The following is a 53,405-nucleotide window of genomic DNA, read 5'->3' as shown; positions in this document are numbered from 1 at the left end:
GCGGAGATGTTTTCGAGCAAAAAACAACCCGTGGCTTCATTCCTATGGAGCGGAATAATTCTCCCCCCTAGCGAGCTCAGCTGAACCTTGAAACGGTTTGTGCCCGAAGGACGCGGAGACGCTTTATGCTGGCCGGTTGATGGTTGATTCGAAGCAATCGTCCGGATTATCGGCAGTGTAAATTGAAACGTTGTAAAGTCGTTGGCGAAGTTTATTGATATACACGGCTACTGGTTTTTTTGAACGTGTGTTCAGCCGTATGGTGACAGCTTAAGCCTGCCGAAGGTAAGCCGTTTGTAATGCGTACGGGCGACGGATTGATGGAGCTATTTGTGGCGGATGGAATGCTTTACGGCAAAATAGTTTTCATTCCCTAGTGTGAATAAGCCAGTTTTTGCGGAGAAAAAGACTTATTAGCTACCGTAAGGCATACATTCGAATGAGCATTTAATGTGAGATATGAATAATCTTCTTTTTCATAGGTCAGTAAGTTTTTACAATAAATCACAAATGTTAGTTATTTTTGCTATATATGTGTCACCTACGTTTGATAAAATAACTTTCACAGAAAAGTTGACTTAGTTAGCTACTTTCAGTTTAGTACTACTACATACCTTTTTCCGTATTTTTCGTTTCATTTTATTTCAATTAACTGAAACTTGCAACTTTTATGCCATTTAATAAATTGCCCTACTTTTATCAACTGCCATGTTGCTGATGATCAATTACAGTGACTAGTTAATCGTGTCAATCAGTTAAAAAGACGTTTAACCAGCCAACATGACAGCGACTTCATGGTGTCGTGCATAACACTTGGACTGTCAGAGACGTCGTCGAAGGTTTGAATCTCACTGGAACCATATATTTACATATAATGTATACAAAATATGAAAGCTTTTTCCTTGAAATTACTTACCAACCGGAGTCAAACCCAAGATTTTCTTTCAATATTTGACACTTTCGACTTTTATTTCCACAATATTTTTCCACAATTTAAAAAAAACACACACACAAAAAGTTTAATGGGAAAAGCAGATAAGGGTGTTTCATTTTTTTATTGTTTTCTATAACAACGATTCGAGTTAAAGGAAGTAACGTCGACACACACACAAACACACGCACACACATATTGCGTGCAAGCACAGTTCGCACCGATTTCATACCACGGCAAACGCGGATGAATCTTATCGCCGTTTCCGCTCATTCTCGCACCTCGGGAAAAAGACATCACATTCGGGAGGGAGACTCGGGACAGATTGTACAGAGCGCAAAGGGTGAACGCTTCGTTGTGGGTTTTCTTTTCTTATTTTTTTATCAGGGACTTGGGGACAACATCTATTGCACATGCTTCGTAATATGTTCCTTTACTCGCGTTGGACGTTAATGTGTTTAACGGAGCGATGCTCTCTAACAACAACTGCTTATCAACTCGGCGCCGTCTTGGTTTTACAAAGGAGTGAAGTGACCTGTGAACGTCCTGTGTGTGTGTTTACGCTAGCATGTCTAGTTCTTTGCTTGTTCGATTGTGATAGCATTCCAGTGGCTGGCGCCTGGGACCTGGATTTGGCCTGGACAGCCGACATGACGATGTCATGAAGTTCGATTGCGCGATGTACAAGAATAATAATAATAATAATAATTATAATAATAATAGCGTCAATAAATACACTAACATGTGTTATCTAGATAAATAAAAGAAAAATGTTCTACTAGCGCAGTTTTTAAGCATGAATTTTTCTAAAATCAGAATTCGCGGTGATGATCTTGCAACGGGGGCAAGATTTGGACGATTCCTGTAGCGGAAGATAAAAAGGTGGTCGAAAAAAGGAGTTAAAGCAAGGATCAAAGAAGATGAACTGTGAGCTTCACCTACCGATTCCGTTATCCAACACTCCTCACAGAGATAGTGGCCACAGATTTTCGATATGATTAATGTTTTACATTTTTCCTGAAGAAAGAAACAGAAAACAAAACAAGGAGAAGTTTCGTTAGAAAAGACACTGCCAGTTTGAAAGAGCGGTTGCGCCAAGCTAACCTTACATATGAAACACTTGTAGTGCGGTGAACCCTCCAGTTCCCGTATCCGGGCTTTAAGCTCTTCCAGGACCTGCGCCTTCGAGGACGGTTCGGCCGACTCCGAGGTGCTGACGTACGAGTCCGAGTTCGGTGTCGTACCGGCAGTGCGCGATGCCATCGAATCGGTGGCCGAATCGATCTCCACGGAGGACGTTGCTTCCTCGGTGCTGGACGTTGTCGAATTCAAGAAGTTTTGAGGTTTTAATTGAAAGAAATTTCCGAGTTATTTCCAGCCGACTTACCTGTTCTTATCTCCGAGTCCATTAACTCCCGGCGGTCCATGCCCATTGAGCTGGGTGTGTGGGGCCGGCCGGGGTCGCTTCATGCAATCCTCGTCGTCCGTGTTGTCGACGATCACCTCCTCATCGTTGTCGGTCACCATGTCCTGGCTGTGGTCGTGCTCCTGGTCGTAGTCCACGTCGATGCGCTGATCGCTGCTCGTCGGTGTGACGCGTGTGATCGAATGATCCGCTACCGTGTTGGGCACTCCGGGAGGTTGCGACATGGCCCCGGGACCACCCTCGAACGAGCCCAGCAGTCGGGGCTTTACCACCGTCGTCCAGGGGCGTGTCTCATCTCCTGCTCCCGGTTTGCAGTTAAGCGGTAGCGTCAGGCGTGCCTTCCTGTCCCAGTGGGGTACGATCGAGCTGAGCGAGCTGATCGCACTCTCCTCCAGCTTCGTCATGGCCGGGGTGTCGGGTTTGATAATGTTGTTGTTGTTGTGGTTACTAATGCTGGTCGTGTTTCCGGGATGATGGAGCATGCTGGCCGCGGCGCTGGTGTGATGAATCACGTTCGACGACATGTTGATCGCACCGTTGGACGTCTCATCGCCGTAGCTTTCCACGTCGACCGTTTCGTCCTCGTCCTGCGGTGACGGCTGATTGGCGGGTTGTGAAGCTTGCGACGTTTGTTGCTGCTGCTGCTGTTGCTGAAGATGATGATGGTGAGGGTGGTGTGGATGCAGGGGATGCGATGTGTGCAGGGACGGTGGTGTTTGTTGTTGCTGTGGCTGTTGCTGTTGTTGCTGTTGCTGCTGTTGCGACTGTTGATGCTGGTGCTGATGCTGTTGCTTGAGAATAGGGTAGAGAGCAGTAAAAGTCTAGGTGAGACGTGGTTAGGAATGGGCATTAAATTGAAGGATGCAAGCACAGAGGAAATCTTCTTCAGGCAAAGGACTTTGTACAGGGTTAAGATTAACAAAATCGGGCCACAAACCTTTCGCACGCATTCCTCAATGTGCTGCGCAATCTCTTCCTGCGTTCGCTGCAAGCGCCCGTGGCACACCGGGCACGATTGGCAGTTGATGTTTGTCAGCTGCAGCCCGAACCCATCCTCGCCGTCAAACTTTCGCTTCCGCAGCTTTCCCCGTAGCCGATCCTGGCGCTTGTTGCGAATATTTTTGAACGTCTAGTGAGGAATAAAAAAAACGGAGAAATGGAATGAAATGGTGTAAATAAAAAAAAAACATATCAAATCAAGGGCAAATGCAATTTAAAATCCCATCAGATTGGTAGAAAAAGGTAGCAACAACATTTGCTTTGCCGTACCTCCCAGCGGCTCGTTCGGCCCTGCAGATTGTTTTGCACCGTGTGCAGGTCGACGCTCAACGTACGCCGCAGCTCGAGACGCTCCGCGTGCGTCGTCATCTTGGTAAGCCGCGACAGTTCCGCCGAGAAGTGGGTCTCCAGGTCAGTTGGTGAGAGCTGGATGCCGCAGATGGGGCACGCGTTCGGTGGCGGTGTGCCGACGAACGGTTTCTTCGGTGGACCGATTCCTGCGTCGGGGATGAGAGATGGAATGATGGGAAAGAAATTGTTAGTGTAAAGGTTAGGTTTTTATTGAGTTATTTGAATGAATGTGAACGTTTTAAGCGTGAAATGTGAAGCTTAAAGCTTCTAACATTGGGAAATATTTCATTTTGGTTGTACATTATATCAATTGGTAAACAATATTGTAATTTGAGCTGACAAACTTCCCAATAATGAAGATGGTCACTGAATACTCTGAATTTTGGTGATTCTTCAGAGTTAAAATTTAAGAAATAGCGTTTTCCATTAGCTTCCTGTTCATGGTCACATTTTAAACTCTATATCGATTAAGATATATTTATAGAAAGTGTGGAAAGTCTCCTCAACTGACATCTAAACGATGCTTCATTTAAACGATTACTTCTCTTTCCTTGCCCTAACAACATCCAACCAATGTAATCCCCGAAAGCAAAACTGGAATTCGTATGCGGTATCGCTGCACTGCAATCACGCCAGCAATATGATAGTGTAATGCAATCTCCTACTCATTGCTGTAACAATTTTGCTGCATTCGTAATGGAATTTCAACTGCAATTCCAGTTTGCTCGAACAGTTCCATCCCTTCTAAAATCCATAAACGACCGTAAGGCTGTAATGGTGTGTAATGTTGCAGAAAATGGAAATCTTCCCAACAGCTGGCAGCATAGCCGGGAGGCAAATGATGCCGTTTTTTCCTACCCTATATCCCTGTACCTTGAATGATGTCCATCCGGTACGGGGTTGATATCACTGGCAGTGAACTAGAACGTATCATCTTGTGGGATGTAGGATGATAGTTTTTCCGACGCTAGATTACCGAACTGAGGAAGGCAAGTGTTGGTAAAGTGTTCTATCTCCACACAGCTGACAGGTGCGCTAGTGTGTCCCCAAAAACTCAACCCAGTACAAGGTAGTCTTTTTTTGTTGTCTGCCAAAACTGTGTCCTGCATGTGACTTTGTACACAGGCGAATGAGCAAATGTGAAGTGGTTCGAGTGGTTTTTCCTTTATGAAATGCGTCCACTTGCAAGTGGTTCAAGTGGAATGGACAACAAGAAGACACTTGTTGTAACCGAAACTAGTAATTTGTGGTATTGTGGTGTGAAAAAGGTAGAATCCGTAAGTTTACGACACCTTAATTTGAATAAATGAAATCCTGCAGAGAAGTACTGCAACATTGGAGGGATTTTTTTTGTTGGGTGTACGGTATACGCAAGTGACAGTATCATTCCAACAGTATTTAGCACTCCTGCACCCAGCAGCCATGCACCCGTGCGTAGGGGTGGTTTCCGGCCCGAAAAAGGATTTCTCATTAGCATCGGTGACAGAAACACTGCGCCCGACTGCGATTACAGCACGTGGGGATAGGTAAAGGGTGGTTTTTAGGAAATGGAAAAATCGACCACAGAAAACATGTCACCCCGAGGGGGGTCCCACGCACTGTACGCGGCACTGTACCACGATGAAGTCCGAAACCGGAAAGCGCGCGCGCCTATCCTGTGCTACTTCCTGTGAGCGGCGTTTGCGGTCGGTCAGCAGTAAATTGGGTGCGATTTGTGTCCGCGCGTTTTGTATGTCCCCTTTGTTGGTGAGTGTTTATGATTTTTTGATCCACCCCGGCACCCGGTAGGCATGTTAAGAGCCACAAAAAAAACAAGCAAGGATTGCATGCTGCGGCCCGGGACAGTGGGCAAATTAAAAAGAGATGATTAACTTTTAATTGAAATCTATGGTCAGTTGTAATAATGGACAGTGGCCGTGATTTGGGAGTGTTCGAGAGTGATTGAATATTGAGCATGTGGCAGTTGTCCGTTGTCAATATGGTGCTTGGAAATGTTACACAACCCGTGGTGTTACAAACTACTGATACAAAGTAGATCATTTTTATTGATTTAATATAAAAAGATCAAAGGCATTAAAGCAAGGCAACAAAATCCTTGCGTTTCAATTTCGGTACACTTAATCAAATTCTGTCTCAACTCGCTTTATTGTTCATTTTAGCTTCTTCCGGTCGCCAACGACTTCTTCACCCTTCATGCTTTGCTGTGATTGAATTTAAACATGTCCTGGGATTTTTTTTGCATTAATTTCACTTTTGATTTCCATTTCCCGACAACAACGAAAAAAACCAAGGCTCGCTCCACAGTGTCCGTCACGGTCGCCGCAGTGAAATGCTGTCACCCAATTTCACTCCTCTTCCTGGGGGCGCGCGCGAAAGGATATTAAAATTGAAACCAAGCGTCAAGGCGTTCGCTCCGATGTTAAGCCAAAAGTGCACCATCTTGAGACGCGGTGTCTTTTTACGGATTAGGGACACTTTTTTTTTCTTGCTCGCTATAGCCTTTTTGGATTTAGTGAAGAAATAAGCGCAGGATTCCGCTTTTTTGCTCTCCTCTATAACGTGTATCTTAACACCATCCCCTCGGGCTGTGGGTAAGTAGATACAATACTTTTTTGAAGATTTTGAGAGCATCACTGCAAAAAAAAAAACGATATCATGCTGATCATTGGCGCATCACGTCCAACTTCCGCAATTTCCACTTGCCCTTAGTGGACAACACCGTGAGCTGCGGTGTATTGGCAGTTTGTGCAAACAGCGTGCGGGTGCGGGTGTAGAAATTGAATAAAAGTGATGCGTTAAGCGTTAAATGGGATTTTCTCCTTTTTTTATGCTGCGTCGAGTTTGTCCCAAAGTTTGAAGTGTTGTTTGGAAGTGTGAGTTTTTCGTGTTGTGCTGGGTCGGTCACAGTTCGTCACGATTGGCCGAACCCCGAAATGACCGACCCAACAGGCACTTGAGCCGCACATCCCGCTAAAGATGGTGCGGGAAATTGTGCGTGCGAGGATTACTACTACTACTAGCCCATGGGGTTGAAAGTGTACGGTGGCCGCCCAGCAGGGTGAAAGTAATAAAGCAGACACTTTCCCCCATCACCGTCCGAAGGGTTGAAGGGGGTGAGATCCTGTTTTTTTCTTGATTCTCGTACATCTTCTGCTTCTTGAATGTTTTCACACACACAACAACACAAACGGAAGCAAACGTTTTGAGGCCGGAAGATATTAAAGGGTTGAAGGGGGTGCTGTTTTTTTTAGTAGCTTTTGTGGGATAGAAATATTATTGCGGTTTTTTTTGTATCTACCTCGGGAAGGAAGTTTGCAACTGTTTGGGAGCAACTGTTTACGAGGTGTGAAAAATGTGAGATAATAAATATCGTGTTAAATGATACGATATGCTGGACGAACGGAGGACGCAACAGTAATATCTTTGAATTATGACATGGCAAAATGATTTTAATGATCTTTGTGGGGCTTTGTTTGGTTGAGAATTATTACAACAAGTGAGAAAGGTATTAAAAATTGAAATAACTCTTAAAATAGTTTGAGTTTAGGTTTATACGAAAAAAGCTTATCCCTTTAAAGTATAACTAGTTGACTAAGCGACAGCCTGTTTCTTGGAATTTAGCTAAATTTTCATCCAAACAGAACCCAAACTAAAACGACACATCCTAATCTTCCGATAGAGACTTGTAACTAGCAGACGCAAACAACAACCACGACCACCACCATCACCACTGGTGTCGTATGTGGTAACAGCTGTCACTAAATCAAACTCACTAGCACTAACTCAACCCATACCGTTCACCGTCAATTATCCGATCAAACCGTACAGACTGAAGGATGAAGGACGTGTGTACCTCATAAGGGGCATACCGTCCGTGTTAGTAAGGCGTCGTAACACGCCGGCCCTCAGCGCAAGTAGCATGCAGTTGGACATCGAGAAAGGGAGCTCAGAATCGAGTGCAGCACAGCCCCGTGTATTTCCTCCCGGGGCTCCGTTTGTAATTAGAGCACACGTACGTACAGCTTTTTCCCCTTTATGTTAATAAATCGACTTTAACTGTTTGCGGTAGAGCTTTGCAGCTTTTGTGTGCTGCACCGATTTTCTGCGGCCCGATTCTGCGTCGCCTGGTACGGGAGCGCAGGCAGGCTCTAAATTAATGGCACCGATGACAAGCGCTCCGGGCCGGCGACGGCGCACGGTGAAGTCAAGAATAATTGCCACCAATAAATTAGCGCAGATTATTACCGGTAGTAATTTATTTATTTACGCTACGTATTTATCGTATTATGATAGTGTGGAAAAGCGCTTGGAGGAGAGTGAACAAACAAAAAAAGCGAGCATTTTTTGTTGAACCCCGACGGCACCTTTGGGAAAGCCAAAGTACAGGACTGGTAGGTAGTGTAGAGGCCGCTGCCGTTCAGGAATCGGACAAGGAATTTATCAGTTTGGGGACTGTTCTGAGGGGGCAAAATTGCGCACCACTCGCTTGCAGCTCGAGGAAAACCTTAACGGGAAGGTTGCTTGCGTTCAATTAACTCACTCTTGGTGGCGGGGTTTAGGTTGGGAGAATGGGCTACCATTTAAACTGTCCTCGAATGTGTGCCTTTGACGTTCGATTTTGCGATCGATCGAATGCGCACTCGATCGATTGTCATATAATCTCTACACATACACACACACGCAAGTGTGCAAGTGTCCAGCGATGGTTTTTTGTGTGTAGCAGTTGTCGCTCGTTGATGACAGTCGTCACGGGGATCTTAAAAAGGTTAAAACTTCATCCTTACCGCTGGAATGGTCGTCCGCGCATTCGAACCGTAGCTAATAATGATAGTGGCAAGAATCGGTTGTGTCCTTTCGATGGCCGCACTTGGTTGCTGATCCAATTAAGCAGCGTACGAATAAATCAACCCCATCGATTATTGGTGTGGGTTGCGAAAGCGACAACAAAGTGATACTGCACAAAACAGTGCAACGAGCACAACTGTATTCGTCCAGTACTGTATCACAAATCACCCCTGCTTGCAAGCTCGAGCCGATGCGTCTTCTAGCGCAATGATCGTCCCTGTCCTTTCCCGGGGGTCATTTGATGGGGAGTGAGCGCCTTTTTGTGGCGCGAGGAAATGATTTCTTCATTATTAAATTAGTTTTAGTGCGCTGGAATTGAAGTTGAGGCGCGTATCGTATATAATGGTACCCGACGTGACGTGTCAGTGAGCATTAAGCGGTTCGCATCGATGGTGTAGGTTAATTGAAACGGGTTTTCTTATTTCCGGATCGTGCACACTGTCGTCAACATATTTATGAGATGTGATTTGATGGTTTTCTTTGTAGTAGGATAGGTTGGATCAGCTGAAATGTGTAACTAATGAAATGATGCATCCAATCTGAGCAAATTGAATTGTTGGAGTAACAATTAGGAAATGCTAAAGCATTGGGAATTTCTTGTGCATGTGCACTTGATGTGCGCATTGTTTGTAATACGATTCTTTGCTACAAAAATTGTATTTCAATCTAATATTTTTGATGTGTTAATGTCAGGATGTACGAACTGAAACATAAACCATATGAAACGATTTGAATTTGGTAAATGAAGATCTTGTTTGTTCCTGGTTTTATGATTTTTATGACGATAATAAGTAACGGATTCTGAAAATCCTTCACTAGTTTTCATGTCGAAAGCCAATCTTCAACAATTTTGATATTCTCCAGCTATCCTTTTTCATTGAACAGAAGAGTCAGTCAGTGTTTGCAAGGATGTTTTGGTCAGACGACTAAGCTATTTTGAGCATCGTTATTATAATGCTTTGTCAAGAATCAACGCAAGAATAAAGATGTGAGTCTCCGATGTGCGTCTACGAGGTCTTAAGCCAAGACGACAAAATTAGATGTTTAAGGTTTAAAATCAAGTGCTTTGTAAAAGGTTCTCACAGCTCTGGCCGAAGCAGTTCATATTCTAAGTAAAGGCCGCTCAAGAGTATCACAATGATTTTGGATGCTCGGTTGGTTTGACTTTAGTTGTATATTCAATGATGTTCAAGGAACATTTGAACCTTTTATAAGATCTGACCTAATATCCTATGTATCAGATCTTTAATGAATTGTAAAATGTTAGACCTAAGATTATTCAACTCTTATGGGATATCTTCAGATTTACGGAATTCCAGAGATTTTATATGCTTATGTTCAGGCCAAGCAACCAACAAGAAGTTGGCAAAATTTCGATCAAAATGACTCTGCATAAATTCAGTATCTGCAAGATAACAAGAAACACATCGGCGTGTCTATAGATTCCAAGTAGCTCGACTCACTCGACAGTTTCCTTTCGTTAGGTCGCTCGACTGACACTGTTTGCTTGAGGTCTTACTACCACTTACCTGTGTGTCACCGAGTGCACAGTGGAATGCTGACCGAACGCTAACAACTTCATCAATGCAATGAATCATATTGGAAACAAAAACGGGCCCTGTAATGCGTTTCCAACTTGTACCATGCGCAGCACACGATCACGGTTGTAATTACGGTTGCACAATCGGCCACTACAGGCAACAACTCGGATCGGAACGGGGAGCCCAACCAACCGAACGAGTGAGTGAGATCGTGAAGGTGACTTCGAATCGATTCCGTTGATTGTTTTGCTTCCAAGCGTCGTGCGGAATGTCAACGCGAGGACACGCAAGCGGTGGTATTCGGTGCCGTGGCATGGACGCGCGAAGAGATAGAACTACAACGTAAAAAAATGCCACCACTTCTCCGTACGCACCCGTCACGTTAAACAACCATCCGGCAGACACCATCAGGTTCCACACTTGTTTCCACTTATGTAGTGACATTTTCATTTCACATTGTGTCCAGCGTTGTTTTCGCGCTCTGTCGCTCGTTTTTGGTGCCCGGTACACGTTCAATAATAATTCTGCCCTTTTGCTGCTCCCCTGCAAAGACCTAATGTGGCATGCAGTGTGTGTGTGTGTGTGTGTGTGTGTGAGTGTATGTTTGAGTTTCCCTTTTTTTCGTGTTCTCTGTGTTATCTGCTCCAATAACTGCTGCTGCACTTTTTGTCGCCCGCATCATGATGATGCCGCGGGACGGGTGAAGTTATGTTCACACCGCACAGCACCGCACAGCATCACACACTCGTAAAGCACAGCCCACAACGAATGTACATGCTGTATGGGGCAAGAAAAACACCACTGCCGTCGACAGCCATCCTGACCGACCCGACAGCATAACGATGAAACGAGGCACCTCCAAATATGAGGAAAAAGCATCGTCGGCATGAATCATACGCCCGAGAGTGTGGCCCGGATTGCAAACGATTGTGCAAAAGGAAACAGTCAGAAGAAACGCATCAACACAACAACAAAAAAAGCACCCAGTTGGAAAAGAGTTGAAGTTGTTGGGGGTTGCTCCTACCAACACAATCACAGCATTTCTCGCCGGACACTCTGGTCGCCGAATTAGCTAATAGAAATGTCGCACGGCGCGTCCCGCACGCTAAAAATTGCAAACCGCTACGGACAACGCTAATAATGATAAAATATTTCGTTCACGTATGGACGAATTTTAAATTGTTATAAAATTTTTCCGTACGTGATTTCCATCTGCCTGAGGTGGTGGTAGCGGGGTTATGAGCGAACGGTTTTTCCGGACAACGGCGGACAATGGGACGGCAGTAAAAGAGGTTTAGATCAATGTTAGGTTTAACTCGTTTGCTCCCGTGTTGCCTCCGAGAGGGGGAAAATGCCCAGAAGGTGGTGACACCAGTTGTGGCCAAACCGAAGCCCGACGGAAATTACTCATTGTTGTGACCCAAGGGAGAGAGATGGAGAGAGAGGATGAGCGAACTGGATGACCGTGTTCGGGAAATGTTGGCGGATGTTCGCAAAACGCATCAACTGATGATGACATTCAAAGGTTCTGGCCATCGATCATAGCTGTCAGCTTTACTGCGGACTGCTTCTGCCAGTGTACTCCTGCCATCCTGATGGAGAATTTCAAAACGATTCGTTTTTGTGTCATTAGTTAGGTGATGAGTTTTGCAATCGTCCTAACAAGAAGAACCTACAGCAGTACCCGAACAGTGTCTTATGAGATTTATTGTAAATGTTTGGCTTTTGAGATGTTAAATTAAAAGTGAGAGGACAAGCATCCATGTGCGATACTTCACGATGCACATTTAACGTCCGAGAAACTGTACAATTGATTAGCTGGATGGCAACAAACCTTCTTAGCCACTTAAAAGGAGACTTTCGCCAATCGACTTCAACCTTCCCGGGGGTGTAGAACACAGGGAGCGTTAGATTAGCATTTAGAAGCCATTTATACGCGTTCCGCTGGTTCATAAACAACTGCAGCCCCCGTTGCAAATGTCCGCTGCATGACACTGTCTAACCATATTCGGAGATGCGCTTCAGCAGTGCTCCCCCCTCCTCTTCCCTTCCGGTAGAACGCGTGACGATGCAGTCGACACAAAAATTGCATTCAATTCAAATGCATCTCACGGTTTGGTGCCGCGTGACGTTGTGCTGTACGTACGGCGGGCGACGCTGCTCGGTTTTGCTGCCAACACTGTCGTCGTCTACGTCATCATCGTCATCATTATCATCAGCATCAACAAGCCTCGGTGCAGGAGGAAGGTGCCAGTGGATCAGTAGCAGAAGGCAGCATCCGATTAGCGAGCTGTCGGTGCATATGGTGTAGGTGCAACTGCAACTCGACACTAGAACAGGCTGTGTCTGGCCGCAATCACCGACCTTTATGCGTTTGCTAAATTATCCATTGACGGGCGCTAATCGCGCGCGCGCGCCTTGGACGTTGGGGGACGGGCGTGGGGGCCGATTTCGCAGACATAATCGATCATTTTTCCGGTGCTTGGGGGGCAGGTGCAGTTTTTCAATGCCAGCGCACTAAAATGTTTTGGGGGTCGAGAGGCCGTAGTAGCTTTTTGCGCTACACTTGGCTGTACAGCTTGAGCCTGCACTGAAATCGACCCGGAATCGGTGGCAATTAGTGTACAAATTCATATTCGATGTAAGAGGCAGTTTTGGTACGGAGGATTTGAAAGGGATTAAGTTGAAGTACAATTCTACAAAAATTGATGAGATTGTTTTGGAGAAGCCTTATCTGTAAACTAGGCTTGCTTGTTTCAATATCACAATAAAGTTCTAAGATCATTCTTTGATTTAAAATAAGTTAAAATTGTTTAAGGCATAATCTTTCATTGAATAATATAGTTAGTCAATTAAAGCTTCTAAACAAATAAATGTTGTTACCTTTATACACTAGGGAAACTTCTTACAATTAGAAACAATTTATAAAAAAAATGGAATCACATTCGATATCGATCTACCAATCACTCCCTAATGATTTCCGGCCTTCATGATGCATGTACCCGCGCTAGCATGTGTTATTCGGTACGGACGGATTACACTGAAACCATTTACTTTAACTACCCGTTTAACATGCCGATTGATACTGTTTTAATCATCCCATTCTCGACCCACCCAAACCCAGCCGGGAAATGCTTTACGCAAGTGCTAGCACTAGGCGGCGTGCAGTACTGGGTCCCTTTGCCATCAATAAGTGTGTGGTAAAGGCGCCACACCTACCGGCTTAACAACTGCTTATCCCGCAAAACCCCCGGTCCAAACGAACTGTTCGGTTGGTGGATGGGGAAATTACCCCTGCCGCAGGGGTGATGAAAAGCCAACACCGTCCCCGGAACTATGGCTGCAGCGGTACTGCACCACCCTTCGGATCTTCGCCGTCGTAGTCAATGATAAATACCAGATTATATTATTTTTCTAAAATATTACAAATTGTTTTGTTGCGGCCCAGATGTGTCGGATCGGTTTCTCGGGGCGTAGAGGGCGGAGGACAAACGGGCGGAAAGTGTTCACTGTCCAAAAACGATACTGGCCCTGCTTATCCCATTACGGCTGTGTGTGTGTATGTGTGTGTGTTTCGCCCTCTTTCAGTAGCGACCCGCTGCTTACGCACGACAAATGATGGGCACCTCTGGTTTCGCTTTTATGTTATGCCTTTGGTTTGGTCGGTATGTTCTATTTTGTTCTCCTTGTCCTGTCAGAGAGCGCTTGTGCCGACAGGAGCAAAGTGGAACTTCCTCGCAAGAATAAATACGCACAGAAAAGGTAGCAAAGGAAGGCAAAGAAGGAAGACCAAAAAAAAAAAAAAGACAGCGAACACACAATCATGACAGTCCTCCAGATTTGCCACTTTGCCGGGACTGCCTTCCTTTATCCGGTCGCTCTTTGTATGAGCTCCTCGGCTATTGAAAAGTTGAGAAGTCTCGTCCTTCCTTTCAGCCGCTCTCGCGCGCGCGCTCGTCCCTGAAAGTCCTTTTATTTGCGGAACCTTGTTTTTTTTTGTTGCACAAAGCACGTCGAGTTAGAGAAGGGAACAGAGAGGAAACAGCTTCCATCGGAGGGGGAAAAACAGGCGTCCTCGTTGTTGACTTTTTTATTGCTATCTTGTCTTCGTCCGTTCCCCGCTTTTCCCGCAGCCGTTTTGTTGGTTTTAAGGATTACCGACAAATAAATCGCCCAAGCTAACGTGTCGGTGGGGCGAAGCTGTCAACGGGCGCCGGCGGTATGGGTTGGGTGTTGGCAGCATTACAAAGGGAAGCGAAAAAGAAGGAAGCGATCTGATTTCACATTCCCTGCGTCGGGATCGCGTTCACACCTTCTCACCCCTGGGGCTGCTTATCGCCGTGGCTCGCTAGGGCTTACGCGTGGTTCTGGTTGATGGATTCGATAAATTAAAATAATTTTGAAGGTTTTGTAAAAGATTATAAAAATGGCCACAAATGGTACCCATTGCGCACCATTGCAGTTGTGCGTGGGGCAAGAGAAGGAAGCTTCCACCGAGGGGCGAGAGGTGACACGGGCGACAAATAGGGTGACTCGGGATGGGTAGGCCGAGTGTCGTCCTAATTATTCGGGGCAGATGTCGGAGTACCTAGGGATATATAGGGCTAGATTGTTCACAGTCATCCACCGTTAAATACCAAAACTGGCGCAACTGGAGCGCATAATTTAGTTAGTGACGTGATGTCCCGATTTGCTCCAAACGAGGGGTTGTTGCTGCAGTTGCTAAAAGGATTAAAACCAAAACAAAAAAGAAACACCCATCTTTGCATGGGTCAACATTGAAAGTCAACACTGTATAATTGGCGGTTGATGCAAGGCATCGAAAATTGTTTTGCCTTTGCTTTTCGATGCGTTTTAAAAAATGTGGCAAAGTGTGAAGTATCCAGAGAGAGAGAGAGACACACACGCACGGATGCATATACACCCCATTTATGGCAGGCTGGCAGATCGGATTGACTGGGAAACCGCACTTCACACTTGGCTGAAAAGCCGCCGGGCCGGACGGATAGACGGTTGAAGTTGATTAAATTTGAAGATTTTAATCAGCGGCGGCCCGAGAACGCTCTTGCTGTTGGGTTTTTGCGCAAAATAAAAAGAAGAAACCAGCGAGCGAAACGTTCACAATCTAGCTGGTTTGGTCCCGGGGTAGGAGGGAGTCGGTTAGGTTTCTCTGCGTCACACGCCGAAAACACACCGATACACACCGATTACACACTGTGGCTGTCCGCTGGCTGTCATTCGGAGATTAACTACTGAAGGATTTTGCTGCCTCTCGTCTCCTTTTCTTTCTTCTTTGCACAAAGCTCCCCATCATCGCCCCAGAACGTTTAATCACCCGGGTGGGAAGATCTCTCACCCCGTGGGATGAGGGCTTTTTTTATTCGAGGGGGCCTTGATTGGGTCTTGTCGCTTTCATCTTTTGAACGGTTTTTCGGCGTCGAAGGATTAATTTCTCGAGGCCTTCTTGGGAGAGACATCATAATCGGATGCTGGTGGCGGAGCCGCTTGGCGCATAGTAGCACCGAATCAGTTGCGATCACTTTTGTATTTGGAGGCTTATGAAGCCTCCCGGAATGGGAGAAGATCTTCAATTATTGAATAAATTAATCGTATTTTAAGCTGAAGAAGTGGTACTTATAGTACTTGGTACTTGGTTAAGCAAACTTGGTAGGATTTGTGACACAAAACGCAATTAGAATTACAAGTATCAATGTGATCTTAATATTGGAGCATCCGAGCTGTCAACATACAGATTGAGGCACAAAATCATAAATTGGTTTTGTTTACTATCTTTCAGTAATATCTCTTACCCAATTCTCAACAATAGATAAAAACGTAAGGTCCAAGTATATTTAAAGCTGCATCAAAAAGTTCAAGCACCAAAAACCTTGCCAATATGCCTATTAGTACCAAAGGATTTATAAATATCAACAATATTTTTAAGCAATTTCGTTCATTTTATCTTTTTTAAGGCATTGTTCTAAGCTATATTGAAAATTTCTGATGAATATTGAAGCCGATTATTGGTCGGCCATGACATGACAGTTGTTGCGCATGATACATGCGCGAAATGAAAAAAAATGTTCATTTTCATTTGTCTCTTTGCCTTAGTTGTTTAAAGCATTTACATTACATCCTATGATGAGCTCATGTTTCTTCGCCTCTCCTTAAATTGTTGTCTTCTAAAGTTAAAAATAATCCGATTAAGCAACATAAACACGGCATTACTCGTAGCATATTATTAACCATACATTCTTGAACACTGCAGCTCGGCCAGAATATCAAACAGCGATAAATCATATATTTATATTCCAGTCCATAAATCTAACCTTTTTCGTACGTGCGCAAATTCTGCCGCTAATTCCCACCAATGGACTGTTGGCGTGTCGTTAATGGGCTAAATGAATGTAATTTCGCTTCAAAAGCCGCAAAGAAAGTCCCCATCGGCACGGCGTAATGAAGTGCATACATTGTGCTGAATAAGATAATAAACCACCCTTTCGACTTTCACCCACGCGCAGAATGCTGCCCCACTGTCATGGGACATGGGAATAAAAGTTCATTTTGTGCTTTTTACTGCTCAGCGGGCGTGTGTGTGCGAGTGTGTGCATTTGTTGTTAAAGCCCCAAGAAAAAGCTTAACCTTCGATCATAATAACGGCAGGCCGGGACAGCAACATTGTATGAGCCTTTGTGTGCCAAGTGAACGGTCGGGCAATAGAAACCGGGTGCCGGTGCATCATCGCGCGCATCATCAAGGCTTATCATAAAACGTCGCTGCCGGTCAGAAGATCTGCCGCCGGCCTGCTGGATGGACGCGGCAAGCCGGTAAAAGGGTCTGTAAAAGGAAACCATATTCCGGTATCGTAAAAGTAAATAAAAATATTAAAAAGTATCCAGTGTGGCTTTCCATTAGGCCGTGGTTCGGACCTGTACCGCACTTCCTGGCTGGGCGCTTTTGGGTGCTTTGATCAGTTGGTGTGTGTGTATTGGACAGTGATTTTAGAGTCAGCGTTCGAGCCCGGACAGACGGCGTGTCGGTAACTGCAGCGAAAACACTACGCGAGCGAGAATGCATTAATCAAATCCATAGAATGGATGATCTTTAAACGAAATATTACAATCCCCTGTAAATGAATATTACCATCTCACTGCCACGGTAACGGTAAATAAAAGTCAACCCCGTTACGCTTCACCGTTTTGGGATGCAACGCGCACACACACAATCACGCGTGCGAAGAGTAACAATTTATTCCCCGCCTTACGCAACGAAACACTCCAATAACAACCAACAAAGGCCGCCCGACGATGCGCCGCCGCTTGCAGCATCAAAAAGAGCGCATTTTTATTATTTATGATGCGACGTTATGTGCTAATTGAAATTGGAAAACCGCATAAAAGTGAAGTACTGACTGGCCCGCGTTGGCAGCCCGGGGGAAACGCGCGCATTCGCTTCATTGTGTGTGGTGGCTGTTTGTGTGGCAAGGGGGAAAACAGGGAGAAAGCGGGGAAACCCCCGGACCGTGCCGTTTGCTGCGATTCGAACAAACGGTGTCAACCCCTTGTAATTTGTCAATTAGGACATTGTTAAAACTCACTCGATACATTTGAATCGGACCGGGGCCGGGTCCCACAAGCCGGCCAAACGGTTCCCACCTTCCTAAAAGCGAGCGAAAAGAGCAATCGAGGCTGGGCAGGGGACGAGAGCGGCACAGCCCGGGCACAGTTTCGTTTCATCCATTCTTCTGAAGAGGGAGCACACGACACGGGCCCAGGCAAACCAACCAACCACGGTACCCCGAACGGTAGCAGGATCAAACAAATGAATTGAGCATCATGTCACTTTGAATTGTTTCGTCCTTTTGGGTTGGAATGAGGTTTTTTTTCTTTCTTTGCTGTTGTTGCCGATGTTTTTGTTGCTGTTTGCTCTCTGTGTATGTGCACTGGATTCGCTACGGCACAGGATGAGGCCGTGCCGACACTCATTATCCCCCGTGGCACGGCATGCCCGATTCCGTTTGAGGTTACAGCTTTCAATAAATAACGATGACTTTCAAGAGTTGGCAGCGTTCGCTGCAGCAGTAACGCCATTCGGTTGCCCCGGTTCCAAGCGGTGCACGAGGACCGCCCCGTGTCGGTTTGCCGAGGAGCGGTTAAGGCTATTTGGAAATTGACTTTGATTTTACGAGGCCACTTTCGGGGCCAGCTTGTGTGTGTGTGCATCTCTTCCCAAAGTCATTGCGGCAGGCTCTTGTTGAAGTGAATTATGATTCAAGGGCTCTTGAAAGTTGGATGGTTTCGGTATGGCACACGAGAGTCTTTGCTTAGCCGGAGGGACAGCAATGCGGCGCAGGCAGCGAGGTGGAAAGGAAATTTAGCAGCATAATGATGATAGGTTGGTTTGATGCGTTTCGCAAAAGCACAGGATGACGAGCGGAAGGCACAGATGTTTAAAGGTGCTAGATAAAAACATATAAAGCAAGAGCAATTCAAACAGCACATTAGACGCTGAAGGGCATTCGCAATAGTGGATGGAAGTGTTGAAAAGGATGCTCTATTTGCTATCGCACTCGGCGGATGGTTGCATTGTAGGTAGCGTACTGTAAGATGTGGACTGACAATGAGAGCTCTTGGAATGGTTTGTCGTTCACAATGCGCTTTGTTATCTTGAGTCTATATATGATAGTGCACGAAACAAAGAGCTACACAAGAACTTACCAACTTAACCGTTTTATAATGCTACAATCGTTTCAAACGTATGTGTCTGCGAAACGAAAATTATTGCCTTGAGGCAAATGTAGCGAATTTCATCTTAATGGTAAAATGACTATTTCAAAACAGGAATAGACTGTTAATGATCATTAGTCTGACTATAGTTCAAATTGAATTCTTATGAATTAAAAACTATCCTCTTGACGCAGTTCAAGTTCTTAGTTCAGAATTCTACTTTCCATGAGTTCAAATCTCTTCGTTGGTTTGTAGTAGGAACTGGCTTTCTGGTTATTGCTGATTAAATAGCAATACACTTTACTTTGGCATGTAATACACATTTTTTGTCTGTGACATCCGCAGATGTCCAGGCCAAACTGATAAGGTTAGTTAGAATTACTATGATCAACGTCACTTGCCAGGTGAGGGTGGATTTAAAACTCGCAGGACTTTTTGCTACCACCAAGGGTCTGCGCCAGGGGACGGGCTTGCCTATCTTCTATTTAACTTGGCGCTAGAGAGAGCCATCCGCGGTTCGAGGGTAGAGACTACGGGAACCATCTTCTATAAGTCAACCCAGATCCTGGCATACGCTAATGATATAGACATCATTGGTCTGCGGTTCTCCTATGTAGCAGATAAATTCGGATTGCAGATAAACGAGGCAAAGACCAAACTGATGGTGGCAACATCAGCGGACCTACCAATAAATAATCAGAACCTACGAAGCGTGACGTACAGATAGGTGAACGCACTCTTAAATTTGTCCCAGAATTCACCTATCTGGGGTTAAAGGTCAGCAAAGACAATAGTATGGAAGCTGAGTTGCGCTCAAGAATGCTGGCAGCCAATCGGTCATTCTACATCCTGAAAAATCAGTTCACCTCTAAGAACTTGTCGCGACGGACGAAGCTGGGACTATATAGTACCTATATAGTACCGGTACTCATATACTGAGACATGCACACTTTTCAAATCTGAAGAAACCCTCTTAGCCGCGTTTGAGAGGAAGATGCTCAAATTTGGAAGTTTTGCACTCAACTAAACAATTTGCAGTCAACTGGACAAACTTTCCCATGCTCTCAAATTGTTCAAAATTAACAAGATGAAATGTTCGTATTCCATTAGAACTGCATGAATAAGTCCTTAAGACGGAAAGAAAAAGCAAATATATTCTGCTGCAGAGTTTTCTGCCGTGTGAAAGTGGGTAATAATTGTAATTCATCTTTTCAATTAGCTCTTCTCTCAACAACTAATAAAAATTTGCTAACTCCACATGGAGGGTTTTATCGCTGTCAGACGTCGCGATCAAGCCGTCGCTGCACCGAAAATGAACTTCTTTAGCGAAAGAACGGCAAGGTTTATGAACCTGCCGAAACACAATCCATTTGGTAAGACGCGCCAGATCAGCGCTCCGTCCTTCCCATTTCTATTTTAAGTGTAATAAGCACTCTCACAAAGCCCAATTGCGTACAGTGCTGCAAGTAAGTTTATCATAGTACACCGTTTCATAGACTAACGCGCGCCGTAGCAACACTTACAATCTCCGTCCGATGTACGGATTCGAAAAAGTGTTTACACCGTTTACTGTCGTGTATCGTTCCGGGGAAGAGTTTTCCAGCTGCAACCATATGGCGCTACCGAGCTCTTTGGCCCCGGTAGCTAAACGTGTTTACATGTTTACATGCCCGAGCATCTTTGCGTCCAGCGGGTAAGTGATTGTGTTTAGGTTACACAAAGGAAAATGCACTTTGTTTTCCAGCGACCGGTAAGTGTTTATTCCGGCTGGGGTTTGTCTCATTTTCTTCTGTGATCTTTTGTTTTCCAAACGATTGCTTTTGGGAACAAAACCCGTGCCGCAATGTTTTTGTGTGATTGAGCTCCGAGAAACACACGATTGTTTGTAAAAGAAAACTGATTGCTTATTTTAATAAGCTTGGCTGGCGGGTTGACGTATCTCATCAATGTTTTCCTGCATGCATACCAAACAATACCAAAGGTCAGAACAAACGGTTGCGTTGGGATAAATTAAATTAGAAAAATAATGCGCACCAGCTCATGCAGTATGGTCATACGATTTCACGTCTCATTACAGCGTGCGCATCATAACGCACGTATTTAGAAGCCAGCATACCAGAACTAACGATGCCGAAAGGCCCTAAATGGGACAATCCATTCCGATGCGTGCATCAATCTGTCCTTCCTTGCAAGGCCAACCCGGTGGGGAAAAGGTTGGGAAATAATTTCTAATTTAATCAGCAATTAATTTGTTACCATTAAAACAAGTACCAATTACAGCTGGCACCGAGAGCTGGGTGCAGCAGCCTGAACCACTCACTCGGGGGACTGGCCATTCCCATGGCGACACCACTGCAGCAAGATTCTGTGCCACGTCAACTGTTTTTCGCATCGTGGCTTCCCTTAGGCAAATTACCGGTGCACGATAATATGTCTCAACTCGGCGTACCTCGGAGTTTTGATGGGTACCGGGAGTCCGATTTATTGCTATCATAATCGTATCATAATCACCCGTAGAGATAACGGCGTGGCGTAAGTGTGATCGAATCGCTTCACTGCGGGAGAAGCTCGCAAAACGCTCTAACCGAGCCTGCCTCGTACAACTGCCAGTTGCCGTCCGGAACCGGTTGTCTGTTACCGAGGCGTTCTTTTGCTCCATCAGCCGGTCCACATAGGTTCCATCGCGCGACGTGACGTGGACGCGCAAAATGTGTTTGATTGCAGGAAATCGAGCGCGAGCGAGCGCGCGGTTGCGCTGGAGGAAATGTACTTTCCGTAGCGCGCACAGTTCTGCACTTCTGCGATCTAATTTCGAGCCGGGTTTGCGGACTCCCGTGCTGGGAGGTGCAGGTGGTTTCGGCAAACGAGGCAATGTAATCTCGTTACGGGAAGTTCCCTGGCAAGGGCAAGGGTGTAAGCAACCACTTTGCCTGGGCACGTTGACTGTTGGGAGTGGGATGAATTTGTAATTTTGTCAAATTTCCTCACACACACACTGAGATACAATTCCACGGGAGTAGTAGGGATGTGAACGGATGGGACACTGATTTTCACACCAATTTGCCAAAATTCCTTGCACGCGGTGGTAAGTTGCCGGAGCTTCGAAGGCAAACGGTGAGTGAGTGAAGCGTAAATTCGATTGATATTTGCGATCCCGTCGGATGTGGTTGCGGGCAGAAAGTGGAACTCTCCCTTGCGTGGTGTTTATTTTTCTGGGGTGTACGAGAGCGAGGGTGGCACTCTTACTGAAGTGGCAGTGCTGTTTGTTGAAGTTAGCATTTTATTGTCGCAGTGGACGGGGGTTAGACAGTGACTAGAGAGGTGACGATTGAATTCTGAAGCTCGGTCGGTTCGGTTTGGGAACAGTGTTGTGGATAATTTGGTAGCCGATGAGGCGGTTACGGTGAAGCAGTGTTAGCAAATTGTCTGCTTTACAAAGTCGGTTTTAGCGGGGGGAGTGTTTTGGATTGAGCGCACAAAGCCAAAAACCAATTTATTGGCATTTCGTCGTGATATGTAGGAATTTATCGGTTTGCTACATGTAACGGGTGAAGCATAAACTGGTGATTTGGTTTAATTTTAGTCAAAGTAAAATGCTACACAGTCAGTATGGATCAGTAATCATACATTTTTTTGCAACCAATCAAAAGAGCAATAAAAAGAACCATATAGTCCGTTGTTTGGCACAGGGTTTCTGAATGTGAAATATATTCACTAAAGTGCTGGATTGTGATATTAGCTTAGTATAAATTTGATAAGAAGAGTGCACTTTAATCGCCAGGCTGTTTGCAACTATGTATTCGTTTGTCCCATAGTTCATTACAAAATTCATTACAAAGTTCATTCGTGTAGTTCAAGCAGTTCACTTTATGCAGCCCAAATTAGTCAAGTAGTTTTGTCTATATCTTATGGTTTAGTTCCTTCTAATTCATATGTGTTTTCTTATTTGAATTCATATTCGAAATATTAACTGTCTACACCCAAAATCGAACACTGACTTATGAATGTCTTTATCACAGGAAGACAACTCGTTCTTGATAAAAAATGACGATAAGAAGTTTTAGAGCGTTCACACGATTATTACACACGGCTATTAAATTAAACCTACTATCATTATTCTCAAGTGATTCTCTCAAAATCACAAACACTATGAGTGAAGTTGCGTGCAGTGATTGTGATGTTGAGTGAAATATAGTCAGTCGTTTGTTGTCATGATTGATACACTTGCAAAATTCATTTAAAACTTTTGCATCAAGTATTAAGATTAGCATTCTGTTTGTTAATCAACTATTTGCTACAAGATGTCGGTACGGATGAGAATCCAACCGATAAGCCTTGTAAGAGCCGGCACGTTATTTAAATACGTCAACTGTGCACTCCAACATGAAGCAATTACAAGTCTAATAAAATAGATTTATCAATGCATTATCAACTTTGTGAAGCACAATAAATGTATATAGTATCCATAATGTTGTACAAAAGGTTATGCAAATATCTTGAATCTGGATAAAAAGATTCCAGGAATATGTAAAAAATGAGAGTTTAAAAAAAATCAACTAACAGTTATCATTTTTAAATCAAATTCTTGTAAACCATGACAGCAATCGAAAAAAAACCCTTTAAGTAATTAATGTTCTCGAAAAGTTTAAGTCTTTTCCCAGCTGTACAACAGTGTCCATCAAAAACGAAGCTGCTCATCGTACTATACGCCACAAACATCCTGCCCAACACCCTTAGCTCAACACAATGGAACCCAATTTCGTCGCGCGTCTCGTGTCTTAAAGTGGCCTGAAAAATAGCTGTTTGGATTAACATAACTCACCTAATGGATTTTTAAGATTTAACCCCCTCCACCGGGGGAAGGAGCCCCGAAAACCGGGGAAAGCAGAAAACATTCGCTCAACTATCCCGGAATTTGTTTGGAAAATTTATGGTCACCCGGACGATTTGTGGTTTGCGGTGAAGAAGTTGTGTCCGCAACGCCCGCTCTCCTCCCGCTCGCCCGCGGGACCGGAAGACGGCAGACCCGAGCCTGCAACCCGTCCATCTTCGGGGAACCACAAGGCAAGACAGAGTGTGTGGTTAAACAGTTCCAAGTGGTTCGTACGAATTTTCACCATCGCCATCTTAACATCACCCGGTGTGTAACACATAACTCAACTAGGCTAGTGCAAGACCGTGTTAGTGCTCAAAGGGTACACACACAAACACACGCCCTGGAGGCCAGCGGGTTCAGGGAAAAAGGGCCATAAAAACGCCAACCCACAAATAGATCACTCGCCGATTATTTAATTGTTACGCGTGTTTTTAAAGACAAATGGTACCATATTGTGCTCCCGGAAAGGTTTGGAAATGCGAAGCACGCGAGCGGACGGCATTTTCCCCTTTGCTTGATGGTTTTGCTTTCTTCGTACCAAGGAGCTCCTTGGTTTTCGGGAGCCTTGTTTACACGATGAAGTTGTGCCAACCTTCAAGTGTACGACGGTCCACTCGTGTTGTGTGTTTTGATTACCATAACCAGCTTTCTGCTCCGAGCTGGGCCAAAAATAGCTGGCTCATCACAGCCGATCGCACGGGACACAGCCAGCCGATCTGTGTCGGGTGTGTCGTTTACGGCTACGCTCGGCTTAATTATGTACACGCAAGTGAAGGAGAAGATGGAAAGATCACGTTAAACAATTCCAGATTATGCAGGGCAGGGCAGAGGATGCGTAGGGTGGGAAGTGAAAATTCCTTGGAAAATTTCCTCTCTCATAGCTCGCCTTCATGCTAACGCCGGGGTGGGTGTTAGTCTGCGTATCGGATTGCGCCGGGTGTAACGATGAAAAGGTTATTATGAGGTATTGTTTTCCATGGCAAAGTATCCAAAACAAACACGGCACGATGTCGAAGTTAAGTGGCTCGGGTCGAGGACAGCACAAGGGTCACCGAAGGGTCGTCGGGTTGGGTAACAAATCATGGCCAATTAGTGCGTATTAGAACAACGATAGCGTTGACATGTTCCGCTAATCGGTGGTTGGGAGGAAAAGGTGTAAAACTGAGAACAGAATGTTGTCTTCGGATGGTTTCGGGGTTGAAAAGAACATGTATCTTTGAATTATGTTTAACTAACTATGCAAATTGTTACAATAATGAATGTTGAACATTAGAAATTGATTCATCCGCAACAATTTCCATCATCACCACAGAAAGTGTTGAGCTGTGCTTAATGGTTACAAAGAAAGTGTTAAAGCCTGTTCCTTCCTGACGCAACGCCTCATCCCATAAACAATCCCAAAAACAGTTTTAAAAGCGCTGTTAAGTGCGGCTTGTAATTTGAGTTTGAAAAATGTCTTTACACCAGCCGCTCCCGCTCCTTTGGCGGTCAAAATTTAGGACGCACGGGAAAAAAGGGAGGACGCAGTAAAACCGATCGTGTTACACTTCCGACATGTTTATGTGCGTGTGGTACGGCGAAGCGTACGCTTCGAAGCGTCTGGAGCAGTAGGAAATGTGCTAACCGAGTCCGGTTGAATGTCGGCACGCTTCGGTGATGATAATAAAAACTAATTTTCACCTCAGAAGGGCTTTGATCCTGCCCTGACTGGTTCCGATTCGTGTGAGACACGTCCCGGTGGTGGGCTGGCTAAAGAACGGAGAGAGTGGAATACTTACGTCGAAATCCGGGCGTTTCCGGGCTCCGTTCCGGGGTGCAGATGCGGTCCCGCTCGCGGTCACCGTCCTCGCTGGTTTGGCCCTCGAGCGATTCATCCTTGGCGGGCGGCGACAGTGACGTACAGGCCGGGCTGGACGAGTCCGTCCGGAAGGATTCGGAACCCGAGCCGGACGAACCGAACAGTAAACCCTTGGAGAAAATGTTCTATGATCATTTAGTGGCGGGTCTGTGTGGCCGGATTGGGCGCGAGTTCCCGCGCCCGGCGACACCGACGGCATTGCTGCGGCACTACGGACACTTACTTGATCGATGCCGAACCCCAGGCATTTCGGGGGCGCAAACGCCGACGGGAGGGGCAGGTTGGACGGGAACGGTTTCACGAACGCACCGCCACCGCTGAACGGGCTGGTGCCACTCGCGGTCGAGACGGCCGGATTGAGCGGGTGCAGAAAGTGGGGCTGGAAGCCGTGCAGAAGGTGCGCCCCGTAGCCGCTCATCAGTGAAAGATGGTGCAGGTCCTTGGCGTCGGGCAGCTGCGTTGATTCGGGGGCAAGAATCGGGGGAAAAAACGAACAAATACGGGTTAGAAGTGGAGAGGATTGTTTATAGCCCGGATGGTTTCATAAATACATCACGGATATTATGGAATAAGAATAAAATTTCAAAGTGATGTTTGTAGAAGGGATATTTTGGAAAAAAGGGTTCAGAGTTTATTAAATATGTCAGCACGTTACTCATGACATTCGAGCTTTGAATGTACATAAAATGTGCCAATAATCTTTGCAATAGCTATTGTTTTCATACAGTGTTTTTGCTCTACTGGTATTGTAGTTTGGTCTAATTATACTGTTTACATGTATTTCTTAATAATTTTTAAGTTTTGTCATCGTGGTTTGTGTGAGATTACCGGAGAAAAGGTCGCGTAGAAAATTTAAATTCAATTTCAATTCTATTAATATTGTAATATTAATTCAGGACTTAAGTAACGAAAACTATACATTTTCCATAAACAGTTTAAATGACTCAATATTTAGGTTAATTTATCGACCTAACCAAAAAATAAAAAAATGAAGGATGAATACACCAAAACAGACGGAAACATGACATTGATAAATGAAAAAAAAAACAACATAAATCTAAGATAAAAGATTTGTACTATTTTAACTGTATTAAGAAAAGTTGTTTGTTTGTTTCATCTAATTGTTGGAGCTTTTAAATGTCTTCTATAAGCTTGTTGATTTAATTTTAAACGTGACCTTCTTGCGTTTGTCTAAACGTTTTTGACTGGTTTTATTTACATGATAACTGCTTATTTTAGGCAGTTTACGAGACGTAAATGAAACAAAAAATCTAATTTTAAGCTTATTTGAATAATGTAATGCTGATTTTCAATTTTAATTTGTGTTAGAACCTCAACACTCCAATAAAATATCATGATTAGTATATCCAATACTAATTATTATTGCCACATTACAAATCGTTAATTGGTTTTGGGTAAGCTTTGGGTAATTTGGTCAAGTTTTTGCGGTAATTTTGCGAAATTTTGGGTTTTCCGAAAATAAAGAAAAGCCATGAGAAGAAAATCCATTTTAATAATTGAAACTTTGCTTGTCGCCTTGCCGAATTTGTTAATTGTCCTTATGAGTGTGGTGCACGCTTTTGTAACAATGTATAAATGAAACCATTTGCGTATTTTAAGTAACATTTTCACATAAATAGACCACATAAAAGGACAATAAGGGTACCAACAGCACCCAAGAACATACTTGGGAGTGAAAGGGTCGTTGTATGCGCAGGGCGTCACTTAATCCATTCGTTGCTTGCGAGAAAACTACCAGCGCTGGCGAGGACATGTGAGCGGATCCATAGCTCGGATTATCCATCATACGGTTTCGGTGCGCTTCGGTAAAGGGGCACAATTATCACGAGACATTTATTACACCGAAGTACTGTAATGTTCACGATACACGTTCACACACACACAATTTTAATCATTGGTTAGAAGACACGGCTTGTGTGATGATTTGCTCAGCAACCACTCGAACACGACACTTTTGAATTTCGGATGTTTATCACGTGCAGTTGATACGTCACGGGAAAACAGATGACACCGAACCGTTCTGGTGACTCTTTTTTTTGCAAACTTTTTTCGGAGCTTTGAAACTAGTTTTGCCACACAAGAACGGTACTCCACTTCACCATTTGTTTTGCCCCCGGACTGGACGTTCTGTTTTCCTCACTAAAACACTTCACCACCTTAGATTTACACGTATTTTTCTTCAACGGGATACACACCACACGGAGTGGCACTGTGAACTAATGCCAACGGGACAAAATCACTCGCAGAATCACACGACACGCACGACACACGACCGACACACACGCACGGACGAGAGCGCAACGATTCGGCCACGTCCTGTCGCGGCAGATACTTGCAGTGAACTGAAGCTGCGCCTTGTCGACGCAGATGCTGCGGTGCCGCTTTGGGAGACTGGGTGCGCATTGGCTGGACACGTTGGGTTGGAACCATTTTTTCGTAGCGCATGCGGCACGCAACGGGGCGTTGCGATTGGACGAACGGAGCAAACGCCACGAACGTCTCTGTCTAGCGCACGGTGTACGGTAGGCACGGGAGTACGATGAAGATATCGAACATTTACATGCTGCTAATCAAAACATTGGGCAACGTTTTGTGGACATCTTTATTGTGAAGGAAGAGAATAAACACATGATTCAATACAAGATAAGACGAATGAGTAAACGTATTTAAAAAGGATATTCATTTTACTGTTAGAAAAATTGTGTTTTTAAATTTAGTTATTTTTTTCATGACAACATGCTCCAAGACAACTGAAATGATTATTTTATTTTGAAATACTCAAATAAAAATCCAACAAAGAACATACTAAGAGAACAAAACAAGAATGTTAGGTTACAGTGTCGTAGTTAATATTCCTAGCACTAAAGAAAGCTCTTTTTCATATTGTTTCCCATCCTCGGTAAATACAGAACTAATTTGAATCTCTCTTTTACAGTTTATATTCCAGTGGTAACAGAACACGACAAAACCCCGTAGTGTTGCGCAAAGCTTTTGTTCCGCGCACTCGTACGAAGTAGGCGTGGTCAGAGGATTTTAGTTCAAGTTCACTCCATTTCCATCTTTCACCTGGTAGCTGAACGAGCTTTTTTAATACTTTTTGCTTAGAAAACTTTTTATATATAATTTTATAAAATTGTGCAACTTTTCTAAAATTACTTTACTCTAGTTAAAATAATTTTCCAAAACTAGTATCAACGCACTGTACCTTCTAACTCAATTACAAAAAAGAAACGTTAGAAATACACACTCTTTTCCGGTAATTCACTGTCAGGATGTTATGTATTTAAAAAAGAAAACTCACTACTAAATATGAACTGACGTTCCAGTTCGATCGAAACGTAAAAAAAGCCTCACCTTCCGCACCATGTACACGGGCTGCCATTTGTTTTCCAGCTGCTGTTGTTGCTGTAGCGCTTGCTGTAAGCTTTTCCAGTTTTCCCCAGGCCGTCCAATATAGTGTACTCACTCAGTTTTTGGGGGTAGGTTCCAAATTTGCTTCCCGCTATCTACTCCGCTATATGGTACATAGCGCAAGGCGCACGGCCACGGTTACCGTTGCGTTTTTCTTTTGCTTCCCCCCCCCCCCTTTCTATCACGGTGGTGGTGTGGGTGGAACTCCACCAACCGGGTGGAACATGGTGGTAGTACATACTGACAAACTCCGGTCGGCGCACCGAACCGTTTGGTTTGGTATGTGAATTATTTTCTATTCTAGCTGTGTTTTTCCTAGTGCAGAGGGGCCGGAAAAGCACATCGATGGAAGACGGTCGAAGGAAGGAGGGGGAGAAAACACTTTACGAATACTGCCACCGGACGGGAAACACTCTACTCGACGAGATACACCTCGCGCGAACGATGGACCTTTTGGACCGGAGGTCCGTACCGTGAAACTGCGGAAGGTTCATTGGAGAAGTCAAATTTCCCTGCCCCGACGGCAACCGCCAGTTGCCTCTTTTCTCCATCGCTCGCTTCTTTTTTTTTTTGGCCGAGTGTTTCTTGTCCGTTAGCAAACGCTGGCCTGGGCTTTGATCATGCTTTGTCCAAGGGAAAATTCGTTCCATTTCAAGGAGCGATAACGATACGATGAGGGGAGCGGATGACGTGTGTGGTGGATGTTATAAGATAAGAGTTACATAAAGTTTCCAATTTGGTTCGGTACGACAACAAGGGACATTTGTGCGAGTTGGGTTGTGTTGCGGGTGTTATGAGTGTCACTGCCTTATACCCCCGGTGTGAGGGGTGGCAATTTTCCGGGCTTCATTTTGGAGACATTTGAAGAACGTATTGGGGGTTTCGTTGTAGCTGTTTTGCTTCTCTTTTTTGGCCCTTTATTTCGGGGGATGTTGCTCTTTCTTTCTGGTGGGGGACTCTTTTTTTCTGTATATGTATATGTAGCGCAGAATTGGGAGCCCCCAAGGGTTTGGGTATAATGGAAGGCAAGTTACTGATTCGTCGTAGAAAGTGCCGCGTTTCCCGGCGATGAAGGTTTATTGCGGGAAGGCTGTGCACGACTAAATTGGTTCCCTTCGTCTTTTGGGGGCATTTGGGGTGCTAGAAGGGGATGGTTTTGAACGCTTTGTTGCACAAGAAAAAACGAACGCAGGCTCGGTTGGTTGGCTTGCAATCAGCCGGGGTGTGAATCTCCACGGGAACAACGACCATGATGATGATGATGATGTTGCTGATCGTGGACCTCTCTGTGGGTAATGGCGTTTTTCAAGCGAACGATTCAAATGAAGTCGTTACGATGGATCGGTACGCAAGCAATGGAATGGCGTGACATAAATCTGAACTGCTTACTGATAAATTGTAAGCAGGAAATGAGACCCCTGAAATGAAAGGGTTTGATAAGAAATGTAATTTATAAAAGAAAAATCTTTCCACTCAAAGCTTAAATCAATCAGGTGAATGAGATTGTAGGAGAAGCGTTTACCATAAAATATACAGAAGCGAGCAAACTTGTTATGACTTTGGGATGTTTTCGGACAACGCGTTGAAGATATTTTCATCAGTCCATCAGTGAGCTAAAAATATCACTCTTCTCGCACTCTTTTGAAAGGTGTTTTCGGTTGAACAATGTCCCTGTGTTATAGATTGCCCATCACTATTTGATGAATTTATGCAACATCGAAACAATCCACCACTACCCATCCTTTGTCAAAGAATGTTTAACTTTCCGTGGCAAAACATGTGACTGAACAACTCAACCAGCCAACCAAAAGACTGTCGCCAACTGTCAACTGACTGCTGCGCCAACAAATTGCTTGAGGAAATCACTCCTAGCAGCAAATAATTGGCATTTTCCTGTGCCCCGGGGGGAAGCTAGCCAATAAATTGTTGGTCACTTCATGAAAAGTGATTAGACCGATCGGTTCGAAAATTAACCCGAAATCGCCCAACGACATGCTTGTTATCGAATCGATGATGTGCTAAAAGTCGAAACTGAAAACTGGGACACCCTCGGATGTGCTGCTGTTGCGGTAGCTTGTAACACGGGCAACAGTACGTTTGTTTCATTCGGGTTCGGGTTAAGTTGAGGCTGCAGTAGTGTTTAGTAAACCAACCAAGGGGCAGGATAAGTGTAAATGTGATTTATTGCTCACACATGCTGCTCCCGGTGTCGGTGTCCGGCGACTGGCCCGAGCAGAGAGGTTAAAGATTGAGGGCGTTGATGATGTGCCGACGGTTCGAAAGTATTTACCGAAAAGATAAGACTTTCTTCTTTGCAGCACGATGGGCATGAAGTGTCTTGCAGTAGAAACAATGGCCACAGGGCTGGCGGTGGCTGTGGTAGGCGAGTTTGTTGGTTAATTGTTGTAATTAGAAGTTTTCTCAGTCGGTTTGAAGGGGCTGGCTACGGTGAGATCCGCTTGTTTCAGGGGATTAGGCAAGATGGTAGAAGAATTTATACGACGCATTGTACACAGTGACTGACGGAAAGTTAGCTATAGCTTTTGGGCGGGAAAGGAAAAGGGTAGGAGACGATAAGGTTGATCACGACGGGCGAAGAAGTTGCTAAGTCGATCGTGATATGGTCATTTTATTATGTGTGCACCGTGTGCAGAGATTAGGATGATTAATTTGTAAACGGATACTTGGACAGCTCTATATTTAAAGCAGTTGTCGGGGGTGTAGCATCGTGTCAAGGGTGTGTTATTGTTGTGCTGTTCGAAGTATATTTAAACGACGAAAGAAGTCAAGCTAACGAAGTGTTCAACAAGGGAAAATAATGACATAGGAATTTCTTAATACAAGCGCAATAGTCTGAATTAACTGGTTGAACTTCAAATGCATGCCAACTATTTGATTTTTGCTTTTTAATGAACATATGCTTTGAAACGATACTTTAAGCGGCCATACCATTATTCTTTTATCCTTTTCCTTAGCGATTTCATGAGGGAAAAGCTCAACTGTCTATAAAGTAAAGCTTTCCTCAACAGTTGAATGGATCTCCATTCCATTGTTAGTTTAATGAATCTATCATGCAATTAAAATTATCAAACATGCAACTAGAATTATTGTCAAGTAGAATGCGTTTCAGCTCCAGCTATTATATTTTTTGCAGGAATGTTTTGTACAGTTTTCTGCACAGACATTGTAACACTACAATGATGCGTGGTGCAGAAATAAAATAATTTCAAACGAAACGCATACCATCAATCGCCACTTCGTCTCGTGCTTTATTGCCTTTTAAGCACTTGGCTCGAAATGGCGGAACACTGTCTAATTAAATGTTAACGGACGCGCTGCCTGCCTGCCTGTCTGCCTCCGTGTTCGTTGTTGGCATTCTGCGTGGCCCCACCGACGCCATTTCAGTGCCCGGCACTGCTACGACGACCAACTGGCAGGAGCAATGCTTTCCAGCGTTGCCCGTTTATGTACAGTGCGGTGTTTAGGAAGGTAGAAGAGGCAGAAGAAAAACTTCCCAACCGGCGAGCTACTGCTGCTGCTGCTGCTGCTACAGTCGAGTTCAGCACCAGGAGTTCGGAGCTAATAATACCAGTAGCGATGCACGAGTGATTTTACCATGACCGACACGAGAGCAGCTCGAGATGGTCGTTACCTTTTATGGGGCCTTTCTTGTTGGCTTTTTTTCCCTTCTGTCCAATATGTATATACGTATGTATGTGTGTGTGTGTTGTAAAAACGATTCACGTTACCAGTGAAAAAGTGGGAAAAACAGGAGCTCTGTGGAGAGAGGCAAACAAAAAAAAAGAGACACAGTTGTGGAAGCTGTATGGAAACCTTGTTAACCACTCCCTTTCGGACCAAAAGTGGAAAATCAAGCTTTGCCCCTGCTGCGGCAGCTCCGTTACAGGGCTGCTACTATGTACTATCGCTTACCTATTCCGTTGCCTTGTCGGTTGCCGTTTGGTTGGAAGCATATTTGGGTGGTTTTATTTTCTCCGTGTACAATGTTTACAGGGTGGGACCGAAACAAAGACGGCGCAAAAGGTTCCAGCTGGAATGTTTCAATACAAAGGCTGCAGCACGCAGTGATCTCGCTGGTTTTGGGTTCAAATGTTGTTGGATGAAATTGATCAATGATAAGTTAGTAGAAAGAGGAATAGTTAGGCTTTACAAGCACCAAAAAACAGAATAGCAGATATCTTTCTAAATCACCTTAATTGAAAAAATAATCATAAGTCACAGAAATAATTCCTGGTTGTTCAAGTGCAAACGCAACTGTTGTCTTCCCAAACCCTCCGATAGCGTTCCACGTTTGATTGTGCACGGTTCATTTGGTACGGTCTATGCTACCGGTCCTTTGTTGTTGACTTCAAACGAGTCCCGTTTTTGTTACTTGCTGGAAAGACTGGAACTAGAGTATCACCACTACCCAACTATGGCCGCCATCGTTGCCGTTGGTCGTCGTTTAACCGTCCTCCCAGTATCCTATCCAATAGTTAGTTCCTTTTATGTCCCAGCATCGCCGCAGTTCGCATGGCGGCACTATCGGTTTCCCCGTTTATGTACGATGTGTACGAGTTGGTAGAATTCCGATCACGGTGTATTCGCTTACCCGTACATGGCATCTGTTGCCATTTGCCGCTTGCGGAGCAGACCCGCTTGGTACATAAGCTGTGGAAATCTGCGACCCTGTGGAGTAGGGGAAGAGAAGAAAAGCAAAACAATCGGTACAACACAAGGTATCGTGTGCACGTACCCAGTGTTCCGTTTCCGTACTATCGAATGCTTCGGCGATGGTTTTTGGACAATTTATGGCCCACACAGTGTACCGGTGTACGCTACTTCGATGACTGTGGCTGCGATCCTAACTACAGCCAATCGTACAGGCGGGTTATTGTTGATCACTGGCCCCCGGGAGTACTGGGCCCCCTGCCACCAGCAGTCACCGTTTGGGAGTATTGAGGAAGTTCGAGTTGAGCAGTGAGTGTTTCGTTTGGCAAAACAAGCAAATAATTTAGTATTTGTCAGCGTCTTTTCTGGACTTCGCCCGTTCGGTGGAGGAATGGTGGACGACCGGGTCGTATCGTTTTAGGGTAGTGTTGTATAACGAGGGTAGTAAATTCTCCCTGCTCCCTGGGATAGGCTTTCTATTCCGATATCGGTGTGTGTGTGTGTGTGTGTTTTTGGGGATTGCAATGGAATGCTTTCAAAGCTTGTCCAAATTGGATTTGTTACTTTTATTAGGGCGAGCCAAAAACTACTCTTTTGATGTTATGCCTAGAGATTGGGATTTGGTGCGGCTCGTCGGTATTGACTTTAGGAACATGTTAGATATTACAGAGCATCTTCGTGTGATTTGTAATATTCTTTTGGCATAATGCTTTTTCAAAGAATTTCATATTATTGGAAGAAGTTTCAGTTTCTAGACAATAGAAGGTATATATCGTTACTTCAAATTGCTCTAAATTACTAACTACTATTAGAGTAGAATTACCTTATAGATACTTTTGTGTTTCTCAAACATGTGTTGGGGTACGAGATGGGACTTATCATTATTATTGTTTTTATTATTATAATCAAATAATACCGCTAGATTTAAGCTAATAGCCTAATGCAATCATTTTTTTATGTCTTAGGTTCATTAGACCATGTTCAAATTTGATACTTTTACGTTCTTATTAACGGTTATTAAAGTTAAGCTGAGAGAAACTGATAATTATTATTAATCTTTACTGGAATTCAAGAGAATCAGATATATGAGAGCCTCTTGTAGCTGTACATACAAATAAACTGCTTGTTTACCCACAATAAACCACACAAATGATGTCCACCAGTGTCGGCAATAATTTAAAGACATACACTTTTGTGTCACTCCACCAACACCTCGACACAATCGAGCATTATCCCGCGCACAGGTATCCAAAAATCACCCCTTACCGACGGTGGCACGATCTGGCTCGATTTGACTTTTAAATGTGGCCAATTATCGCGCCCACTGTTCGACGCGCCCCACGCACGGTCCACTGTTGACGGATTGCATTTAACACTTGACTTGATCCCTTACCCAAAATGGCTCGCCGTGGACAGTGCCGCAGCCTTATCAACGTCCCGTCGATCCCTTTTCCCTTTCCCTGACGCTAAGCATACATCCCACGGTGCGATATAATCGCAGGGAAATTCGTTTGTTCGTTAGCGGAAAACAATCCGCAAACAAATGATTTGAATATTTGGAAGCGTGTCTTTTCTAATAAATATTTATTCGTATTCCGTTGGTAAACATTTCGCTGGCCGTGTTGGGTCAAGCGCTGCCCCGTCGCGGCGCTACACACCGCTTGCCTGTGCAGCTTCTTTTGGACATGCAAGACGACCGATGCCACCCAGGTTGGTGGGAAGATTTCGAGCGACGCTGTGACAGCGCGGTTTCGCAAGTTTGCATAAGCGCGGTTGACAGTGAGAATGTTTGAATGGATTGAGGCTTGGAGTTGTTAATTTTTGAGGTACGGGATTGCAGGGACGGGGAGGCGTAGTTGTTTGCTTTTGATACATCGTTAAGTAGCTGGCACCTGATGTAGGGCTGTAGCGCAACGGGCTGCAGGGTGGCTTTGCAAACATGGTGCTGCAATGGTGGCTCAGGTTTCACGGGACACGTGGCGGTTTTGGACAGCTTTAGCATATAGTTGTGCAATTTTAGTGTTATTCAAAGAGTAAAATTGAGAAATACTTGGAATTATTCGTCTGATTCAAGAAATTGCAAGCATTACAGGCATTTATTCGCATTAAAATTTGAGCGAAACCATAGGCGCATTCGATGCTGGATAATTTTTATTGATGCCTTTGGTGAATTTTACAATTTTTCTGTTAAAATTTAATCAGTAAACCACAATTTTTTCACAGTTAGTATTATTGGAACTGATTTGAGATAGACTGAATGTCCAACTTTTAAAGGCTATTAAATGTATGTATAACTGAATTATTCCACGTGGCAAAAACTGAGTGCATTTCATGTAGTTGACTTCATTGGAGTTTTGAAAATCACGAATAAATTGTAATTCCTTCTTTTAAATTATTTATTACGCAAATTATATTGACAAATTGTGAACTATCGAAACTTTGTGTATATGCCTTAAAGACCAAAATGGATGATAACGAAGCAAACCTTGGTTCTTTAGAGTTGAAAATTATAATACCTTATTAAATTCTGAATCCGGAGCAGACTCTGAAGCCGATTTCGGAGCCAACTCCGGTTTCTGATTCCAATTCCGGAGCCGACTCCGATTCTGGAATCGGCTCCAGAGTCAGAATCAGCACCAGAAAAGGAATTGATCCGGAAATAACAATCAGTCCTGGAATCAGAATCAGAAATCGCTCCGGAATCAAAGTCAGTTATAGAATTGAAATTAGACGTTTTAAAAACAAAATCATTCCCGTAATCTCCATGAGAATGGATCGTTTACAAGTAAATTTGGGTTGCTGGCGGCTATCGATACAATCGTAGCTGCACAGGACCCAAACGCCCATTCTCATGAAGACATCAAAATCGAATTTGATTCCGATTTCGATTCCGAACTTACTATCCGGAATCGATGCGACGAAAATTCGGAGCAAGTCGGAAACGATTCCGACCAAAACTTCATTTTTCCCATCACTACTTTGGTGACTTAAAGCAAACGCTAAACAGAAAGGTTTGAAATTTAACTTTTACTTTCGAAACTCTCTAGTTGTTAAACATGAGTGAAACTGTAATGGTGCGATGATCAATGTTGGAAGAATAAAGTTTAAAGATAAAGTAAATAATAATAATAATAATCTTGGAATCCTTCTGCAATTTTATTTGAAAAAGGAAGCAAATCAGAAATATCTTAAGACTCTTTTTATTTTATTCAAACCGGAACACAGTCTCCAATAAATATGTTTCATCTTACACATCTAAACTTCTTCACTGCAGTACAAGCTCAGTGATGTTTTGTCTCCTTCTTTTTTATGTAGAGATGCAACGGCAAATGCTTTTCCACTATCACGGGCTTTTCGATGTACACCGGGTACGGCTTTTCCACATGCACCACGAACGGCTCCGGTACGTGCACAATTTTCGTGTGCAGTTTACGCTCCGTCACGCGTGTGTTTTCATGTTCCCCGCTGGAGCTACTGCTCGACGTTTGCTTCACCTTCTTGCTGCGCCGCGTATCACTCACACGCAGCCTGGCCGGCTTGGCACCGTGCGGGGGGAGCTGGTTCGAATGCACCACATCCGTTCCCTTGTCACGGTCCGGATCGGGCAGGCTGGGCATGTGCCGGGGGAACGCGATGTCCCTCCGGGGGCTCGGTTTGAGCGATAGTCCCGCACTAATCACCATCACGGTAGATAACGCGACCAGAACAAGCTGTAATTGATAGCAAAGGGGGATGTGTTTTTATTTGCCCACCTGGATTGTTGAGAGGGTGGAAATCGTCACTTCGCAACAACCTTACCTTCATTGTTGCAGAGCAATAATCGATGGCTACACAGTCGACACAGTGAGCAAGTCGGTAATGAGTATCGGTGCACCGAGTGTACAGAGTATTTATATTAACAAAACACTATCTTGCCAACAGCGCTCGTTCGAGGCGGGAAAGTAATTATGTTACGGGTCGTCAAAATTGATTCCGAACGCCCCAATCGAACCGGAACATCGACGTTGCGTAAACGAAACGACAAACCGGAAAGCTGCTCAATCGACCAGAAATCTGTGCGGCGGATGGTGATGCTTCTTCCGGCGGGCTGGCAAGTGGGTGGTTGGACCTGTTGGAAGAGTAGTTGCGTAAACCGGTGGAACAAAACAGACGCAGCAAACTGATTATGACGCTCGCGACACTTTCCGCAACTGGTGCAGACTGGATGCGTTGATGAAGCCCATAGGCGCAAACGCGCAAGCGAAAAAAAAAGTGTCTGCTAAACGAAGCGACAGAAAGTTTGGAACAGTAACAGCACACCAAACATTACAAAAAACCGCTCCGAGGTGAAGCTTCCCAATTACAGCTAGCACTTGTGGCAGTGGTCCAAGACGAGTGGCTACGAGTGGCGTACAACATACATATTTATAACTGTAGCATTTCATTTTCGTTTTGTCACTTGTCTCTGGCTCCGTGGACGTGCGAAAATTGGAACCGAATTTCCGAACCGACGGGCTGCACACCATATCGTCCTAGGGATGAAGGAAAGGCTTCACCTAAAGAAGAAGAAGAAGAAAAAGAAGAAGAAGAAGAAGAGCTGCTAAATGCAGTTTGCGTTATAATGGCATAATGTTTCAGCGTTGCACATTATTTTAAAATGCCATTTACACACTTAATAATAATATTGAAGCTCAAAGTTTCAAAACGCACAGGTAATGCGATTACCTTTTCCTCGCACTTCATTCTATGCTCCGCTTGGCACAACAATAACAATCGCTAGAATGTGGTTTCGCCAAGCAAACGGCAGCACCAGCATCGGGAGCAGCAGCAACAGCGGCATTTTTAACATTCTGCACAACATAATAAAGATATCACTTCAGGTGAAAAATTTCGTAGGAATCAATAAATAAAGACGTTTTCAGCATATTTCCAGTTGTCCGTTCGCTGGCAGGGGTTTTGCAGCAGGAATGCATCCAAAAGCTTGATGTGATGTGTTAGGGTTTTTTTTTTGTGTGTCCTACCTTTCTTCCTTTATTGTGAGGAGCTGTTTCATCGTGCAGCCCCGTTATCGCGATCGCTCGACACTTCTGCCGCCCTTCCGGGAGCTTACTTGTCACCGGGAAAACGTAGGCCGAAAGCGATGCTGCAGCGCGGGATCGCTTTAAAGTGAAGCGGAATGGTGAAGTGTCTCAAATTTTAACCTATAAGTCATTTTTATAGCATTGGGTTTCGATAGTTTTGTGAGAAGTGCAGGAACACAAAAAACAAGAAGGAAATTCAAGCAATCCAAGGAAAACTTGACTTACTGCAAAATTCATGAGCTTCCTATACTGACTGCGATGCTGCTACGGATGCAGCAGAGGTGAGAAAGGCGAGGTTCGCCTTTTGTTGTGCAAAGTCGGTTAGGAATGGGGGCTTTGGCTTAATCATTTGCAGTCCTTGCCCTGGTCCCAATGTCCAGTTTGACGTATCTGGACGGTGTTTGTTTTTTGTGTGGTTTTTTTTGTGCTCCTGTTGCGCTTGTGTACAATGCTGCGGGTGCTCGAGTGGCTCGACCATTTAAGCGTGGTGTGTAACTGCTTTGATCAAGTTCCAGCGTGATGGGTTGGTTGTTTATGGAACGATTCAAAAACCGAAAGGGTTTGGTTGGGGTGTGTTTTTTGTTGCTGTATGTTTGTTTGTGGCAAAATAACGCAGCAAATTCACCATCAAAACCCTCCCTCCTCACCCTTGCTAGATGCCAGGAACGGCACAGCATCGTTTCGCCAGCGGCCAGGGATTGCATTCTTTCTGATTGTTGCAGCTTGACGACATCATCAATCAATATATCGACAGGTTTTTATCAACTGATACCCAGCAATTCCAGCCAACCGGGCAAGTGTCGGTGTTTGTACCTCAGTTCGAGCCTGGCGGCTCGAACCCATTCGGCTGGACTGTGTTTCCCAATGTTGCCGTTTTTTGCTGTGTTGCACACACTCTCCCCTGCCGCTGGGTGTCTGCTGATCACACGAATCGCAACGGAATCACGTCACAAACCCAACAACCGTTGGAAATGAAAATGTAAGAATTTCGATGCAGCGAGACGGTTGACAGTTTGGGTTTGGAGTTTTGTTCTGTAGGTTTTTTTATGCTGCTGCTGCTGCTACTGCTGTGGGTAAACACGTGTAACTGGGACCATAATTTAGAGCGCAGCAGTCATTTTTTCCTTTAAAGGAAGGAATTACGGTACCGTAAGCATCGTGCGGCCAGGCTCGGCTGTAGTTGGCTTGCAACTATGTGGTGTCTGGCTCACGGAAACGTTTCGGGCGTGAAAAAGTGATTAAGAAAGGAATTGGAAAACGGCGTGCGTGATGATAAAATGTTTTCTGCATTTAAGGCTGTGGCTGCGATAGTGGGACGTTCTTACGAATTTTGGTAAATTGTTGCACAGTTAATCAATATATTTGTACTTTGAATGTACACATTCCTATTTTTAATGTATGGAAAACATATGAAAGAAATGAAATAATGAAGTATTATGTGACAAATGATGAAATATATTTCGTTGAGTCTTTGTTATCTATTAATTGGACTATTTATATGCCAGTACAGTAGCATTCATATGGTGTAGTGTCATACGCTTGGGCTTATACTCTAAATGTCGTGCGTTTCTAATAAATAAAACCTTTTTCAGGACAAGTAAGAGTGTTTAATTAGTGATATTTAAACATTTTCTTCCAAGAACGTGTCCTACGGCTTTTACACTCGTTTTAAACCTTAAATAACATCTAAAAAAACTACCCATTTGTACTCTAACTACAATCCGTAGCTCTTTATAGTCAGTTGCAGGTATGAAAATCGGGTACCTAATAAGAGTAAAAGCTGCTCTTCCTGCAATGATTTTCGTCACTTGTTCATTAAACATTGACTTGACGGCACGGGACGACAATGTCCCAGCCGCGTGTGTTGATTCTTCACCGCGCTCGCTTTGTCATCAATTTTCTGTCACCTGGAGTGTGAAACAACCGCGACGAATTGGCTAAACATGGGTACACACTTTTACACGGTGGCTTAGCAGCATTCAAAATATTGACAAAAGTGAGCACCACAAGAAGCGAAACGAAAAAAAGACAAACCTCAGCGCTGTATCTGCACAGTTAAAGAGCGTAAAAATTGAAGGATGTACCACCGAAAGGAGGGAAGCGCCTTTGTATTTGGTTGGGATAATCAATAAACAAAATTTCCGACCATGAAACCCGTAACGATATCAATTTGAAGAAGTAGCAAACACATAAATCATGAGCCATTCTTTTATTGTTGGTTGTACGTCGGCTCGTGAATGGGCACAGTTGCCGTAGCGAACGCGCCGTGCTTCGACTCGGCTCAGAGCTGGGCCCATACACTGAGTCAAGACAGATTTCGATTGGTTCTAGCACGGCAATGTACACGGCGTGATAAAAATATGGAACAGAACGTTTTGCAGCATCTTTTTCCGCTGGCGGCCATACGGAGTGAAGAGCTGCCAAAGCCGTTTCGAATCGATTCAGTTTTCTCAACCGGGTGGAGATACAGAGCAGCAAAACGCAACCGAAAAGAGGTGTACCGAGGTGAGATTTACAGTGTTTTTTCTTTTCTTTTTAACATTGAAAAGAGTGTCTTTAGCGCGGAAAAGTAAGTAACACGTAATCGTAAGTGAAACCGTTTCGCAAACCTTTACCACGCACGCACCGAAGTCTCGAAATTCTTTGATGAAGGGGGCCACACCGTTGAAGTTATGATAAAACCGTCATAATATGAGAATAGAGCGACTGTAACTGTTAAGAGCGGGATAACAGTCAGGCGGCGGTGCGATTCATTTCACGATAGCTGTCAATCGCAGGAAAAATGTGTCACTCAGCGGGGCTTTGGCGGGTGTAAAGTAGTCCCGCTTTTTTGTGTTGTTGGGTGAAATGGAAAATTTATGAGCTTGTTTACATACGATCGGCCAACAAACGGGGACAAAGCGTTGATAGGAATGGATGGAAAGGAAAAGGATGTAGCACCACATTGGTGGCGTTGGTGTTTCTTTCTGTCCAATTTTGATTGAATTCAGCTCGGAGGGTGTCGGTGTCAGTGATGCCAAAAGTTGGGTTGGTGTGTTTCAAAATAATTGGAAGATCAACGGATGAAATAACTAGACGCAAACATTAATCATACGTAACGTGAGCAGGAAAATAAGGTCAAATCGGGCTAGGGAAAACGTTGTTTCATTTCATTATCGAGGATATTTTTTCACAGAAAAGTGTAAAAAAGACATTTGTATGTGAGCTATATGTATGAATGTACTTGTAAATTATCCGGCAAGACAGTAACTCTCTTCCAAACACGTCCTGGCTGATTTCGTTTGATTGATACGCTCGCGCCACTCGTATTACGTTCATCACTTTCACCTTGGTCAATTCACACCACTCAGTCGTAATGATTTGGTTGACTGCCAATGAAAAAGTGTGTGTGTGTGTATATGTCCGTCTCCGTTTGGTAGTCGGCATACCTCGTAGTGGGACGCGTGTGCCCTATCGCAGTGGAAATCCGTGTGAACTATACGGTTCTGATTGTTTCCGGCATCGGGTACTCTCCGCACCATCAGTGTTACCACGCTAGCGTAACGCTTCAACAGCTCTACACGAGCATCCATAGAGTATGTCATCATTTGTCGGTGTTTATGGGGCGATATGTGAAGAATGTAACCGCTTCCGAGAGTGTGTGTCGTCCTGAGAGTGGCAAAGAGTAAGAAGCATGCTCAAGCACACACAAAAAATGAATAGAGCACGGAAAACAAACGATATGCGAGGGATTTCCTAGCCCGCTGGTCCACCCCTGCTCAGTGTGGAGTACGCGGCGCCAGCACGATATGCTTCATCGAGCTGGAAACTGTAAATTTAATTTAGCAAACAAAGTGATGGCACTATAAAACAACACTCAACAAATCGTTTCATCCTGCCAGCCGCCCGTCCCTTTGCTCGTTTTACGAGTGTGTGTGTGTGTGTGTGTCGCTGGAATGGCCAAACATCGTTCTAGTGCCGGGGTGGGTGTAGCACAACAGGGAAATATGTGTGAAACGTTTCACAAAAAAGAGGAAAAAACTCACACACGAGCTAGTCTTTAGCAAATGAAGGGATCAAAATAAAATTTGGCATCGCAGCCGGATTCCGTGGCGGGCGAGATATGCGAATGCGAGATAAAAAAAAAGGGGAAAACAGCGATGTGTGTCACAAAGAGTGTGAATTTACGATCCCATGGTTTGTTGTTTGTGCGAATTTGATTTTTACACCACCAAATTGACGGCGATATGAAATGGAGATGGTTGATCGGTGTCGAACGGCTTGTTTGTTGCTTTGCCAATTTTGTTCAACTTTTTCTCGTTTTTTGACGCGCTCAAGACAAACTTAATTAAATTTAAAGTTCCAATCGATATTTTGCTGACAGTGAGCAAGAAACAAAAAATGTCTAAAAGTTGCCAGAAAGCGATAAAGATGGGTAATAAAATGTTGCAAAATATTGATGGTGACAAGCCATTGGATCGATAGTCCTATCACTAAGGATGTACAACAATGTTTTGAAATGTATATTCACTGTAAGGATTGGATCATTTTAAATGATGCCTTTTGTGTTTCATTTGTGTTCTTGATATTTACATACATTTGTGTTTGTAATGGGCTTTGAACTAACACAAAAACGATCACACAAAACATGCGGAGTAAAAGATTCCGGCCAACACTACGCACGCTGTAACTCAATATGACAAAATGATAATTCTTTGAATAATTTTTCCACACTTCATCGAATGCTGAATGCCGGCAGGATCGGATTTGTGAAGAATGAACATACCTGCATGATAGTAGCCACTGGTACTGTGCTGGATAGTGGAGGATTCAACGGACAAAATGTTCTTTATATTTTTATCATTCTGTGATAAATTATTTCAAATTGGTATAAATAAGACAATACAATACTACAACATAGTTTGAAGGAAATAGAAAAGAGCTGCACTTTTGTTTGTTTTTGTGTTCATATTCGTTTTTAGTCATCTGGCTACAAAGAGTCTTGAAAACTACACTTGAAATGATGTTCTTAATTTTTAACGTACTTTAATCGTGTTTGAAGGCAAAACCAATTTTGAAACACATATTTTCGCCTAAGATGCTTAGCTTGAACTTGATGTGACAAGAATAATAAAGTTGTAACACAAAGTAAGAAATTACATTCGATATCCGTGCCAAGAATAGATACTAAAAGTATAACAAGATCAAACTTAGAGACAGAGATGATTAATGATGAAGACATGGATATGAAATTAACACAGATTATGTGTTGGAATTGGATGGAGGATTTGAAGGAAGATGCTGTAAATTACATCGTCAAATGATATTAATCAAATTTCCTGTTGGGAATAAGTTTTAGGCTGTATAGTTCTGCAGTTTTTGATGTCACATGACCAAGAACATGTGCCTGCAATTGCTACAAGGACATGGCTCGAAACAAGAAATAGCTATGGCAACTGAGTTTTGTAAAGCAAAGACAGTCTCCTGTTCGTCACGCTTCATTTTACAGACGTTAGGATTATTACTGTTGGACTATTGCCACACATTGGTGTCAAATTTTGGACAACCCTATAGACGTCCTGCGTTTAGTGTACTTGCGAAAAGGAACGAGCCAGAGGCACCGTGTCACCCATGTCCGGAATGTCACCGATGTCGACTACCTGACTTAAACAATTGACTGTGAATGCCGCGCCTGCCTTGCAATATTGAATGCAGCGCTGACTGCCCTGATTTATATCCACCCTGGGTGCGTTCCAGCGAATCTTCCGCTTCCTAACGGCCACGGAGTGTGGTGGTAAGGTCGCAAGTTCGCACCGACAAAATACGCAAAAACCCACCCACTTGTCTCTCCATTTTTCCGCATGTAAATTCGCGCACAGTCTGCTTATGGAAGCGTCAGAAGCCTCGGCTGAAAAGGGACTAGGGATGCACGTGGATGTAGCCCGGTCGGATTAAATTGTTTTTTTTTTTTGTGCGAATAAAACGAGAGAACGAGTGCAGCGAAACATTTGCATTGAATAGTGATGAAACGGTGGGCAAACGACACGATTAGCTACACCCGAAGCTTGAGTGCTCGCGTACCGCTCGAACGATGGGCGAAATGTGTTCGGTCGCAGTGTCAGTGCGCTTTACAAAATCAGCCGAGGCCTGTTTGGGAAGTGTGTTTTACCATCACCCACAGCATTCGCCCATCCGACCAAGTCAAGTGCATCGGAACACTAAAAGCGCTGAAATCGAGCAACCGAAGTGTTTCGCAAAGTTGTTCAACATCGTATTGAATTTAAATACATTATGCAAAGTTTTATGTTAATATTTCTTTAACATTTGTGCGGCGGATTATGGCTAGGAATGGAAGTGAGGGAAGAAGGACACGTCGTGGTTCGAGGTGTGTGGGGTTGGTTTGTGAAATTTCTACCATCGCCGCGTGTGCGATGAGGGTGTTGACTACTAGAACAAATGGATGACTGGGAAGGAAACTGTTTGCTCAAAAGGGGTTTATAGAAGCATCCCATCCAGCAGGATGAGTGTCAGTCCCGAGTACTTCTCGAAGGATGCTCGATTACAACAGTGTCATGTGAAGATATCCTCGTGATGGGAATCAAAAAGAATGCTAGAATGCTCCCTTGTTTCCCTTGTTCGGAACTTCAAAACCTTCAGGCTTTTACTACGCCAGCTACCGTTTCTGTAATGTTCCATTAATCTCCACGATCAGAAAGACAGTGTTTTGCACGGGAATGATCGCCGCAGTATGTTGTCCGTTGGGCGGATTAACGTGAAGACAAGATTTATTTTCTTGTCAGAGATTTTGAGCCACCATATCCTGGTCCTTTTTGGCGTACCTGTTATCCATATGCTGAGTGCTGACGTTACGAGGGAATACAGACTTTCCCCGACCTCGATATACAACAGGGGAATAAAAAAAAACATTCAGATACAATGTTTGTGGTTCTGCTTTGAATGTCCAAAATGGGGACCCGTTTTTTATTACCACTGCCGTGACCAGTTTCAAAGCATGCACACCGTACAGAGTACGTGCCAAGTGTATGGTCGGAAAAATCGACCAACTCCTACTGTGGCTCGTGCGGCGAGCGCGCTGGCCATTTTTGGGTGAAATTAATTTAAATGCTAAAATTATGATAATTGCAATTAAATTAATTCCCGTTTTACAGCATTCGTGTGTGTAACGTGGTGTGCGAGTGAATGGGGCACCGTTACAATTCGTTGGTTGGTTGGTTTGATTCGAACGATTTCCTCAGTACTTTTGGCAGGAAATATAATGCATAAGTGCCAGAAATTGTCCAAAATTTCAAGCGTTATATTTTGAATGCTCAAATAGATTAATCACTCGAACGTGATGAGATTGTTTCGGATATAAATATCGGATTTGCTTTAAAACGGTTGCTTGTCCCATCTAACATAGAGCTAACATGCTTTGCTCTAATGGCGGTAAATTTAAGTATCGATTGGGAATCAAAAGATTATTCAAACAAATGCGTTGAAATTGTAAAACTTCTAATCACACAAAATGGCACAAAACCAGCAGAAGGGCTACAGGATCTTCTTCCCATAACTACACGTGCCATCCTGCAAATACAAATTGGATGAGGTAAAAGTTCAGCAAAGGCACCGGCATATGCTTTTGTAATTCTTTTTATGGTCGTCCTTGCATGAAAGCATGTGTTCCAAGGTGAAATTAGATTCTGTGTGTGTGTGTGTGTGTGTGCTTTTTTTATTATTTTGCTCCCGTAACACTTCGCTGCTCATTCCGGATGCCTCGTTCCGTTCATAAATCTGTGCCTGCAAATCTGCTTTGATGCTGTAGCAATGATCCGGCGGCGGCGGCGTCGGCGGCAGCAGGTTTTTAAATATCGTTGCAATCAGTAAGGCATATAAATAACTTTCCCTCAGCATCCGCAGCTATCCTTGGCGTAGTGAAGTGCCTATCGGCTTGAACTGTGCAGCGCCCGAGCGCCCCCATCGTTAGGGGCGGGTGGCGAAGGTTACGAAACGATGCATACAACATATATTGCAAAATGTGAAAGACGAGAGCAGCGGGTACGGATTTGCAAGCAAGCAACCAAAACACACTCGAGCAGCGCATATGTGGTGCGCGTATGTGGGTGCGGACGAAGGCAGCACGGAAACGGAAGCAATTTATGCAAAATACCGAAAGCGATAAACGATTTTGTAATCGAAGAAGGTATGGGCTTTAAAATTGAGGTCGTGCGCTACACAGGAGTGGGAGAGAGTGTGCGATGAGACCGGATAAGTAGGTCCGGCCGGGGCAGGCTGCGTACGTAGACGGGGGAAAAGGATTTTAAAGCAAGACGAGAAGGCTCGTCCTGGCACGGAGGAGTGTGTTTCGATTTCGACACCCTGCCACGACCGAAGCAGCAAACAGGAAACGTATTACGTATGGAGATGCAGATAAGTAACAGTAGCTCGATGGGGTAGCAGTAGCAGTTGCTTTGGTGGGTGAAGTGTTTTGGCTGGTCGAGGTTCGGGTTAAGTTTGCTTTCTGGAGTTTTTGTTGTTGTTAGCTTTGAATTGGGAAAGCTGGTAAATTTTAAATTGGGCAATTTGTAAACAAATAAAGCAAATCGCAGGATTAGTGTACCTTATCGGGGTCCTGTGTTACACATGTGGTCTAATTTTTCCAAGTCAGCTTACAGTCAGATAATTGTAGTTCATGTAACGATGAGCGATAAGTTGCAACCGATTTGTTCCATTCTTATTGGAAAGTGTACAATTTGTTATAAATGTTTTGCACGTCTTGCCTAAGGTACTGTTGGTTTCTTTTCCTATTTGGAAAATAGATTTGAATTTCGTAGGCTAAAAGATCATCCAATGTGTTATATTATACCTAGTTTAAGTATAACAACTTTATCTGAGGGAATCTTTTTTGACAGTTTTTTTTGTATTAGTTTTGAAGGGCGAAATATCTTTAAGAACTTCGATTGCACTTAGTCTCTAAGACTTGAGCATTGAATCTCTACGTATTTTACTATTTGGCGTAACTACGCGAATATACCGGTCTATATATGCTTTCGAGACTTAATTCAGTACCACGTAGCCGAATAGTTAATCCTTGCTACGGGGGGACGGTCCATTTTAGGATTGAACCCATGACGGGGATGATATTGAGTCGTTCGAGTTGACGACTGTACCACGGGACCGCTCTACGTATTCTACATAATCTAACTTCAAAATTATGTAGCTCTATTTTGTATTTGAGACGTTGTTGGGCCTGATCATTTACCACTATCGACAATCAGCGATGTGATCCTAGTCCCATGATCATTATGTATATAAATTATGTAGAAACATTTGATCTAATTGGATTGATGTGCTTCTTTTATTTTCCCAAACCTAATTTTAAATTTCAATTGCCTATTTCTAATATAACAATCAATCTAGGGTTTCTTGTTCCTTCTAGTTGTTATGTTTCTGTTGATTGCAGTAACGTCAATATGGTTTAGTAAACTATGAATTCCTCCTGAACATGTTTGCAAGGCTAAAATATATTCAAGTTTCCAAAAACATCAAGTTGTTTCAAAAACCAAGTTTCCAAAAACATCATTGTAGAGATGATTTTTTTCTTCAAAACATTCGATGTTTCAAACCCTAAATCAGTTTAGACTTCTTCTATTGCATCAAGCTCACTAAATACGGAATACGCTCGAAAACCCCATGATTATATCTTTTACTCTTGCCCGCTCCGTACCGCACATCCCCACAAGTTCTGAAGTACTTTGACAAATTTCATGCCAAACCTTTAACTTGACTTCTTCCGTGAGCCGTATCTCGTCTCGTCTTGAGAAGCTACTTACAGTCCGAAAACCGAGCCTACCGAGGCTCCGGGCCGAAGGTCACCGGCACACCGGATGTTGTGCCCGACAAATAGTGTCCCAACTGCACGCCCCAGCAAGACGGTAAAGGAGTGCTGCCAACCGTTATCAACATTGTCATCGCACTCGTGTTGGTGTGGTTTGACACATCAAAGCCGCACATGTTTCTGCCAGCGCTTGCCGCCTCCCGATGCTATCGCTGGGGACGTTTGCTTCGTGCGAAAAAACCCTTTGCCACACGATCGTTTCCTTGCGACCGGTCGACCAATTCGGGCAAGCCCGGCATTCATTTATGCTAATGCGCCGACTTACGTGCAGCTCGGGACACCCGTAACTGGGCATTCATTCTTCCAAGTGGGTTCGCTCACAAGCCAGCACAAAAATCGAATGCTGCTGCTGTGCTGACTGGCTACGGTTTGATTGATGAATGACACATCGTAGGGGCCGTGTCGGAGCGTTCTGAGCGAGGCTGATTTATGCAACCATTTAGCAGTGTTTAGCCCCGGCCGTAGTGAAGCTGGCCGTTTCGATCAGTACAGGTGACCTCGGCAGGCAGAGGATGCATATAGAAAAATGGCAAAACCAATGGGCTATCGGTCCGGTGCGATCTAGTTGCATATCATTTTGGAAAAATTTCCCTGATCGATGTGTATGACATCTCGCTGGCACAGTGTATAGGCCACTGTAGTGTCTATTTTATGCTGTTCGTTTGTAACGGCTAACGTTTGTCAGCACCCGTTTTATTGCCTGTAGTGATGTTGATCGGTTTCGAGCTGCTGTTCTGCCTTTATTGCAGATTATTGTGTGATACTTAAAGGCGCAGCAAATTGTAAAACCAGCCGGAAAGCAAATTTATGAGATATTCCTTATGCTCTCTCTCCTCCCGCGCGGTATGCTGATCACCGTACCATAGTTCCTTTTCCGACGCACGCACAATATTCCGGCACACAAACAAACGAGCAGGCGATCATTTGCCAAAAAGGTTGAAACCTTCGACCATTTCTTTGCGCTCAGCTCGCAGGGCCGGACTGGTGGATCGGTGTTGCAATATTTAAATCGACTATTGTTTGCAGCAGTCCAATGCTGGCCGTACCGGCCGGTATCGCGAATTGATCCGCTTGCGGAACAATGGGTGATACGAATTTGCCTATCGCGGATGTGTTACCGAATGGTAATGAGAAAAATTGCCTTCACACCGTATATGACGGGTCGCGGCAGCAAAAGGGCAGAGTGAAGGTTTCTGATTGGAAGGAGTATACATGAAGGTGGATGAAGCAGAGTAGAACTGCTTGTGGTACAGAGTTGCCTTAAACAGATTCTTGCCAATCAAGACAATCAGTTGTAAAGAGTGCTCTTTTTGAAATTGTGTAAAAAAACACCTCTCGAGTGTAAGGCCACACTAACCACTCCGGCGAAGTCCTTTCATTACTTTTAATTGCGCGTTAGGGTGCATCCGGGTGCAGGTCACTTATCAGTTTAATATTATTCCCATTCATTACGTCGAGCGCAATGGGGAGAAACACAACAACACCGGCGACGGAAACGGAATCCCGCCGGTCCGTACCGTTCACTCATTTGGACTCCCCTTCGAGCGGGGCCTGGCTCGAGCGTAAATGAGCATTCTTACGCGAGTGGCAAATGTTAGTAGTGGTTTTTACCGTCCCCTGCTCGACATTGTTCGTAGGGTGTCGAAAGACAGCAGACTTTCGACCGGTTTCCGGCCACCATCGCTAAGGCACCTATCAAGCGTTGTATAAATGATAAGATTATGGGCTAGTATTATGGAGTTATTTTTCAAGGGATTTTTATGAGTTTTTTTTTTCATTCTTCCTACTCCTGCTAGTTATTATCGTGCCAGTGTCTTCGTCTGGAGGTAATTTTTTCCACCCAACAAGCGCTCTCCACGGCGAAGGGTGCTCTGGTTGATTGCCGTTTTGCGTGGCGGGCGCTAAACAAACCGCAAGCGACCGAAGCTGACGCTGCCGGGGGCTTGGGTGATGATTTTGGGCGATCATTTTAAATGCCACTGTAACTTCGGTGCGCAAATGGTTTGATTAAATTAAATTCCGAAAAATTAATATAAATTTAAGCTTGCAAGACTCGCCCGTCCGTTCGTTCGTTCGTCCGTCACTCCTTGTTGATTGAAGTGTGCTGTCTTCTGGCATCTTCTACCGGAGCCGGGCCGGGTAGCTGAGGACCGTAAAGAAATGGAACAGATTTTTCTTTTGAAGCGCCACTTCATTAGGTAGCGTTTTTTTTTGCTGTCCGGATTGCTCCTCATGCACGCTCGTACCGCTTTGTGTAATTAGAAGCTGATTAAACGGTGCGCGATAACGGTGCGGATGCTCGTTGACATGTAAAATTGCACCACCTGCTGGATGGATGGGCGTGTGGAAGTGCGATGAATATTAAATCTTATCTTGGGAGCCAAATTGAGAGTTGAGGTCGGTAGAGAGGTTTTGTTTCCGTAGAAATTACATTGCCTTATCTTGCCCGTTAAGATGCTTCGACAGTCTATGGGGTGGTAATGAGTTTTCCTTTGCAATGCTTACTTTTTACAAAAAAATCGTATCCTTCTTTACCTTGACACGGTGACAACTAGCTAAAATAGCAGCTTGATATCCTTTTTTTACGTAAAAAACGATAGAAACTAATATTCATAACTCTTTTCCCGCCAGCTCTACGGTTCCGCGGCATTTCTGGGGGTAATAAATTTTCCACCCGAAATAAAATTCCCAAACATGTGAGCACATAAGCTTATCGTGGGTTACACTGGGTGCGCACTGAATAAATCTTGCAAATAATAAAACATAATTTCATTTCAACACACCGTCCGGGGCACCGACACACACACGATGGTGGAATGTACTTGCGGTGCCCAAAATGTTTGCCACCGAATGTCACTGGCAAATGGCAAGAAAGTGGGCAAACCCTCCCCTGGGCAGGACAGGGCAACTTCATCATCCAGCCGGAGGTTTCGTGCGTGTGTGTGTGTGTTGTGGTGGTGGGAAATTATTACACAGCGCTGTACGGTGCAGCAAGGGCGACAACCGTTTGGTGGTTTGCGCGGCTTTAATAGTCATGTTTATGTACATTTTTATTATTAAATTAAATTCGCAACAAACCGCCAGGAGCTGTCCCCACCGACCCCACACGTGGCTGGAATGGGAAAGGCTTTTTGGCACGGTAGGGTGCCACGCTGGAAGGGCGCTTTTTTGTGGGGAGCGAGGCCAGCAGTAACATCCAGTAACAATTATACTTTATGTTGGGGCTTAATCATGTGTGAAATATTTCCCGGTCCCGGCTTGGCATGCCGTGGCATGCTGGGAAAGCATTTCGGAACATTTTCTGCCACATTCACTTATGTGCTGCGTGTACCAGAGATGGCCTGCAGAGATTGCAATTTAAGCAATTTTCATATGTTTCCCCCTTTTTACCGTGGGGGGGGAAAATGGGAGTTGTAGAACGATGGCGTTTTTGTAATGTACTGCCCGACTGAAAATGGGAAGAAGAAAAGTGTTGAAATGTTAAGCGAAAATGAGCCAAGACGTTGTGAAGTTTGTTGTTAATAAGCCACACTGCGATTGTGACTCCAAAAACAGCACCAAAATTGACTAAACAATCGATTTACGGGCCCGCTCACGTACGACTCGGTACTTGGTAGTGGTAGTCCCTATACCACATAATAACCAATTTATTGAACACTGTAATGAGAAGTAATCAATAAATATCGTAATGGAATTTATCATAATCATCAAATCGTTACACGCACCGTTTGGCGAGCCCTAAAACGCTCCCTAACAAGTCGGTCGCGACCTTGTGCCGTCGCAGTACCGCATCTTTTCCAGCATTCGCAACTAATGCCGATGCTGGCGAACGGGAAAGCATAGCCACTCTAACCGGGCAAGGGAATGCGTTGCGTTTTTCATGCCCTGCCGGCCGTGCTGCGAGTGGCCCAACTAGACGCGCGGATTAGTTCAGTTATCAAAGCGAATAAGTCACGCTGGGGAGAGTGGCACGCTAACACAGCCATGAAATCACAATTTATATTGTAATTAAATCATATTTATTACGTACGGTTGACATTCTTCCGCTGCGTGTGGGCATAGTTGGGAAGTTATTAATAAAATAAATAATAGAAGTAATAACTATCGGGCGCACGATGGATCGGTCGGTGCAGCTAGCGACCGCGTAGTACATCTTTGACTGCTTACCTCGTTCGTGCTGTGTTGTTGTGGGTTGAGACAGCTCTTAACCGTCTTTAAGACTACCTCGCTGGAGAAAGAGCGTTGTAAACCCCTTCACGACGCGCAGCCTACGCAAAAAGTGAGCATGTAACATCTTCCGCCGGAGTCATTTGATTAGATGTTATCATGGGGGCGCACTTGCCAAAACCTGGAAGGGTAAGCGATATACGCTCCGGCTGTCTCTAGGTAGTCGCACATCTCCCGCCGTCCGTTTGTTGCAAGTTGTTTGATAAACTTTTGCAACTGGCCCCGCTCCGTCTGTGGGATGGGTTGTGCAATATGAACCACGTGGCTCAGCGCCCGTCAGCATGTTTTGCGGGCGTGATAAATGATGCCCCGGGCCGGCACGGGACCAACTGTTACCGTATGAGATTGGCAACTTTTCAGCATCACATCATCATCATCAGTCTGTTTCGGTCCGGTGTGGCGAGGCTTATGCGAACGGAAGGGTGAGGTGCGAACGATGTAAACTTATCTAATCGAGGTTGTGGCGAAAAGACGCCACATGCACATACACACACACACACAGCCATGGCTCTGAAGGAATCGAGCTGCATACAAAAGGATGTGCGCTATCGGTTGGTCAAAGTCACTATGGGATTTTGAAGGATGAAA

General features: G+C 44.3%; 2 protein-coding genes across 6 annotated transcripts; both read right to left on the bottom strand.

Moving 5' to 3' along the window:
* Positions 1–1,018: 1,018 nt before the first annotated feature.
* LOC3291265 (protein Teyrha-meyrha) lies at positions 1,019–28,108 on the bottom strand. Of its 5 annotated transcripts, none has more exons than XM_061657813.1 (9): positions 27,241–28,108; positions 25,777–26,007; positions 25,474–25,678; positions 3,627–3,853; positions 3,295–3,486; positions 2,319–3,178; positions 2,036–2,243; positions 1,874–1,948; positions 1,019–1,793 (listed from the first exon to the last, which is right to left on the bottom strand). In XM_061657813.1, the coding sequence occupies exons 1-9, from the start codon at positions 27,358–27,360 to the stop codon at positions 1,722–1,724; spliced, it is 2,190 nt and encodes a 729-aa protein (XP_061513797.1). In that variant the 5' UTR covers positions 27,361–28,108; the 3' UTR covers positions 1,019–1,721. The 5 variants fall into 5 exon arrangements, 4 of the variants coding, with proteins under 4 accessions (XP_061513797.1, XP_061513799.1, XP_061513800.1 ...); XM_061657815.1 differs by having other exon boundaries at positions 25,474–25,663; XM_061657816.1 differs by having other exon boundaries at positions 2,319–3,148; positions 27,241–28,107.
* Positions 28,109–36,854: 8,746 nt separating this feature from the next.
* On the bottom strand, positions 36,855–37,758 carry LOC133393886 (uncharacterized). The gene is made up of 2 exons (XM_061660837.1): positions 37,455–37,758; positions 36,855–37,366 (listed from the first exon to the last, which is right to left on the bottom strand). The coding sequence occupies exons 1-2, from the start codon at positions 37,458–37,460 to the stop codon at positions 36,938–36,940; spliced, it is 435 nt and encodes a 144-aa protein (XP_061516821.1). The 5' UTR covers positions 37,461–37,758; the 3' UTR covers positions 36,855–36,937.
* Between the last annotated feature and the right edge of the window lie 15,647 nt (positions 37,759–53,405).

The sequence above is a fragment of the Anopheles gambiae genome, chromosome 3, assembly GCF_943734735.2.
Source record: "Anopheles gambiae chromosome 3, idAnoGambNW_F1_1, whole genome shotgun sequence".
Classification (NCBI taxonomy): Eukaryota; Metazoa; Arthropoda; class Insecta; order Diptera; family Culicidae; genus Anopheles; species Anopheles gambiae.
The sequence above is the reverse complement of the archived record's forward strand: the minus strand, read 5'-3'. Positions and strand labels throughout refer to the sequence as shown.

Excerpts from the sequence above, each read along its gene's own strand:
- LOC3291265 (XM_061657813.1), bottom strand. The coding sequence starts at position 27,360 with ATGATGGATAATCCGAGCTATGGATCCGCTCACATGTCCTCGCCAGCG. Across the intron at positions 3,179-3,294 it reads TTGAGGAATGCGTGCGAAAG|ACTTTTACTGCTCTCTACCC; the intron begins GTTTGTGGCCCG and ends CGTCTCACCTAG. Across the intron at positions 1,949-2,035 it reads ACAAGTGTTTCATATGTAAG|GAAAAATGTAAAACATTAAT; the intron begins GTTAGCTTGGCG and ends TTCTTTCTTCAG.